This window comes from Hydra viridissima, unplaced genomic scaffold, assembly GCF_058129835.1.
Source record: "Hydra viridissima isolate aposymbiotic clone 2 unplaced genomic scaffold, HvirCarnegie_v1 scaffold_8, whole genome shotgun sequence".
NCBI lineage: Eukaryota > Metazoa > Cnidaria > Hydrozoa > Anthoathecata > Hydridae > Hydra > Hydra viridissima.
Genome location: NW_028324307.1, coordinates 11,480,422 through 11,551,837, shown reverse-complemented (window position 1 = coordinate 11,551,837; position 71,416 = coordinate 11,480,422). Strand labels below are relative to the sequence as shown.

At 30.8% G+C, this 71,416-nt stretch overlaps 8 protein-coding genes, 1 long non-coding RNA gene and 1 pseudogene across 11 annotated transcripts in view; 4 read left to right on the top strand and 6 right to left on the bottom strand.

The window, feature by feature from the left end:
- Positions 1–5,292, top strand: part of LOC149885098 (uncharacterized) — a 14,856-nt gene extending 9,564 nt beyond the window's left edge. Inside the window, exons 3-7 of one of the 2 annotated variants that reach the window (XM_090096089.1) lie at positions 1–30; positions 184–360; positions 476–637; positions 4,391–4,860; positions 4,983–5,292. The exon at positions 1–30 is cut by the window's left edge and continues 40 nt beyond it. In XM_090096089.1, the coding sequence (XP_089952215.1) occupies positions 1–30; positions 184–360; positions 476–637; positions 4,391–4,860; positions 4,983–5,156 (1,013 nt within the window). In that variant the 3' untranslated portion in view covers positions 5,157–5,292. Of the gene's footprint in view, positions 361–475; positions 638–4,390; positions 4,861–4,982 lie in introns of those variants that run through there. The other variant, XM_090096090.1, reaches the window with a different exon arrangement.
- On the bottom strand, positions 1,035–3,567 carry LOC145198681 (uncharacterized; annotated as a pseudogene). The gene is made up of 3 exons (XR_016455031.1): positions 3,469–3,567; positions 2,598–2,829; positions 1,035–2,365 (listed from the first exon to the last, which is right to left on the bottom strand). The product of XR_016455031.1 is annotated as an uncharacterized LOC145198681 (transcript).
- Positions 5,293–11,739: 6,447 nt separating the features above from the next.
- On the top strand, positions 11,740–13,143 carry LOC149885097 (uncharacterized). Its single transcript, XM_090094623.1, has one exon. The coding sequence runs from the start codon at positions 11,896–11,898 to the stop codon at positions 13,141–13,143; it is 1,248 nt and encodes a 415-aa protein (XP_089950749.1). The 5' UTR covers positions 11,740–11,895.
- Positions 13,144–37,509: 24,366 nt separating this feature from the next.
- Positions 37,510–40,597, bottom strand: LOC145191975 (uncharacterized). The gene is made up of 7 exons (XM_090094622.1): positions 39,182–40,597; positions 39,027–39,100; positions 38,683–38,740; positions 38,402–38,501; positions 38,308–38,313; positions 37,967–38,114; positions 37,510–37,646 (listed from the first exon to the last, which is right to left on the bottom strand). Exons 1-7 carry the CDS (start codon positions 40,537–40,539, stop codon positions 37,510–37,512), a joined length of 1,881 nt encoding a protein of 626 aa, XP_089950748.1. The 5' UTR covers positions 40,540–40,597.
- Positions 40,598–42,501: 1,904 nt separating this feature from the next.
- On the bottom strand, positions 42,502–43,143 carry LOC149885096 (uncharacterized). Its single transcript, XR_016454882.1, has 3 exons — positions 43,013–43,143; positions 42,650–42,701; positions 42,502–42,560 (listed from the first exon to the last, which is right to left on the bottom strand). It is a non-coding gene; the product is annotated as an uncharacterized LOC149885096 (long non-coding RNA).
- A 432-nt stretch (positions 43,144–43,575) lies between these two features.
- LOC145188626 (uncharacterized) lies at positions 43,576–51,405 on the bottom strand. Its single transcript, XM_090094621.1, has 11 exons — positions 51,211–51,405; positions 50,815–50,967; positions 48,094–48,257; positions 47,861–48,016; positions 47,687–47,743; positions 45,319–45,396; positions 44,962–45,000; positions 44,781–44,880; positions 44,476–44,693; positions 44,155–44,311; positions 43,576–43,829 (listed from the first exon to the last, which is right to left on the bottom strand). Exons 1-11 carry the CDS (start codon positions 51,275–51,277, stop codon positions 43,597–43,599), a joined length of 1,422 nt encoding a protein of 473 aa, XP_089950747.1. The 5' UTR covers positions 51,278–51,405; the 3' UTR covers positions 43,576–43,596.
- On the bottom strand, positions 48,913–50,740 carry LOC145195561 (uncharacterized). The gene has a single exon (XM_090096038.1). The coding sequence runs from the start codon at positions 50,638–50,640 to the stop codon at positions 48,913–48,915; it is 1,728 nt and encodes a 575-aa protein (XP_089952164.1). The 5' UTR covers positions 50,641–50,740.
- Positions 51,406–54,248: 2,843 nt separating the features above from the next.
- LOC149885095 (uncharacterized) lies at positions 54,249–56,051 on the bottom strand. The gene is made up of 2 exons (XM_090095531.1): positions 55,319–56,051; positions 54,249–55,195 (listed from the first exon to the last, which is right to left on the bottom strand). Exons 1-2 carry the CDS (start codon positions 56,001–56,003, stop codon positions 55,164–55,166), a joined length of 717 nt encoding a protein of 238 aa, XP_089951657.1. The 5' UTR covers positions 56,004–56,051; the 3' UTR covers positions 54,249–55,163.
- Positions 56,052–58,516: 2,465 nt separating this feature from the next.
- Positions 58,517–59,128, top strand: LOC149885094 (uncharacterized). The gene has a single exon (XM_090095534.1). The coding sequence runs from the start codon at positions 58,517–58,519 to the stop codon at positions 59,126–59,128; it is 612 nt and encodes a 203-aa protein (XP_089951660.1).
- A 438-nt stretch (positions 59,129–59,566) lies between these two features.
- LOC149885093 (uncharacterized) lies at positions 59,567–59,951 on the top strand. The gene is made up of 2 exons (XM_090095544.1): positions 59,567–59,693; positions 59,778–59,951. Exons 1-2 carry the CDS (start codon positions 59,627–59,629, stop codon positions 59,903–59,905), a joined length of 195 nt encoding a protein of 64 aa, XP_089951670.1. The 5' UTR covers positions 59,567–59,626; the 3' UTR covers positions 59,906–59,951.
- The last annotated feature ends 11,465 nt before the right edge of the window (positions 59,952–71,416 follow it).

Here is a 71,416-nt window from a genome sequence, read left to right as displayed (position 1 = left end):
AGATTGGAAGAGTATTATTACGAAAACTAGGTAGGTTACAGGATACTAGTTTATGCACATGCCCAATTTGCTGTATTGTAAAAGAGAAAAGGAGTCATAGAAAAATCAATCTTTCTGAATTTATTGAAGATTTTGGTTTTAAGCATAAGTCCTCAGATGTAAATAACACATCTTTTTGCACAGATTGCTGCCAAAAGGTAGGTAAAGGTATCAGACACCCTTGCACAAAATCTGAAATAGTGCAAAATCTACATAAGCTCATTCTTTCTCAAGACTCAAAAACCTCCCAACAAGTTATTTCCTCTGTACTAAAAGATATGCATAAAACATCTGAAAATAACGAATTAACTACAGCAACAGGTAAATGTGTATTTATATTTCTTTACCTATCTATATTTATTAATAATTTTATAAAATACATTTATATTAAAGTTAAACATTAGTGAATAGAACGTTTTTCATATATTTTTTGTAGGTGGTAAAGCCCTTCATGTTGCTCTCTACTCTGGAGATGTGCATAAACCTATTTTAGAAATATCTTCAGATACATTATTTAGTATAAAAAAGAAAATGGATCTTCCCATGTCAGCAATGGATTGTATAATGACTGAGATACGTAAAGATTTGGGTCGCGGAGGTAACAGTAATGCACATGAACTTTGTTTTGCATATATTCATATTACTTATATATTTGAAGAGCACAATGGAAAAAACAGCAGAGTCACATTTTTCACATTTTGAGAAAACCTAAATTAAAGGTTTGAAACCTTTTTATTACAAATTATGTCAGAAACTGTCAATTCTTTTAATTTTTAAGGGAAGGTCATCCATTTGAGCATCAAATTTTAACAAATAAATATTCTGAAAATCGTGTTAGCTCATGGAAAATTTTGTTTTTTCAAAATGTGTTCAGATTGGACTCTGCTGTTTTTTCCGTTGATTAGGACTTTGCCTGTTTTTCTATTGTAACACATAAGAAATAACTATATAAAACCATTAAATTTTAAAAAATTAAAAAATAAAAAATGCATGAACATTCACTGGTCTTGACCCTCATCTTCAACTTTATCGTCATACGGCAGAGCATCATAGAATGCCTCATTGGTGGTAAATTTTTTGAGGACTTGGAGGTCTTTGTACTTTGCAGCTGATATAGCCAGTCTGTCTTCATACAAAGCTACTGGCACTGCTGTGCATACTGAAAAATTGTTTTTTCTCGTTGGAACAATGATGTTTGTTTTCAAGAAAATACCGTTCCTTGAGTCTCTGTGACAAACGGTCCCTGGACCTTCATCCTTGTTAAAAACCATTTCCCGAATAGGGCGCGTGGGGAACGGGCAGCCTTTCTTATACAATGGCCTTAGAAAGCCGGAGAAGTTTTTGACCAGATCCTGTTTAACATCAGTCACGTTAAATGGTGTAGGATGTTTTCGTTCTTCACTAAATATTTTTATCCAGTCTTCTGGAACACTAGCACTAGACTTTGTATTTACTGGACCCATGTCCCTGTCACACTCCATATAAGAATGTCAGCGCTCAGGGAATGTCACTGTCACTGAGGTAAACCTTTTTCTATGGTGCACCATATAATCTAAAAACCGAATCAGGGTAAAGTTCTTATTCTGTCCTGAGCAGGAATCGCAGAATAGTTCAAGGTGAGTAACCTCTTCGCTGACCTTGGTTGTGATGTGGTCATACAGGAAAGAAGCCACCTCATCTGAACCTTTCCTAGCGACAGTCTCATCATAGCAGTAAAGAAAAACATCATCAGTTGATAGTTGGTGAATGTTAAATGATTGGTATGTGAGCTTTCTGTTGTAGTAAAAGTCATTGGTGGACTTGTTGGGTAGGTTGACATTTTTTTGGTAGTCAAACGTAAAGGCCTCAAGATGAGGTGTAATCTTGGCCCTTCGCTTAGCGTCTCTTTTTCTCCGGTAGAATGTGTCAGCCTTTCGCTGGTGGAGATCTTTTTGAAATTTTAACTGCTTCAGGTCCCTTATGAGGACTTCATTTGTTGGGTCTGATTCAAGAGTCTTTGTAGCAATTTCTATTTTTGCCAAGAACTGGTCGCAGGCTGAGCAAGTGTCGGTTCTTGGGTACCCAAAGCCAATGTTAAAATCGTTGTTGAATATAAGCCTGTATGACTCATACACTAAACTGTCTCCTGGCCACTTCTCTTGATATAAATCAAACATCTTGGGGATGCTGAGTTCTTCTGGCAGGTACAGCCGTCTCGTCTTCTCTTGTGAGTAATGAGACTGCCGACCCCTAAACGAAGAGATGTGGTCTCTTATTCTCTGCCGCAGTTCATCAGATATTTTGTGATGACTGCCATGCTTTCCTCGTCCATCAACAGGAGGCAGGCCTGGGGGTGAGTAAAAAAAATTAAAAAAAAGTTATAAAAATAAATGTTCAGAGAATAACAGCACTCTTTATGAATTTCAACATTTCTTTTTAAATATTGAAAAATATTAATATATAGACAAGAAAGGATTATAGAAAAATGTGCATTTTTTTTACATTAACTATGATAAGAAAAAATAGCTTTTTTATTCCAAAAACTGAAACAAAAAACTATTGCTAATAGTATAAATTACCTGTAGTAGCAAGACTTCTCTTGATAGTCTCAAGTCTCCCTTTCTTAATTCCAAAGATGGAGATCAAGGCTTGAAAGCAAACATAGGCAAATGAATCTGGGTCAACATCATCTGTACTCTTCAGGAATACTTTATAGTGATAGCTGTGACTGTTTGCACTTTTAGGCTCTTCCTTTCGAGGTCTTTTTCGGCTAATCTCCGCGACTGTGATCAGTGAAGCAAGATAGGAATCCTGTAAAAAGAAGCAATATAAGATTATTAACGCAACCGGTCACACATCTTTGGAAACACAAGCATTTTTATAAAATTTGAAAATATATAAGCCTACCTACTTTGTTAGAATTAATAAATTTCACTGCTTTGTGCTAGGACCTACTCAGAAAGTTGAACATAATAGAATGATCGATTTTATCAAGAATTGTCTATAGATAGTTGAACATAATGGAATTATCGATTTTATAAAGAAGTTTTTTTTTATTAGATAGACGTCTAGGCTTGTTGGTATGCTGCGTTCAAATAGAACAATGAACTGTGATATTGGGTCCACCCCACTAAAAAACTAAGTTAAAAATGCCTATTAAACATACAATACCAGCCTTGGGTATCATAACACAGTAATACAACCAGATGTCTACCATGGTTATGATTCAGATGTACAGGTCTAGCTATTCTAGACCTAACTAAGTTTGAATGAAAATGAGAATGAGAAACTCTTTGTCTTATTTAATCAACATGTTCATGGTGGAATAACAGGTGCATTAAAATTATGAATCTAGGTCTAGACCTAAATCTAGAGCTAGTATTATAAATAAAAAAATAGTCTAGAACTATATTTAAAGAGTTTAATTTAAAACTTAAAAGAAGAACTCACCTGAGCATCCTTTGTTGGTAATGCATTGAATGACTCGAGGAGCAAGGCTCTATTCTCTTCTTTGACTGTTTGAAAGCATTTAAGTCTTATACATTTACAGTCAGGCCAGTTACATGAGATGACAACCTCTGTTTCTTTGCTATGTCTTTCTTACTGCCATTTTTCTTTCTCTTTTTTGGCTTGTCTGTAACAATAAGTGTAGCATCGTAGTCAGCCATTTTGTTTTAGTATAGATTCTTTGTGTACTGGTTACTCAAATGAGCTTGTGTACTGGAACTCAAATGAGCTTAATAAAAACACCCTATTTTGATCCTTATGAATTTAAAATCAAAAAAGATTTAAATTTACTTTCTATATTACACTTAAACATAAGAAGCATGCGGCAAAATTTTGAAAAGTTTAAAGAATTTCTATCTTTTATAAATTACACGTTCGACGTCATATCTCTGTCAGAGACTTGGCATGATTCAGAATGTCCTCTAGAGTTGAATTCTAATTATAGTTTGGCAAATTACAAACTAATTAGCCAACCACGAGGAAGCAATAAAAAAGGCGGAGGCATAGGTGTTTACGTGCTCAAAAAGTATTAATTTAAAATAAAAAAGCCATTAAGTGTAGCAAATAATAATTATGAAATAATTAAATATATGAAGATCACAATGGAAATCAAAACGGCAGAGTCACATATAACGTTATTATATGGACCCTGCCTTTTCTTTCCTTGTCACTGGTGGACACCATATTTTCTTATTCCATTTTACCATAGACTATGTCGGTTTTTTCATTTGAAACATGGCTTAAAAGAAGTATTTTTCAATGCTTTATTACCCAAGGGCCATAACTGAAAAATTATAAAAATGTGACTCTGCCGTTTTTTCCATTGTGGTCTTCATTTATAAATTATTCTTGTATTTTTTGCTAGGTATTGAACCTAATGCCTCAAAAATTATTAAGGACAAGTCTTTCCAGTTAAATGAATTTTATAAAAACGTTTTATGCAGCTTTCAACAAACACACAACAAAGGAAAATACAAGGTTGTTGATAAAATTCAAAAAGATGTTGTATTTGTTCCTGAACCGTGGGAACTAATAAAAAAGATTTGTGAACACAGAAAACTTAACCCCTACAATTGCTTAATAAGAGTTGGTATTGATGGAGGTCAAGGCTCACTGAAAGTCATAATGAACATCTTCAACCCAGAAGAGCTACAATCAGAGAAAAGAAACATGAAAAATACAGGGGTCAATACATTTCTTATTTTGGGTCTTGTACGTGGAGTACAAGAAAGTAACTATAATTTGGAGAGGCTTATTAAGTTACTTAAGCTAAATGAGCTAAAATACACAGTAGCAGCTGACTTAAAGCTTATTATTTGCTTACTGGGCATTTCTGTAAGTTAAACATTAATTATTTTGTGTAATTGCATAATAATTTATAAAAAGTTATTGCTTTTTATTACTTTATCAACATTTAACTTATTATTTAAAGTCTTTTTTAATACTAATACTTAAAGGCACATGGGGGAAAGTATGCTTGCTGTTACTGTGAAGGTGAAAAAAATGACAAAAATGGAAAGTTGGGGACTTTACAAAGTTTGACTAGTTGGTATCAGAAATTTATTGAGGATGGGGAACTTAATAAGTATATGAAAAGCTATAAAAAATGTTGTTCGACCATGCCTAATTGAAGAATCTGGAGAAACTCTTGTTATTGATATAGTTCCTCCTCCTGAATTACATTTGTTTGAACATATTGTTACACAAATAACAGATGTTTTGATGGCTGAGGAGTCAATTAAAAAATTCCTAATTGGTAAAAATGTAACTAGGCACGGTTATAATGGAGGAGGATTTGATGGACCTAACTGTCAAAAAGTACTTTCTTGCTTGGATGAACTCATAACTATAGCTCCACTTCTGATGATACCTTGTATTGAGACTTTAAGGAAATTCAAAATCGGTATGCAATCAGTTAATTACTTTTTCACTTATAGTTTATAAGTAATTATAAACATAATTCCTTAGAATTTGTTCATTTTAGTGACAGAAGGATGTTTTGGAATGAAGCTATCTCTTGAGTTCAGCAGAGATATTCAGGAATTTGTCTCTGAAATGTGCAACTTGCATAAGTATCTGATAGAATACACGACACACAAGATCTGTCTAGGTTGGAAATTTCACATCATACAGTCACACCTCGTCATGTTTCTTGAAAGGAAAAACAAACCCTTGGGTATTTTCAGTGAGCAAAGCTGTGAAGCTGTGCACAAAAACATTAATAAGACAATGAAAAGATTTGCAGCTTCGGAGCTGAGCAAATACCATGGAGAAAAGCTTCGTAAAATGGCTGTAACTTACTCTAGTATGAGGATGTGAATAATTTTATATACAGTACTAAATATTGGATTATTGTAAAATAAAGAAGTAATCATGAATAAAAAATGTTTGAAAGAATTAATACTTTGTATTTGTCTCAGTGTTGTTTCATTATAGTGATATTCTTAATTTATAGATAGTTGAGACAGAGGGTGGATTCTATGTTTTTGTTTTGTCTGAGAAAGCTAACTTCCAAACATAAGATAAAATCCAAACATTTATATGTTTATGTTTATGTCAAATAAGGATGTTTTGCATATTATTGGGTTAATTGGAGCCTGGGAACAGTAACAACCCTAATTTTTTGCCCCCCTTGCCCCAAACGTGGGAGCAACGAGTAAGAAAAAAAAAATTTTTACTATTTTTAACTAAGGTCATTATTTATAAAAAATTTTAAATTTTGTGCAATAATTTTATAGCGTTCAAAAATGATGGCCATTTAAAGTTTTAACCCCCCTCAATTTGAGGGGGTTACAATTTTAAGATTGACATAATTCTTGAACTATAAAAGATTTTTTCATAAAATTTGAAATTTTTAAATTAATATGAATTTAGTTAAGAATAGTTTATAACAAAAATTATGAACTTGTTGCTCTCCACTTTAGGGCAGGGGGCAAGATTTAAAGGGCTTTTTAGTTCCCAGGCTCCAAATATTTTGATATTTTGACAAAACTTCCTTGTTTTGACACTAGTATAAACATATAAATGTTTGGAGTTTACTCTATGTTTATAATTTGGTATCTAAAACACCAAAAAACGCATGATCCGCTACTGAGTTAAAATTTCTTTTGCAAAGCGATTATTTAAAAAAGTGTATAAATCCAAAAAAGGAACGCTTTTTATTTTGTTTTCAATGGAATATATCTCATGCCCACCCAAAGTATTGATATCTTTTGAAACATCTTGAGTACCATTTAGGTCAACCTAAAACCTCTAAATTGAAGCAGTGAGTCATATGGAAAAAATATTATCAAGTTCATAAAAAAAACAGTGACTCCTTAGTGTCTCAGGGAAAGTCTTAATAGTTTCCTACAATATAAGATATATTAAGCCTAACATATATAATAATACAATATCTTAATAAGATGTTATGTCATTATGATGCAGTTATTTTTTATTAATATCTGTGATTATTGTTAACCCTTGCTATAATATATATAGTTTACATATGTTAAGAGCCCTAATAACTTATCAATCTGACAATAGAACTTCATATGTATCATAAAAATACAACGCTATTCTTATTATTTATTGATTTTAAAGTTACGCCAAAGTTAAGGCAGCTCATAGCAAGCGTAACTTTTCTTGCGTAAATTGAGCTGAGCAAATTTCTAAAAAGTTTAGTGAATACCATATCAGTTTAGTGAATACCGATAATTGAGGGTTGAACTTATGCAAAAACTTACGAAAGTTTTTTTGAAGCGCAACTGCGCAAGTTTGGTGAATACGACTTTTACAGTTTTGAACTTACGCCAAACTTACGCAAAAAAAAAGTTTGGTGAATAAGCTCCCAGAGTCGTTGTTCCTATGGAAGTGTTAATTGGAATTTTCATTCTGATTATCAGCCAGTTTCTACTACTGAATTACCTGATTATATGCGATTAAAAAGAATGCGGTATGAGTCTTTGTTTAATCCTAACAATTTTCTTTTATTGAAAGGGGGTTCTGTTTCTAAGAAGGTTGGTCAGTATGAATTGATGAAACTTGAAGAATTTTCTAAATATATTGACGAATTACTTAAAATGGCTATTAATTGGGATTATGGGAAAGATATTAAACCTTTAAATGAGCGTTTGTTTTCAGATTATTCAATTAACGCTGCTGTTTTAGATGGTATTGACAACAAGAAGTTTCGCACATCCAAGCGGAAAAAATGGTTGGCGTCATCGAGGATATCATTCTGATTATGGCAGAGCAGCCCCCAAACCGAGAACCTTCAGCGTCACCCGATTTCTTTATCGAAGGAAGTTTTGATCCTTCTCAGGGTTATTACGATGAATTTACTGTGGAGAAGAGTTTATATTTTTATTGTAGTTCTACTTCTAGTTCTGTTAATGATATATATCATTTCCCTGTGCCTTATCCGAATTTGTGGACTGATATTGATCAATATTGGCCTGTTGCAGATGTTTTTTTTTTAATATTGATAAAAAGATTGCTTAAGATGTTCTTGATGTTCGTGTTGAAAATCAACTGAAGATTTCTCAAAGTACACCTGTTCCTTTGGAAATGTTTAATATTGGTATTAGGTTTTTTGACGTTGAAGGTGATCAGTTGATCACTGATAATGTTTATCCTTTGTATGATGTTGCTGATTGGAAGAAGATTGTTGATATGAAACTTAAAAGTGGTGATAAAAAGCCTGCTCTTTTGCCTTCTCTTAACATATGAGGAATATGTGTTTCTTAACGATCCTAAGACTGGTAAACTTGTTGTTACTAGGTTTTCTAATGTTGTTAGTACTAAAGATCCTCGATTTATTGAACGTAATAATGTAGCTGAGAAGACTATATATCATTCTGAATGGGATAATTATATTAGTTTGCGTAAATCTGTTAAGCTAATATTTAATGATCCTAATTTTGTTAATAGATTTAATTTTACTAACACTCAAGGTAACTGTTGTGGGCAATATATTCAATCTAGTCAAAATTCTGATCGTCAGAAGGCTGCTGGTTTTTTTGATGACATGTTGAAATACTTCACTATGGTTTAAAAAATTTGTTAGCTAGAAGTATTGTTAGTGTAAACGATGATAAACGTAAAGATATTAATTATCCTGTTGGTTTAAATAGATGTTTATGGAGTAGTGGAGAGACTGATTATCCTACTGGTAATCTTGATTGTGTTTTTGCTGCTGTTACTCCTTATTGTACTGATTCTAAAGAACCTTTTGGTAATGAACAGTGAATTGATACTTTTTTGCAGCCTTTGAGTTTGATCATTCTGCTGTTTTATTTAAGAAACGACAGAATTTTGATTGTGTTACTGGTGGTCAACTTGTTGAAAGTACTTCTAATACTTATTGGAATAATTTGCTTAATGTTATGCCTTTTTCTGGTAATAAAAGTGGTAAAATGTTAATGTTTTCCGTTGATCCTGTTTATGTTGACGGTGAAATATTATCTACTACTGTTCGTGGTAGATTGCGTTTAACTCATACTATTCAAGTGTTTAGACGTGAATGGGTTTTTGATAGAATGAAGTTATATCCTGATGATCCTACTTATAATCGTCCTAAGCAAGTTCAAGAGAAGTTTGGTTATGATTCTACGTTTACTACTGTTACTATGCCTGCACCTTTTGTTAAAGGAAATCTCAGCTTAATATTTTTGAATTGTTATCAAAAGATATTTTATCCCGCTTTTGTCACTATGTTTATTGCTGTTACTAAAACAGATTATGAGTCAGAGGGATTAGAGCCATTTATAAAACGTATTAAAATTTTAATGTGTATTTCTTTTACATGCTTGTCAAATATATTTTTTTTTACATTTGTGTCTTTTTCGTGCTTGTGACAATATACAGTACTGTGCAAAAGAAAGTAGCACCTAAGAAAATTTTTATATACTCAAGATAAAATGTCAAACAAAATGAAATTAAAACAAAGATATATGTATAAACATATTTTTTATTAAATTGTGTAATATAATACAAGTTTTATTATAAACATTTAAATTTATAACTATACATAGAGACTTAGTTAATATTTAGTGTGGCCATCATTATTTACAATTACATCTTGGAGCCTTTTAGTTATACTTTTATACAGATTTTCAATAAATTTGATGGGGATATTATACCATTCTTCTTTTAGAACATTCCAAAGTTCATTTACATTCTTTGGCAACCTTTCCATCTTCTTTCTGTCTAAGTAGTCCCACACATGTTCGATTATGTTCAAATCAGGGCTCTGAGGAGGCCAAGGCATGGTTTTAAGCACTCCCTCCTCTTCCAGATTTGACAAAAAATTTTTAACTAATTTAAGTATGTTTGGGATCGTTATCCTGTTGTAGGATAAAATAATCCCCGATCAGTTGTCGTCCAGAAGGCACAGTATGATTATGTAAAATATTTTTATATTTTTCACATGTAAGCTTTTCTGTTATTCTAACAAAGTCCCCTACCCCTTTTATTGAAATACACCCCCAAACTTGAATATTCCCCCCACCATGTTTGATAGTTGACGCTGGACATGGCTCTTTCAATGCCTCTCCCTTTCTTCGCCTAACATACTGATGTCTATTCGTCCCAAATATTTGAAATTTAGTTTCGTCTGTAAACAATAACTTGTCCCATTGATTTTTCTGCCACTCTTTGTGCTCTCTGGCGAATTTTAATCTTTTTTCTTTATTACGTTTGCGTAGTAAAGGTTTTTTAACAGCTACACAGCCTTTTAATCCAGATTTTATTAGAGATCGTCGCACAGTAGATGCATGTACTAAAGTTCCACTAGCTCTTTTAAGATCTCGAACGAGTTCTGCGCTTACTTTCTTGCGACTTCGTAGCGCTGTTATTTTTAAAAACTATTCATCACATAAGCTTAACTTCTTGGGACGACCAGACATCTTTTTATCCACTGCATCACCAGTTTCATTATATTTTTTAACTATTTTTTGAACTGAGGCTCGTGAACAATTCACACGTTTGGCTATTTTAACTTGATTATAGCGTTCTTCATGTAAAACAATGATGCGATTTCTGTCATTTATTGATATCTTTGGCATTTTATTAGTACTGAAAAGTAATTTTATTATAAAACAAAACTTTTGAAAAAAAAAAAAATTTTTTTTAGACGAAAAAATCTGTCATTAACGCGAGAACTCAACAGCAGGCCGGATCATAAATATTAATTTTTTTTAGAATTTGTGAAAAGTGGCGTGATATTGTGTTGTTTAATATTTACAAAAAAAATATTTCTAAAGAATTGATTATACTTTGCATTTTTATGTTTTAAGGTTTTATATGCTAAGTATATTTACTTTAGAACATGGATTAACTGAAACATGCATTTAACCCTAATACTAGATATAATCCCAAGGTTATGAAATTGAACCAAACCTATACCTACCTAACTAAATTAACCCTAATGATATGATTAACTCCAACGCTATTATAACTTTATATTATTATATTATTATTATTATATTATTCTATTTTTATATGATTGTTTAATAATTTCTGCTTTTATCAACTGATTGCAGAATTTATCCGTCTCATCTTGTATTTTTAGAAATTAACTGAAATTCTGATATGTTATAAAATTGTAAAACAATAATGATTTCAAGATCTAAAGCTTCAAAGAATCGTCATATACTTTTTGGAGAAGGTCGTGAATTACCCAATTTTTGCTTGCCAACCCACAAGCAAGTAGGCAAAGCATACTTGTCTGAGAAGAATTATGAAACTGAACCACTACGGTCTGTTTGTAAGAGACTAGCAGAGAAACTTTCTCAGATATGGATTAAAGCATCAGTTCCTACTATAAGTCTTCGAGGCATAGAATTACAGCTGGAGAAGTACATAGGCAATGTTCAGAAAGTGATTCGATCAAAGTCTGCAACAGTCAAACAAGATGAAATAGAAAAAGATCTTGTCAGATTGTTTGACATTTGTTCGTGTAAATGCAAAGAACTTTCGTCTTGTTGCTGTCCAACGGTTCTGAAGGTGCCAGCAATTGAGCATGACTTCCTAACTGATCAACGCACTATACGTGTTGGCAGAATAGCTGGAATCGACAAGAAGGAATCCGCACGTGCTGAGAGGCGTTTAAAACGAAAATCTGTTTAATTATCAAAGGAAGAGACTGCAGTTAAGTGTGCCAGAGTCGTTGAAGCATCTGATAATGAATCAGATAATGAAACAGACAACAATTCTGACACTGAAACTTATTCCCCTTCCGTATCAGATGTCGATACCGAAGTCATATCTACTCGTCTGAAAAACCGTTGTTTAAAAAATATTGCTCTACAAGCAGATGGTTTTGGCATATCAGATAGAGCAGTTGCCGCGATTGTATCAGCAACTCTGGTTGATTTTGGTATAGAACATATGGGGCCAGTGGATCGGAATAAAATTCGCAGAGAACGAAAACTACTGAGAACATCCTGTAAAAATGCTGATTGTAGAATTACTGGATTGTATTTTGATGGAAGGAAAGATCAGACTTTAAAACTTGAGGGGGATAGGCAGACTGTGATTTCTGAGGAACATATTTCCATTTTATCAGAGCCAAATTCAAAGTATGTTGATCATTGTACGCCAACAAGTGGATCAGCCAAATCCATTGCAGATTCAATAATTGATACTGTTGACTGCACGAACCTTGTTTGTATTGGTTCTGATTCAACTAACGTTAATACTGGTTTAAACAATGGAGTTATACGCAGAATGGAAATTGAACTTGGTCGACCACTGCACTGGTCCATTTGTCTTTTACATCTGAACGAGCTTCCTTTGCGACATCTTTTTCACTCCTTAGATGGTGCAACAACTGGACCCCATTCATTTAATGGACCAATTGGCAAGTCTATTTCAATGTCTGTTAAGAAACCCATAGTCAGCTTTGCCATACTTGTTGGTGAACCTATTATATGCAATAAGCAGTTGTTAAGCAGTGATCAACTGTACTCTTTCGAAATTGTTAATGCGGTGAAGACAGGTGTTCTACCAGATAGATTTAATTCTAGAACACCTGGGCGACTAAACCATGCAAGGTGGTTGACACTAGCAAACCGTGTTCTACGCCTCTATATATCTACTGAAGATCCATCAAATGAACTAATACTTTTGGCTAAATTTATTGTGAATTCATATGCGGTTGTTTGGTTTGACATTAAGAAACATTCAAACTGCTGGAATGCTGCTCCACACTATTATAAAATGATAGAAACATCACGATTTCTTCCTGTGCGTTATCGAATAATTGTTCAGCAAGTTTTGAAGCGCAATAGCTACCCGGCTCATATCGAGAGCATTATTCTGGCTATGCTCAAAGACAACCGTCAAGTGATCCGTAAGCTTGCGTTGAAGAGAATTCTTCGTGCTCGTGAAGATGACATACCAAATCGAAAATTTCAACTCCCTGAGATACGATTTCAAGCGACTAGTTATGAAGAACTAATTGACTGGCAAACACAGCTCCGCTTGGAACCTGTTCTGACAAAACATATTCCAACTGTACAAATATTGGCATGGCTTTCGTCAGTTGAAGACATAGTTATTGACATTGAGCCATTTCCATGTCACAATCAAAGTGTTGAACGTGTGATTAAAATTGTGACTGAATCAGCATCTTAAGTTTATAGTCATGAAAATCGTGATGGCTATATTCGCGTTCAACTGGAGCGCCGCAAGTTGATGCCTCACTTTGACACAAAATCTGAATTTAAGAACATTTAAGTATAGTTTCTAATCAACGTTTGCTAATAATATATTGTTTTGACAGTTCAAATAATTTGAATTTTATTATAAATTCAATCAATAAATTATGTAACAAATGAGCGTTTTTAAGTTAATTTATTTGAAAACTTCAAAGGTAAAAATACAAAGTATAGCAAAGTAGTAGCGAAAAACGGTTCGCAGCATTGCATTCAGCGTATTTGAGAGCCAATTACTGGAAATTCCCGAAGAAATTTTCCAAATTTTTTTAAGTTATGATCCGGCCTATTCAACAGTAACTAAAAATTCTTCGCCACATTCTTATTTATCAAAAAATATTTAACAATAATAAATTTAAACAAAATAAATGAATAGTACAGTGATTGATGTAATCAATTTCTAGTGTTGATCCTTGTCCGCAATAAATGAGCAAACATTATAAGTGGGTGAAAAATGATACGAGTTGAAACCATCTAATAAATATTAATAAAAAAAACTATATTATTAACGAAATCATTAACTGAAATAACATAGTTTTATTTAAAAGAATATCTTAGTTTAATTTAATAAAAATTCAATATTATTTACTTATATTTATTTAAATGTGCATTTTTTTAAAAATTTCTTAGGTGCTACTTTCTTTTGCACAGTACTGTATATAACAATTTTGGGTTTAATTTTGCGTACTCAGACGGTTCGTCTTCTTTAATCCAATCGAACAATGGCTTGCCTAGGTAAAAAACCACGCATCTGTTTTCAAATGCTTTATGCTCATTGGCATGCCATTTAAAAATGTCCGTTTTGTTCTCACTATTCTTTGTGATAAGCACAGGGTGAGGGTCAACCGGTAGCGGATCTTTCTATTTTATGTCTTTTGTTAGAGTCGGCGCTCTTTCTAACAATTGCTTCATTAATTTTATTACTCCGAAATGTTCGAAAACAATTTCGTCACATCTGTAAACAATACAATTAATTAAAGATTGTAGAAGGAAAGACAATGGGTTTGGGCCATGGCCTACTATAGTGACAGGCCGAGTAAACGTACGGCTTTTAAAAAAACTGTAGGCGAGTTTTTTTTTTTTACGGAAGCATTCGTTTTTTAGGTTATTTAATAAATAGATTCATTAGTTCATTAGATAGTAATTAATTTATCATAAATAAAGGTTTTTGTAACAAATAAAACCTCTTAAATGAAAAAAATCGTTTATTAAATGCAAACCGCATTTCATTATAACATAGTAAAGACTCACTTTTTATAGTACTAAAACCTCAAACATCTTTATGAAAAAAAACAACAACATAACTTTTCAAAATAAAACTACAATTAGTTAAAAAAAACAATATTATATATATCACGTTTAAGATAGTTTCAATATTTTCATTTTGGGTTCCTTTGAAGATCGCGGGGAGTAAAGATGGCAACAATTGTTAAAAAATATATTGGCAAGGATTCTACAATGTTTTTTTGAAACATTGGTAAATCCATAAAAGTCAGATACCATCAAGAAACTGTTAGATAAGCTAACACGACAGACACATTTGTAAAGATGGTGAAATAAAATGTACGAATAAAATATCCAATGGCAGATGTTATCACCAGGCAGAGTTAACCCACCATGATTAATCTCTCTGATATATTCTCCAAATTGGTCAAAACAAAATAATGTATCTTCAACTGGAGGATCTTCTCTACTGACATAGCCAGCAATATAAACCAAAGACATTTTAATTTCTTTAGACAAATCGCTTTCAATAACAGGAAGATTATGAAAAACATTCAACAAAGTATCATCTTGCATTACATAATTACATTTGTCACACAAATGACTTGATGAAACTTCTAAATCATTAGCTATGATACCAATATTTAAGCAAAGTTTTGTTTTTTTTATGTCAACTTTTTGCAATATTTGCTGAACATTTATAAAATAGGTACCACCTGATCCTTGGCGAAGTTTTCCAAATGCTTTCTCAATAGGGTCACTAGTAAAATGTCCAAGACAAACATACTTATGACTTGTAATTAGTAAATGTTTCACTAGTTCAACCATTCCACGACACGTATGGGAAAAAGCACGAGAAGTATCTTTGGTTGAATTTTTTATTCTTTGACCATGTATTTCAGGTGCCATTTTTTCGACCATATCAGCCTAATTTAAAAGAAAGTTCAATCGTTTATCATTGTTTGATGAAAAAACAGCACGATTTTCATCTCTAGTACAAATGTTTTCATAAAGTCCTTTAACGTTAACAATTTTAAAAAATTTAATAAAAATAGATAAAAAAAACTGTAGTGTCATCAACATTTGTTATGGATGAATGAGTTTTTAAAGCAGCTACAGTCTCATCACAAAATACTCTTAAACAAGTTGACACATTTTGACGTTCGATTGGTTTAAAAAAAATTGCAGTTTCATTTAGTTTAGACAGTTTTACAATAGCATCTTTTTCATGTTGAAAAAGTTTTTTAAGATCTGACCATTTTGCAGTTCTTGAAACACCTTCACAAGTAAAACATAGTTCTTGGCATTTTTCTGTAAGCCAATTATTACGAATAGATTTTATTAAATGAACAAAATCATAAAGAAGAAAAATATTATCATTAGTACACCAAGTATTACGGAGATTAAACATTCCAAAAAACTTTTTATTTACTTTATTATTGTTGCAAAGAATAGCAACAACAGAGCCACCACAATTTTTTATTGTTTCAATTGTTTGCATTGTTTGATCATACTGAAATTTAGCATCTAAACCTGTTACTGGTAATGCTTTTAAAAAAAACTGTTTTCCACCAAACAAAGAACAAATCATTAAACCCAAAACTGTTTTTGCCAATTCATTTGGGGACTTAACAGATTTACCAAAAATGTTACCTCCTTGATATGTTAACTGTGGTTTAACATAAATTTCATCAATTAGTAGAATGACCAGTCTTTGAGAAATAGAACATTTGTCAAAATACAACTTTAAAAATCATCATCTCCAACATTTCTAACTTTTGATGTCAATTTTGTCATCAGTGATATACTTGGTAGTTCATAGTCATCACGTAATCGAGAATAAAGTGTTCTTGACAATGAAAAATACTCAAATGCCCTGGCAACCATATCAGGAGAATATTTTTTTTCACCAATAAACACTAAGGAGTTCATACTTAACATCTGTTCAATGATAATACTTTTTTTGTGATCAATTGGTAAAGAATTCAGATGGTGTATTGCAGCATGGAGACAACTAATACAGTTAATAGTATTTATATGATTGTAAGAAAGAGGTTTTATGGTGCACTTAATACCACAGTGGTAGCTATCAAAGGATAAATCATTTTTTATCTTTAAAATAAACTTTGGAACACCCAAGTTGTCTAATGTATCAGCAGATTGAAGATGTAAACAGTTTTCATAGATATTTGATATTATTGAAAAAGAAAAAGATATAGATTTAGACATTATTTTTTCACACAAATCATCAAAGGATGAAATATTGTCAGCTTTTACAAAATCTTCAATTTCATCAGGCACAATACTTCTAAAAGATGGTAATGCTTTACTTGTTGGTCTTGGTGGTGCCTGTGGAGTTGGAATTTGACTTGAGTTTACAGAAGAAAATACAGATGGTGGATATTTTGGTCTTAACTTTCCGTAAACTAAAACTTTTTCATAGTTTTTAGGCCAATGATTTTCACAAATAAAAGTATTTGGACCATCTGGAATGTTATCTCGAGGTATAGCACTTATCCCTCTTTTTCTTTCATCCAGATTTTTTTTATTTGGAAGGCGAAAAACTTTCACAGACTTTGTAACATCGTAGTTACCTCTGCATCCTGAGACACAACACTTAAAAACCATATTTTATGAATCTAATTATTTAGATCTAAAAAGAATGCAAATTTAATACACATGCAATATAATTGAAATTAATTGAATATCAAATTGAAAGAACACGTCTTTTTCCTTGATCGCGCCATATTACAAATTATTAAAAGAAAAACTCGCCTACAGTTTTTTTGAAAGCCGTACGTTTACTCGGCCTGTCACTATAGTAGGCCATGGTTTGGACCCATTGGGCAGTTTCAATAACCAATTTCATGTGGTAGGAAACCCCCGTACAACAAATTAGCTACGAATGATTTACCGCTGTCCGATTGACCACACAAAATTAAACATTTTTTTTTTTATGTTTTCATTAAGTAAATAACGTGCTAACAATATAATTAATCTGTTTACTGTTATCATATTTTGTTCTGCTATTTGGCGCAAAAAATATATGACGGCGTCTAAACGTCCCCTCTCTGTGCATTCTATTATACGTGTTAAAATTATATTTGAATCACCATATTGTAAACAGTTTTGTCGAAAGATTGTTTTTTTGCAACTTTCTAGTTCTCCGTTTGCTATATTTAACTCTAGCACTCGGAGAACGTTGCTTGTTTTTAACCCTTTGTGGTCCAAGATGTGACAATGATTTTTTTTTTTAATTGTTTTATTTTTTCTTTAATATGTGATAAATCTACATACATAAAAAATAAAGATTTAATTTTTTTATTTTTATTACTATGGGACAAAAAGGTCCCGGCAGGCATTATTATCTAAACCAACAAAAAGTGTATATTATTTTCAATGTACAGATAAAATTTTTCATTCATGAAACTCTTTAAAGCAGTTTCTTTTATCGTATATACATAAGAAATTTTTACAAGTGTTACACTTGAAAAATGGCCTGGCTTCAATCTTCTTTTTTGAAAAGACTTCGCACCGTCCTCGTTTTCCATCGTGCTGCGGCCAATGAGTTCCAAGATTTTCTTTACGAATTGATGGCGTTACTAAATAATTTTACTTTCTTCTTTTTTTAATAGTAAGTCTATTGGAAGGAGATGATGTCATTGGTCTGCCAAGATTTGGTGGCTTCCCTTTTATTACCATGGATTGTGCAACTAAACTTCGAAAGTTAAGAAGATTTACATTTTTATTGGACATTTTTTTATAAACAACATAAGAATTGCAGATTGTTCGGTCAACAAGACCAATAAAAATGCTATGCCACCACTTTTTGGATATATCAACACCTCCCAAAAAGACGTTATAATCTTTTACTGCTTTTAGACCGCAAATTGATATGGTTCCATCCTTGTTCTTATTCTTTATTTCTGATGTATCCGTTCCATGATAGTTTAGAATGACATGAAAATGTTTGTTATCCTTCCATTTAAAAACTACAATTCTATCTTTGGATATCTGATAATCAAAGTCGCCTCGCTTTAGGCACCTATCTTTTATGAAGTCTTGTGGCAGGTACTTTCTTTTTTTACGCAAAGTTCCACAACTTAGAACCTGATGAGAGAGTAAATATTCCATGAGCGGAACAAATGTGAAATAACTGTCAATAAAAACTTCATGAAACTTTCCTTGCAATGATTTTGTCTTTTGATAAATGACTGTTCTACTAAACCAAAATATATAAGCATAGCAGGATCAATTTTACAATTATCTTTCCCTTGATAAACCTCAAATTTGTAAAGGTAGCCATTCATATCTGCTAAGGACCAAAGTTTATAACCTCTTTTTATTGGTTTCACAGAATTGTATTGCTTTAATGAGCTGCGCCCTTTTAAAAGAATCATGCTTTCATCAATACTTACGGAACGTAATACATTGTATAATTCAGTAAACTTTTTATTCAAGCTGTCAATTACTGGTCGCATTTTATAAAGTTTATCAGTATTGGTATCTGGAACTGCGTTATTGTAATTGACATGGATATTAAATAGTATCTGTAAAAATCTATTTCTAGATAATGCATTTGAAATAAACGGTATAGACATATCTTGCTCGCCATTCCAATTATGTTTCCATGATGGTAACTCGTGATACCCCATCACCATGTTAATCCCAAAAAAGCGAATAATTCAGCTTTTGACAATGCAGAAACTCCTTTTTGTGTCTGATTGATATACAAATTACTTTGGAACAAGATGGAATCCATTATTTCATTATCAAAATATTTTTAATCAAATGGTTTTTGGCAGTCAGCAAAATTCACTTTGACAGGTCCTAAAATAGTGAAATCATGTGATTAACTATTACAAAGAATAATAAGAAACAAGTTATAAATGTTATTTAACTAGTGAATGTATGTGTACATTCACATTCAGAAAAAACTCATAGAGAATATATGTATGTATTCTCAATGAGCTTTTTCTGGATGAAAAATAAGCAAAACAAAAAAGCATTTTAAATTAATAAATAGAAAGGTAACCTTCAGGTTGATTGAAGCTTGAAAGAAATTCATTCTTTTCAATCTTGCTCCACTTTCTATCTTGCTCTATATTATAGTCATTTTTACCTGAAAAACTATTATAAGTATCACAGATATTGCCATAATATGAATACTCAGAAGACTCTTCAGAAACATCTACTTCAACTTGATTGGATAAGTCATCATTACACTGTTGTTCAGCTTGCAGTTTATCTAGTTCAAAATTCTCATCATCATCTGAATAGTTAGATAAATCACTGCTCTCTCCTAGGGGAATATCTTCTAAGATTATTTTTGCAGCTTCGGCAGCAGTATAATACTTTTTATGTTTGATTATTATTATCTCTTGAAGTAGATTAAATCAAATTGATAATACCAAATTAAATAAAATAAATCCAAAACAGAGTTCCATAAAACCTGAAGGGACATATGTCCCACAACAAAGTAGTGAAAATAAACAACCTAGAACAAACTTTTACATATAAAATTTAATATATATTGATCATATTACTATAAAAGAACACAACAAAAAAGTTTGGAAATTCTGTAATTATTTGATAATGAATAATAAAGTTTTTTTCTCGTATCAAAATCAAAATATGCGCATCATCAGTTTACCTTTTTAAAAACTTGAATTTATGCTATAAAAGTACTTATATGCCGCAAAAAGTTGGTTTGAGATATAGCTAAACAATTATAGAAATGACATAATCAAAATTTTTGAGTTTTTTAACTTCAAGTGAATCGCCGTAGAGCCTTAAGTAAACTGGGACATTTATGTCCCATCGGACCACAAAGGGTAAATGCAAGGTCATACTGTCTGCTGTTCATAATTTTATTTTCCATTAGGAAATTTATGAAAGCTTCTTCTCTAGCTTGACCTTTTTTTGATTTTCTTTCCGCTCTTATTATGTTAGTGCTATTATGATTATCGTGAATGTATATTATATATAAGGAAAAGCGGGTTCTGGCGCATTGACCCATTCCCATACTTAAGGATGCATAAAAAAATGGCGAACACTTCATATCATGACAAAACCAATACAGTCGTCTTTAAAAATCAAGAAGAAGTATAAAAATAATCATGTTATTTATATACCAGTTCTTCAAGATGTTTATTGCCTTGTTTTGTAGTGTCCGATGGCAAGGGTGTGAATTCCGTCATCTAAGATAATTCTTTTGTCGTCGTTAGCGCTGAGTGCGACTTTGTTAATTTCTTCAGTGTAAACGTCGTGAAGATGAGATCTGAAAACGTTCATTTCCGTTCATTAAGCAGTCACCACAAGGTATTGATAACTTCTTGAAAGTCATCCCCTTCCTGTAATTTTTTCAAGACGTAAAGACACAAATGGCCACAATAAGAAGTGTTACCAAATTGTACTCTTTCACTGTTATAATAAACTGGACTTTTCAAGTAGTCGACCAGCTCAACAAGAGGAGGCTGAGCGTAAGAATCAAAACTATACTTTTTGTCACCGTCTTTATACCAGCACACCCAATGAAACCCACCAGTGCTTGAATCTCCTGTATTCACAATACCACATTCTTTTTTTCTTGGCTTTTTTGGTAACTCATCCCTGACAAACACGCCTCGAAAGTTTTTTAATTTTAACTGTTTAGCAGCCTTTATCAATTGAAAGTTAGTTAAAGCTTCATTAGGTAAAACAATTCCTTCTACGTCAATCCATTGAAAGTCGATCATTTTTTTAATTTCTTAAAAAGTTTATCCGAATTTTTTAACAAGCGATTTTCATAGAATAGCACCTAAAAAGGGTATACTATTAAAGGGTGAGTTAGGTCCGAGTAATAAACCAGCTCCAACAGATTGATAACCTTTTCCAGTTTTAATGAAGAGTCCATCACCGTGAACATTTTTAGTCCATGGGGTGATAAACAATCCTTCTCCACCTAAAGTTTTTATCTTCATTCCTTTTCCATTTTTGCTCATGTAAAAAAGACCTCTTCCTGCAATTTTATCAACCATAGCAGAGCCGGCAGAAGAACCTACACCTGCTAACAATCCAGTGGCGAGAGCAGGAACAACCTTTGTGGCAAGAGTGCTGCCTATCATACCTAGTAACGGTAAAAGAGCTCCGATGAAACCTCCTTCTATTTTCGAGTTGTATGCAATTTGTCTTTTGCTCAATTTTAAGAGTGACTCCTTTACCAGCTTCATACGCTTTTCTAATTTTGTTCAATTGCGAATTAGTGATAGCGAGAACATGTTTACCGTTCAAGTCTTGATGAGAAAGCTTAATGCTAGTATCGGTTTTATCATGCATGGCTTTTTTAATTTTATCAGATTGACTCTGCGAGATGTTAATTTTGATGTTTTGATAATTGCTCATTTTTATGTATTAAAAAATTATTTATTTCACTTCTCGAATATGATATCGTATTGTAATATCCTCTCCACGAAAATCAACCAAATCTCCATTCTGATCAATGATACGAGTAACCATTGTTGAAATTTCAAACAGTTTAACAGGAAGATAAATCAAATGCATTGGTCTCTCGATGATTTTATAGCCTGGACTAACATTTGGATAAAACGAGTAAATGCAATTTAATTGGGTTCCATTAATATAGGATGATCCGATCACGTTGTTAACGATTCTGATGGTGTTAATGCTTGAAATTCTAACGAAATGATCCGACTCGTATTCGGAATTGGAATTTAATTTTCTTTTAGTAAACCCTAAAACTGAAGAGATGCTGTTCTCCACGTTAAAGTCAATCAAATAATTCAAACCAAGTTTAATGGTTGATTTTAAAGTATTAAGATTGATTCCAATTTGAAGGTTGTTTGGAGAGTAATTAATTTTATTTGCAATAATATAACTTCCACGTTGAGCTGTTTTTATTGTGTTTAAAATAGACTTTTGCAAATACTCATTGATGTCTTTAATGTCATAGCTTCCTGATGGAATGATAATGTTCTCCCAATGAGCTCCATTGTTCATGCTGTATTTGAAATAATTGTTTTTACTGCTTACATTTGGAATGCTGTTGTAAGTCTCAAGACCGAGAAAAGCCATTTCATAATTTTTTCCTTCGTCAAAAACGATTTTATCCAAAAATTCAGTGGTGATAACACTTGATTTTCCATCTACATCGATGATTATACCTGTCATTTTTTAAATAATAATTATTTTTTAAATTGTTTTAGAAAGATAAAAAATTGTCAAACCCGCTTCGATACTTTCCCTCGTTCTTTTTAGAAGAGAGATCAATGACGGCAAATCCGTGAGGTTCATTCCAGCAATGATTGCAAAAGGCTTTAAACTCTTCTATTTTCATATCACAGGAAACGTGATCTTGATAAATGTGATTAACGCTTTTTTGATCTTGTTTAAAGAGACAAATAAAGTTAGCATTTTCTCTGATGGTATGTCTTGGAATCTCGAAATAGTTTTGAGCGAGGTAAAAGCAGTCGACGTTAGAGTGTCTTCCTCGGATGTAATATTTTTCGCACTTGTTTTGATTAGTTAATTGCAAATCGTCAAAGATCATCAAATTGTTTTTGGTCGAGTCTAAGGATTCAGGTTCAGGCACATCGTCTGCAGTTTCGAAAAATTGACATTCCATATCATCATTGTTGGAATATTTTTTTGAAAGATCGTTAATAACATCTTCATGGATTAAATTCAATTTTTCCATTTCGTCTTGCACATCATCCGTTAACAAATCAACTATATCCTTTTTAGGAAGTTTATTTTCGAAGGATCTTTTGAGTATTTTGTATTCAGGTTGAAAAAGGGATTTTCCAAAGACATACAATCGGTTGTAATCTAGCCATCCCGGTCTGAGAAGTAGATTGAGCAGCAACGTTGTTTTTCCGTATCCAGACTTTCCAACGATGATTCCTCGAATGCTTCTCGGTAAAAGCTTGCTGTTGTTTCTTTTGGTTTTCCCAATTTTACACGACAATTTCATCACTTCCATATTTTTTATATTAAAAAAGTTTTTATATATGTTAAAATGTACTGCGTTAAGTGTAGAAGAGAGACTGAAACCATTCACTTGAAAAACGAGATCACAAAAAACAACAGACCTATGCTTAAAGGAACTTGCGTCATCTGCGGAACGACTAAATGCAAGTTTGTTTCTTCTCATACGCCCAAAGGATCATCTTCGCATGCGGTTAATGGAGGAGACTTGGTGGAATCGATCAACAATTTTTCAAAAAAAATAAAGCTTCCATGGGCAAAGTTTCCAGGAGAAATGCACGTTCCAGGTATGAACTTTGCGGGACCTGGTACCAATTTAGATAAAAGGCTCACTTCCACGGATATGTATCAAGAGTGGAGCAAACCGGTGGATAGAGTGGATAATGCTGCATATCACCATGATTTAGCTTACAAGTATTTTAACGACAAGCAAAACAGAAATTTAGCAGATCGAATGATGCTTGAAGAAATGGATTCTATACAAAATCCTACTCAAAAAGAAATAAGCGAGCGAAAAATCATCGAACCCATCATCAAAGCCAAAGCCAAATTCGGATTAGGTGTGAGTGATTTGAAATGGACGGATCAGCTTGCAGAGGAGCTTCATTAACCGGTGATTCATCATTTTAAAAGAAGAAGGGTGATTGTAAACGACATTGATGAAATATGGGCCGCAGATTTGGTGGATATGCAATCGTTTTCAAAATTCAACAAGGGCGTAAAATATTTACTCATGGCGATCGACGTGTTTTCAAAGTATGGATGGATCGTTCCGTTAAAAAGCAAAACGGGTCTTGAAGTGGCAGAATCGTTGAAAAAGATTTTTGGTGAAAGAAAATGCGTCAAATTGTGGGTAGATAAAGGAAAAGAGTTTTACAACAAGCACGTGAGAGCGTTGGGTGTGCAATTATACTCCACTGAAAACGAGGAAAAAAGTTGTGTTGTCGAGCGATGGAACAGAACGATGAAAGAGAGAATGTTTAAATATTTTTCAGCCAACAATACCAATAAATACATTGACGTATTAGATGAGATGGTGAAAAATTACAACAACACAAAGCACTCTTCTATCAAAATGACACCAGTGGAAGCTAGCGATGAAAAGAATAAAGGTAGGGTATGGTGGAATATGTATGGAAAGGATCAAACATTACCAGCAAAACCGAAATTTTCCATGGGTGATCAAGTGCGAATCGTAAAAAAGAAGTCTCATTTTGAAAAGGGGTATACGCCGAGATGGACTGAAGAGGTTTTTACCGTGTCAAATGTTCAGCATACGAATCCGCCCACGTATAAAATCGCTGACGCTAACGGTGAAGAAATTCAAGGCACCTTTTACGAGCAGGAGATGCAAAAGACGCATCAAGACATATTCAGAATTGAAAAAATCATTCGCAAAACCAAGAGCAAGTCGTTAGTCAAATGGTTGGGATATCCAGACTCGTTTAATTCATGGGTAGATAATAATGAATTGTTAAGTTTGCAAAAATGATCTAAAAATTTATTTTTAATATGTAAAATGCATGCTCCTCACAAGTTTTTTAGAAACGCTGCATCAGCAGAATTTCATAGTTTGGATTTGCAATTAAAAATTTTGGAAGAGAGGGTTAGAGAGTTGGAGGAAAGAAGACCAAACAACATTATTGTGTCTACGAAAACGTTAGATCATCCACCTTATTTCAACGTTAACGAACAATATGAGATTTTTGCCCAGAAAGACATTAAATTTGCTGCTCTCTCACATACAATGATAGCTTTATCCATTGGGTTGAATTTAGAGAAAGGTATTGCAGTGATAACATTAATGAATAAAATTACTGATCAATTGAATTATAGAAAAAACGAAGTTATTATTTCAGAGTCTGTAGATGATGTTATTATGGATGTGAATAGTAACAGCAAACAGGACGTGGTTGTTAAAAAAGGAGAAAAACTTTGTAAAATTAATTACATTGATTTAAAATAATTTTTATTAATAAAAAATGGAAATATTGAATGAAAAACTTTATCCAGTTCTTCCATCAGCTCCTATAGATGAAGGAGGACATGTTTATAGGCTTCAGAAAATAAGCGAGATTCAGAAAGAGATAGAGAGTGAAAAAGCAAAGCGAGTTCATCTAAGCAAAAAGTACCATCGCGTGTTTAGAATCATTTCGAATGTGGACAATGTGATGCAAGGATTATGTATAGCACTAGGTGTGAGTGGAATAGGGCTTTTGTCTACGATTATTGCCAGTCCAGTAGCAATTGCGTGTGAAGGTGCGGCTATTGGAATGGGCTTTTTGTCCATTGTAGGAGGACAAGTGAATAAAAAGATGGTATTAAAAGCGGAGAAGCATGAAAAGATCAAAGTGTTGGCAGAGTCAAAATTGAACACCATCAGCGAGCACATTTCCAAAGCGTTGATAGACGGAAAAATAAGCGATTCAGAGTTTCAATTGATTCTTGGGGAGCTTCAAAAATTTAAATCCTTGATGGATGAAATACGAACCAAAACCAAAAAGGGAATAGATGAAGTTACTAAAGAAAACTTAATCCAAAAAGGACGAGAAGACGCGATTCAAACGTTTAACAATTTGTTTAAGAAAGGATCAACGTAGTCGTAAAAACCAATTTATGTATTTTTCCACGTATTTTAAAAAGGATCAACGTAGTCGTAAAAACCAATTTATGTTTTTTTTCCACATATTTTAAAAAGATGTTTTTCTTTAAAATACAAGACCTAAATAAAAGGGATGAAATTGTGAAACAAATTAATGACAGAAGAAAGAGAATTTATCAGAACAGCATCAACGACAAAATTTCAGATACGAATTTTCAAGCTGATGTGAGCAAGCTGTTCAAGCCGATCATCGAGAGCAATGAAAAGATGATCAAAAGCCTGTCAGTCGATCAAAAAAAGAAAAGACCTTTCGAAGTGAACAAAGTTGGAGATAAAATGTACATTGGAAAAATGGAGGTTGAAATAGATGGAGATGATATCATTGTTGGTGATGAAAGGTATGAAGGAACAAAAGGTCTTTGGGAACTGATGACTGAATTAACAATACCAAAGAGCTATACCGATGAAGATTTGCAAAATTATGAAAAAATTTTAATGGACAGTGATGCTATAAGATCTGATTCGCAACCGCATAAACCGAAATCATCAAGAAGACCAAAGTATCAGCAAATTATTGCTCCTATTTGGGAAAAAATGATGCGTATTGAAAAAGGTAAAAAAGGTCGTGGTGTCATTATTCTTCCAGGTAATCCTAATGCGTTGGTAGAGAAGCTTGAATTGAGTATTGCTGCTTGGCATGCTGGGAATACAGGATCAAGAAATGTGGCTGTTGCTATTTGCGATGAGCTGTTGAGACAAGGAGAGATTAATAAAGAGGAATATAAATCGTTAATGAAGGCTATTGATAAAATTATTTAAAAAAATTGTTTTATTTAAAAAAAATGCTCATTGTGAACAAAAGAAGATATGTGAAAAAGAACGTTGTTGGTGGAGGTGGTATTGTAGACATGATTAAAAATTTCATAAAAAGAGCAGCTGCGTCAAGTGTATCAAAAGCAACAGTGAATTTGCTTAAAAATGCTGCTACAAGTAAAATTGGACAAGAAGCGATTACAGCTGCAAAATCTGCTGGGACAGAGTTAGCCCTTTCAGCCATCTCCGCTGCTAAAGACGTGGCTATTGATAAAGGTAAAAAGACCATTGAAAAATTAAAGACTGGTTCATCTATTCAAATTAAGAAAATGTCTAAAAAGAACGCGATTCGAATCCAAGACCTGGTGAAAATGGGGCAGGGCATGAAAATAGTATGAAGATAGCATTTTGTTGCGATGACTTGCAATGAGAGACATTTAAATGAATTAAATAATTTTTTTTTATTATATAAAAAATGATAAGTACTGAGCGATTAAGAGTTACTGAGAACCCAGAGTATGATATTGGTATTGAAAAAGTTGATTTTTTTGAGTACCTTCCAACCAATCTCGATTTAAATTCTTCAGGCACGATTACTTTTGAGATTGACTGTCAATCGATTCAAACAGTACCATCAGAGGCTTACATTCTTATTGAAGGAGTGTTGAAAAAGAGCGATGGAACCTTTTATGATGCTAAAGACAACATTGCACTGGTGAACAACGCTTTGATGTATTTGTTTAATGATGTGACTTATGACTTGTCGGGAGAGCAAGTGGAAAGAGTGATGTATCCAGGTCCAGCCACCACCATACTTGGATTGATGAAATATCCTTATGGATTTCAGTTTGCTGATGGATTAAAACAGATGTGGTATATGGATACGTCAAATCTTGTTGGAAATTCAGGATTCAATGTTAGACGAGACCACTTGTTTGCAGACACTACATCCGTTGGAGCTTTTTCGTTTAAAATTCCGTTGAAACACATTTTTGGATTTTGCGAAACCTATGACAAAGTTGTTTATGGGTTTAGGCATACCATCACCTTTACAAAGAAAGAATGTGATGATGCGATTTATAGAGCGGAGAGCGTTAGTGGAGGAATGATCAACCTTAAAAAATTCAGACTTTATATGCCTCGCGTTGAATTGGATATTTCGAAAAAGACTGATTTCATGAATTTAATAGCTCAAAAAATCCCCATTCAAGTGGCTTATAAATCAAACAAATGTGAAAGACAGCTTATTCCAGCCGGTCAAACAATTTACCTGGTCGCTTGGAAGAGTTACTGACAAAAGCATTCCAAGATTTATCTTGTTCGGACTTCAGACAAACAGAAATTCCAGTCAAACAGTTAATCCATCACTATTCGACCATTGTGATGTTAGCAATTTTTACGTGACTGTTAACGGAATAAAGTATCCAAATTACAATTACGACTTGAATTTTGGAGAAAAGAGAGTGGTCATGACTTATTCAGATGCGTTCTCTTTTGATGAAAAATATTACGGCACAAATGAACTTGTTTGTCAATCTGGGTTAAGCTTGCTTGAATATATAAAATTATATCCGTTGTTCTTTGTGGATATCAGCAAGCAAAAAGAAAGAGTGGCGTCGGAAACAGCTGAATTAGTGGTAAACCTTAAATTTCGAACTTCAACTATTGCAAATACAGTTATTTTTGCAGTGGTGATCTCTGATAAATTGCTTAAATTTGTTTCAGATGGAATCAACATGACTGCTGTTTATTAAGTTTATTGAGATGTCTTTTCAGGAAAAATTGAATTGACTTAAAAAAAAAATCTTGGTATAATAAAATGAGATATACAACATCGTATTTGAAAAATTTGTTGAATGAAAACGGCGTTAGTAAAACAGCAGATGATTTAATAACGTTGATGATGCTTGCGGTTGAAAATAATTTGATCAGTAAAGATGAGATTTTAGAAAGAGCAAAAGAAAAAAAAGTAAAGCCTCCTCCAAAAGAAAAAAAACCTGTTGATCCGAAATGGGAATGGCTTAGTTTTGTTAAGAAAAAACCCATCACTGTGAAAATAACCAACATTGAAACGGGTGAGGTGACTGAATACAAGTCTCTTTACAAAGCGATGGCAGGAACTGGACGTGGATGGAGATATTTAGAGCGTCGAGATGGAAAGGTGGATGATGGAATCAAGATTGAATTTTTAAATTCTGAAAAGCTTGAAAAACGTAAAAAGCAGCAAAATTGATTTTTTAACTTTTAACATGTTAAAAAGTTGACTTAAATAAAATTCTTGGCGTAAATAAAAAGATGGAGAGGAAGTATGTGATTGAATTTGATACCATGGGTCGTGCGCATCTGTTTGATGAAGAAAAAGAAATTCATGCGGCTGGATGCGAATTTACTGCACATGACGAGTGGGGAAGAAAGTATACGATTAGATTTGATGAAATGGGTCAAGCACATGTATACGACTCAATAAGCGAAATTTTTGCCAATTATCTTGTTTCATAAGTTTTTAATTCTCCCGCGAAAAGAATTAAAAAACGGTAAAAACTTTTCGAAGAAGAAAATATGCTGAAAGTGTGCCAAGATTTAAAAAAATTGAATTGACTTAAAGAAAATCTTAGTATAATAAAAATGAGTATCTATTCTTCAAAACCAGAATTAATTGCTAAAGAGCGAAAAATTGAATGCACCGAAAAAAAATTTCTTTCCCTTAATAAAATGGGTGATAAAACTGATGCTAAAAAGCAAAAAGCAAAAACTACCGCCAAAGAGCGAAAAATTGAAAGTGGCTTAAACAAAAATCTTTCCGTAATAAAAATGGAAAGTAAAACTGTGAAAGAATTAAAAGAAATTGCTAAAGAGGAGAAAATAAGAGGATACTCTAAAATGAGAAAGGAGGAACTTATAATGGCTTTGCAGCCTCCTAGAGTTGTCTCTGCTCCTGCTGCTCTTCGTAGACGAACGACTGAGGCAAGACCTTTGCCTGAAAGACCTACCGTGGTGAGGTTTGTTAAACCACCTGTAAAAGTTTCTGTAAAACCGACAAAAGTTTCAATAAAGCCGACAAAAGTAAGGTTTGCTGTTGGTTCTGAAAGACCTGTGCCTGCCCCAAGACCTGTGCCTGCCCCAAGACCAAGGTCTGACGACTTGATTTCATTCTAACCTTCTGCTCTCTTGCAAAATAGGATGATAAGAGATGAACCCTCTATTCTTAACACACCGGTTATCGATTCAACAAACGTTATTACACCTAGACCGGTTCCTGCTCCAAGACCTTTATTTTCAAGTCTGACGGCAGTTTCAAAAAGTGTGGCGTCCTATGTTAAAACTAAGTTTAATGATATTAAAGAATGGATAGATCCCTACGTTCCTGAAATAGTCAAGAAGAATGTAAACGAATCAGTGAAACAAATCGATGAAAAGATAAAGTCTATCAAATCACTTGTATTAAAAACAGTGTATAAACCTCTCGCGCCAAAACCTTTTACAGTAAAGTTTAATATGACTAAGCATTCAGCAGAGCGCTCCACCAGACTGTTTTCATACGAGCCGTCTTCTCGATACCAAGACATTGTTCCTTTTTTAAACTTGGTAAGGGAGTCTGCTATTCAAACCATGGAAGGAGAAAGAAACACAAAGGTAAGAATTGTTTTAGTCTGTGAAATGACTCGCGTAAGCATCTTAACAGGTGAGGAAACTACTCAGACGGCTAACTTTTCATCTAATGCGCAAAGATTATTGGAGGGTGATGATGTGAGAGCGCTCATGACTGAAATGGAAGAAAAAATCTTGGAACGTAGCGCTAATTACAACAAGATGGGATCCAATTGCGTCTTGTCCAAGATTTTGAGGATGGATATAAGCTTTGTTGATTATGAACCTTTCAAGGGCTCTTCCTACATGGAGCTGCCTCTCAAGTTGAAAAACAAAAAAGCCATCATCAACATGAAAAACGATGACGATCAATGTTTCAAGTGGTGCGTCACCAGAGCTCTTAACATGAAAAATAGAGACAACGAAAGAATTGACAATGAGTTGATTGAACAATCGAAAAAGCTCAATTGGGAAGGAATGGAATTTCCTGTAAAGACCACTCAAATCAAAAAGTTTGAAGTGAATAATCCTGACATCAGCGTGAACGTCTTTCACTATGAAATGAATAAGCCTCAACCTATGCAAATATCCAAATTTCATGATCGAAAACACTGTGTTGATTTGTTGTATATTTCAAACAAAGACAACAGCCATTACTGTCTCATTAACAATTTCAGTCGGTTTGCCGGCTCCTCAACAACAAAAGGAAAAAGAAAACTTCATTTTTGCAGAAATTGCATGCATGGTTATGACCAAGAAGAAAAGCTTCAAATTCACAAAGGATACTGTTATGAGAACGCTCCAATGAGAATTGATCTTCCTAAAGAAGGGTCAACCCTTGAGTTTAAAAACTACAACAACACCATGAGAGTTCCGTACTGTGTCTATGCCGACTTTGAAAGTTTCATCAAGCCTATCGATGACAACACTGAATATAATAATAAAGAATCGTACACCAAAAAATATCAAAAGCATGTTCCAAGCTCGTTCAGCTATTATATCATAGGACCTGATGGTTTAAAAATTAAATCTGTCGAGTACACAGCAAAAAGCGATAAGGATGACGTGGCTCAAAAATTTGTTACCAGGCTTGAAGCTGACTTTATAAAGATTTGCTGTGATAGTTATTCACTTAAACAACAATGGAAGAATAGACCAATAAAGACGGATGACGACAAGAAGAAGTTTGAAGCTGCAACCGAATGTCACATTTGCAAAAAGGATCTTAATGGTGACAAAGTGTGGGATCACTGTCATTTGACTGGAAAATACCGCGGTGCTGCTCATGATGCTTGCAATAAAAAATATCGAATTCCAAAATTCATACCAGTCATTTTCCACAACTTGTCTGCCTATGACAGCCATTTGTTCATCAAGAGATTAGGCGGAAAAAACGGAAAACTCAATTGCATACCCAACAGCGAAGAAAAATACATCAGCTTCTCAAAAAGCATCAAAGTGAGAGATTCGATTGATAAGAAAGGTAATCCGAAAAAAGTGTATAGAGATTTAAGGTTCGTTGACAGCTATAGGTTCATGCAAAGCTCGTTAGCAGATTTGACTAGCAACCTTGTTAAAGATTTGTGTGAGGAGTGCTCTAAATTAGACCCTAAGACATGCAAAAAGGACTGCCTTGATAAGAAAGGTAAAAAATGCAAGTGCAAAGACAATTGTAAAGACTGCGCTCATAGAAGATTTAAAAAAGGAGACATCATGTGCAAACATCTCAATTCATTCTACAGCGGAGAACAAAGAAATTTGCTGCTAAGAAAAGGCGTTTACCCTTACGAATGGGTGGACTCGATTGAAAAGTTTTCCGAAACGCAATTGCCATCCAAAGAAGCTTTTTATTCTAGACTAGATGATAAACACATCAGCGATGAAGACTACGCGCATGCACAAAACGTTTGGAAAGTATTTGGATGTGAAACCTTTAAAGATTACCACGAGCTATACAACGAGTCTGACGTGTTGAATCTTGCCGATGTCTTTGAAAATTTTAGAGACACTTGCATGGAATATTACGGTCTCGACCCTCTTTGGTATTACACCTCTCCTGGTTTGGCTTGGGACGCTATGTTAAAGGAAACTAAAATTGAGCTGGACTTGATCACCGATATTGACATGCTCAACATGATCCAAAAAGGAATACGCGGTGGAATCTGCATGATCTCGAATCGACTTGGAAATGCCAACAACAAATACATGCCAGACTATGATCCTTCACAACCATCGAAATTCATCCAGTATTTAGACGCCAACAATCTTTATGGATGGGCCATGAGCAAACCTCTACCTGTTAGAGGATTCAGATGGATGACTGAAGATGAACTCTCCAATTGGAAATCCATACCTTGCATTCTCGAAGTAGACTTGAATTATCCTGAAGAGCTTCACGATTTACACAACGACTACCCTTTGGCTCCTGAAAGATTAACCATTGGAAAAGTACCCAAGCTCGTTCCAAATTTAAACAATAAAGAAAAATACGTAGTCCACCATGAAAGCCTAAAACTCTATGAACGATTGGGTTTAGTCATCACTAAAATTCATCGAGGAATCACCTTTGAAGAAGAACCTTTCATGAAACCATACATCGATGGCAACACCACTAAAAGAACAAAAGCTAAAAACGAGTTTGAAAAAGAATTCTTTAAACTCATGAACAACTCCGTCTTTGGAAAAACCATGGAAAACATTCTAAAGCACGTTGATATTAAACTGGTTACCACAAGAAAAGAAGTCTTAAAATTATCCAAAAATCCTCGTTATGATCGGTACAACATTTTTGATGAAAACCTCACTGCCATTCACATGAAGAAAACACAAGTCACTTACGATAAACCAGTTTACTTAGGAATGAGCATCCTCGACATCAGCAAGACTCTCATGTTTGAACACCATTACGACTACATCAAGCCTAAATATGGTGATCGAGCAAAACTTCTCATGACCGACACTGACTCGCTCATTTACGAAATACAAACGGAAGATTTCTATGAAGACATTGCTAACGATGTACTTGAAAAATTTGATACGAGCGAATTCCCAAAAAACCATCCTGCCATTGAAAACGTTGGATTCAAAGTAGGCTTAAATAAAAAGGTTATCGGCAAGTTCAAAGATGAGACCGGTGGTAAACAAATCACACAGTTTGTCGGGCTTCGACCTAAGCTCTACTCTTATTACATCCCTGAAGAAAAAGAAGATGAAGATAAAGAGCAGAAAAAATGCAAAGGGGTCAAAAAGAACGTTGTCAAAAATAAGATTACTCATCAAGACTACTATGACTGCTTGCAGGGTAAACAAGAAAAGCTTGCAACCATGAACGTTTTCAGATCTCATCTTCACGACGTTTACACTGAAGAAATTAACAAAGTCGCACTCAGCGCTAACGACGACAAAAGAATTATCTTAGATGACGGCATTCACACACTTGCCATTGGACACTACAAACTAAAACCGTGCTTTACATTTATGGATTATGATAAACTCTTTAACATTATGGAATAAATACTTCTTTGCAGGTTCCAGCATGATATTAACAATGAGATGGAAATATAATAACATTTTTTTAAAACATAACATCTTGAATTTATTAAGTATAGAAAAGTAACAATGACACGGAAATATCACACTTTTTACATTTTAAAAAATACAACGTCATCTTGAATTCATTAACTATGGGGAAAACTATCAATGAGCTGGAATCCGCATATTGTAGTAGTTATATTAAATTATTTGAAATATGTTTAAACAATTTTGTAAGATACTTAACGGCGTTGTAATAGTAATTAGTACCATTAATGTGCTTAACTTCAATGTTGATTTGGCATGCCTCACAGTGTGACCCGTATCTTCTATTGCTAAGTTCGTTGCATCCCTTACATCCGTATTTTCTAGATTTGAAAACTCTTCTTCAGATACATAAGGACTGATTGTCGAAATTCCTTTCTTTTGTGGTATGAACAAAAATGGAAAGTAAGTAGTGAGTGTGTTCTTTTCCATCCCACTTACTTGCTTTTCTATCCCCTATTCGCACTTTATATTCGTTTTTTGTTGGAGGCACAGATTGGCTCAGGTGTTTGTTTTGTGGTCGTACACACAGCATCGTTGGGCTTTCCCTTGATGATGAAGTGGACGACATCAAAGCCGCGATCCAGTCCTGTATTGAATATCGATGGCTCCGCGCAAAATCGGACTATCTGCAATCTCCGCGGAAAACAAATTTGGCATATCTGCTTTCTCCGTATAAAATAAAATTGGCTTATCTGCAATCTCCGCGCAAAACATAATTGGACCATCTGCATTTTTGCCAGATACATTTTTGGACTATCTGCATTTTTAGGGTGCATAAATTTTTGGTGGTGTTTCTTTAAATATTTGAAGTTTTTTATAAAATTCTACAATATTTTAAATAATAGCGATTATTTAAACATTTATTAATAGCGATTATTTAAACACAAAACCTTGATCATAACTTGATTAAGTTTGTGAGTAATCAAGTAGTTTTAGTTAAGATAAATATGTTAAAAATAACTTATGTTATTGTTAATAATAACATAGCATATGTAACAAAATATTGTTATGTTACATACTAATTGCTAAATTCATAATACATACTTTGTCAATTTTATTTAGCCTTGTTGTGACTAATAACTTTAGATCAAATTAAATTCTTGTTATGTTATGTTGCAATGTTGCTAAGTGGTCTTTATACGCAAGATCTGCATATAAATATATACAGGATGTCTGCCAAATCAGGGAAATGCCAGGGAATTCGGATATCTTCAAAAAAATCAGGGGATTATCAGAGAAATTAGGTTAAATTTTAGAAAAATCAGAAAAGATGAGTCTTTATCAAACTTATATAACTTAAATAAGTTGTATATAGTACACGTTAGCTAAAAGTTTATTTGGCAGATAGTTTTATGAACTTCTCTTGATATATTTAATGTGGGTTGTATTATTGTTTACATTTTTGTAACACTATTTCAACCTAATGCGGACAGTCATAAAAAAGTCCACCTAAAGCGGACACTATTTAACTTACGTCAAACTCAATATAACTTGCTAAAAATCTTAAATAAATCTATTATTTAGTTGCTCTAGTAAAGTGTTTATTCCCTAAGTAGCTGATTAATAACAAATATGAAAAATAAAATTTGATGTCCGTTTAGCGAAATTGTTTATACTACCAGTCTGTTTTATGCAAATTTTGACGCTAAGTTAACTTAAAGCAGACATTAAATTTTGCGTACTGCGCAAGGTCTTCTTGTAAACAGAATTTTACGAACAGAATGCTTTTCCGAACAATCATCATTTAGTTAAGATTTATTTAGCTAGGTTCATTATTTCCTAATAAATTGAAATATTTCATGAAATAAATTTTCTCTACATTCCTTTTCTAAAGTATGAATACCCTCTTCCATCTTTATAAAATGCTTAGAGCTCCAGAGGTATTGAGTGTTGGAAAAGATTAGTATAATTAAATTGGTTATTCCAAAAACCGGTTAAGGTAATGACTTCCCCTTTCTTTTCCCAATCAAGTTACTTTAATGTTTAATACTATTGAGTGTAACAATAGATGAGCATTTTGTGCAATAATTGCCTCATTGATTAAGAAGCAAAAAGTTTGCTAAATAAACTACATCTTTTCCGATATGCTCGAAAAATATAATTAGTGCCGTCGTAATTTGGAGATTTTTTCTTACAACCATAGTTAAGATTTTTTTTTTTTTTTTTTAACTTTTTCTATCTCGTAAATGCAGGTGGGTAGACATTTTTCACCATTTAAAGCGACAAAATTTAATATTATAATTGATCGAAGGCTTTAAATTTTTTGAAAAATTTCTGTAAAGTTTATTTTTTTTAGGAAAATTAATCAAGGTTCCAACCGTGGGAGACTTTTTTGTGCTCTCTATCTCAACCCGTTTTTAAAAGTCGGGATTCCGACGCTGCCTAATACTTTAAACTGCGAATGTTTATTAAAAAGTCTCCAATTATTGTCGAGCTAAAGGAAATTATTCTTCAGGAAAATTAAATGATGAACAAAGTCAAATTACTAGCTATTAAGGAGAGTGCTATAGAAAGTACTCGCCTTGGTGAACTGGAAAATTAGGGTCATTTAAAAGATATCTTTTGTCTTTAAGCATAAAAAGATAAAAAGAAAGTAATAGAATTTTAAAATTAAATGTAAAAAATTTTTTTATTTTAAATGTTTAAGTGAAATTTGGTTTATTCTGCATCAGTTGTGTAAATTTCTTTTTATGTAAAGCTCAAGACCTATCACCTTGCAAAGAAGAGTTTTATTTCCTTGTATATAAAAATTTCCTACTTTTCCTTTCCGGAGCCGTTAGTTTTAAACAGCTCTGCACATGCGTAAATCTAGTTCTTAAAAGCGCATTCTAAGTAAAACGGTTGGGGATTCTTCCAAATGATATTGGCTTAAAAGTCTTCTTAGTCTTCATCATTATTTTATGTTATTGTAAGTTTAGCTTTCATTTTTGTAGCCTTTCAAATAAGCATACAATTTAATACATCTCTATATAAGTTCAATGCTTATTCAGAAATTTTTTAGATATATTTTTTAGTTCACTCTGCTTTTAAAGTAATAAAAGACGCTGAATTTTTTTAAACTTACCAATATATTTTAATTTAACGTTAAGAATAAAGTAAAAACAAGTTCTTTTAGTTTGTAATCAAAGATAAAAAAAAAGGATCATCCAAAACTTTTGAAATATATTTGCTGTTTTGTTAGAAGTTATTTATGTTTTTATTATTTTAAAATTAATTCTGGATTCATCATATTAATTTATGTCATATTTAGCAACAAGATTGTTAGTTTAAAAGGATTTTAGCTGCAACATTTTAAGTAATCTGAAAGTAATAATGCACAAGTTTTGCCTTCACTATTTTACTGGAATAATCATGTGGTTAATAAAATTGCTCTAAAGAAATTTAAAGAAGCTTTTTATAATAAAGATAACAAGAAAGAATACTTAAGCAGTTAAGAATTTGTTAGTTAAAGATTTAACAGAAGAAAAAAAAGAGAAGTGCTGAAGTAGGATATTCTCACACGCTAATGTTCATATTTTTTTTGCGAAGCATTACTGAGTTACATCTTATCTTTCTTTCGTTGTTTACTTTTGTTATAATTGTTTTGTATGAGAATGGTACGAGTTCTTGAAACTTTTTTATGTAATCACGCTCTAAATAAAAAGATCATTTTTATTGCTTGTTTAGTGATAAAATTTAGCTTACTCTCAGAAATACATAAGTAAGAAATTTTATAAAAATATACTTTACATTTTTTTAATTTGTTAAAGTTTAAAAACTAATTTTTCAATAACAGTTAAGTTCACTTAATATAGAAATATGATTTGTACTGCTCCTCATTGAAGGATTTCATTTTAACTAGTTGTTGCTAGGTAACATAAACACCAAATTGGTATAGCAGTTTTTTAGATAAATTTGCTTAAGCTTCTAATTCATGCATTTTAAGATACCATACTCTATTTAAAATAAATACCTGGCCAACCAGCTTTTTTGTCCAAGTATTTTTGAAACCATTTAAAAAACAGGTCTTCATACTCAACTGTCCAACGACAATAGTTTCTGTTTATTGTTTTACTCTCTAAAATTAAAACCATGAATGGGGGAAATGTTTTTGCATAACTCTTTACAAAGTTCAATTGATATAGTTAAATATATTTTAATGTTATTATAGTAGTTGCTTATTCGTATTGTTGAATGCAAGGTAAGAGTCTTTTAACGTCAAAAGTCTTTTAACGCCAAAAGTCTTTTAACGCCAGCCTGCAAAGTATCGAAAGGAACTGAGTGCTTTTATCATGACATTCTCAAAATAAATACCATTATCTAGTAATAATGAAAGTTAAGTATTAACTAGTTATAAAATTTTTGTACCAAAATATTTACAATAGAGTAACTAAAACAGCAAGTAAACTTTTGCATAAGCAACTTTGTGTAATTCTATATACAAGATTTTGGTGAGATGGCAAATTTCTGAAGCTTTTTCACATTTTGCTGAGCAACTAGGAATCATGCTGTAAAGTATGGTGTTTAAGTTTTTGTTTACTATGAATCTCAATGAAGCTGTAGTATAGAGTTTCTTTAAAAAATCAAGTTTTAAAAGAAAGTATATTATATATATATATATATATATATATATATATATATATATATATATATATATATATATATATATATATATGTTAAAAAGAAAACATTCTTAAAGTCATGTTTCTTAAATGAGATCGAAATTCTTTACAGGAACTGGTAGTACCTATTAAAAAACAAGTTTATATAATATAGCTCAAACAATTATTGGCAAATTTCTAATTACTAATGCTGTGATAAAATATTTGTTATTTCCAATATTTCTTTCTTTCTTTTGTTTGAGACTTTAACATAACAAAGTAGAAGCTCTGAGCCTTATTTTTCAGTTATATATACGATAAAAAGTACTAAAACAGTTAAATTGTTTATCTATAGATTTTGGTTTTGTTTTAAGTTAAACTCCTGTGTTTAATTTTTAAAAAATATTGGGTTAGTAAGAATTATATGTTTACCATTAATTTCTGGAGGATGGTTGATCAAACTTGTCTTTTGTATTTTTTTCTGTGGTTTTTTACTTGTACTTTTTCACCTAATGTGATATTGTTTAAATTAAAGGTATTTTTAGGAAGAAGAAACATTTTAAATTTGTTAAAGTTTAGGTTGATTTTTACCTTCATCAATGGTTTGCAATCGCTTTCCTGTTTTGATGAGCTGCATGATGGCAGGTGGAGCTTGGTAAATATTTCTAATAATTGCTTCACTATGCCCCATGTGCTCATAAAAAAGGTTGCGTTCACTCTCTATCATTGATTGTGAAGCGATAAGAGAACTAAGCCTATGTCTGTTGGTAGTAGCATTTAACCTAGTTTTATTTATCATAGGCAATTTTTCACAAATGCTTGTAAGTGCATGCCAACCAGAGCAATGACTATCAGAACTCTTTCCACTTGTAAACACATAAGGGTTGTTGTTTTTAATTCCAACATCACTACGAATTTTAACATCAGACAAAATTTTCATTGCTGCTATTGTATCAACTGGAAAAAGAATCGGAACAAGATGATTATTTCCTTTTCCAGTCTGATAGGTTATTTTCATCTGATTGTCTTCAAAATCATCACAAAAAGATTTAATTCTTTGCTGATCAACCCATGCCCCTTCATCTGCTTCCTTCCAATCAGTCAAAAGCAACCTGGCTGGCTCACCACCTCTCCTGGCATTAAATAAAGTTAATCTTGTGCAAGTACAGTTCCTTAGCAAAACAAATGAATGTAGATCCCACATCATGAACTTGTCATTTACTAATTTATCTATTGTTTCTATAGTAAAATTTCTTCGAAGGATAATGTCACTTTCAACTGGTAAGTTTGCTGGTTTTTTAAGTTTTTTATTTCTTCTATTATTAAGATTGTAACTCGCATCACCAAAGACATTTTCTTTTTCCAGATTATATAGCTTAATGAAATTTGAAATATCTTCTGCAACACTATCATCATCATTAGCTAAAAAGTTTCCTACAAGCTTTTCCGCTGCATTTAAAATAAGGTAACACAAAGCTTGCTTTAGTCCATATTTTTGTTGATAATTGTTTTCAGATGATGTATAAACACTAATTGCTTTTGTTAGGTTGGTAAAGTTCTTACGGAGAAACATATCAGTTGAATTGTTAAATACCGCTTGAATACCTAACGATTTAAAATGTTTGTAGAGTTGACCCAATCTCCTCATATCAGCCCTAACAGACCTTACTTCTGTACGTTTATCTTTTTTTCTCTTTATTTTATCATAGAGACGAGAACCAATCATTAAAATTGTTGGATCACTTTTTATGAGTAATCCAATGTCATCATCTCTTAATTTGCCAATGATAAAAGATTTAAAATCATCACTATAATTTTCTAGTGATGCAGAATCCATGGTGTTTAATGGTATACACAAAGCTGAAGCACAAGAATCTTTTGTGCATCTCATCTCATGTCTTCTAAAAAATGATCTAGCATAAAACCCAAAACATCCAGTGCACATTACTGGATCTTTTTCTATTGTAGAGTATCTCTCTCTTAGGTAAGTTGGGTTTTTTTCAGATAATTGTTTTCTATTGTATTGCAGAATGCCATTTTTTCTAATTTGTTGAAATATCCTTTTTTTTTTTTGTTTTATTTTTTGTGTTGATTTTTTCTAATACCTTTTCATCTTTATGCTTCTTTAAGATGTGGCGATTCAATTTTGTATGCAGCTCACCACAGAATGGGCAAACTCTGGTAAGTTGTTTTCTGCGTATTTTTTTCTACAAAATTTGATAGAAATAAATTAGAATAGTCTCAAATAATTCTCTGTAATTTTTAATGTTCTTTTTTATTAAATGTTCTTATTTTGTTCTTATTTTGTTTTAAATAAAATGTCAAAGTAATGCCTGGAAAAATATTTCAGTATTGATTGAACTTCCTTGACTTTATTTTATTACTTAAAAAGAATAAAAATTAATTTAACCTCCACTAAATGTGAGTTCTGTAATGTGCTACAAGCACTCAAGTCAATTTCTTCTAAGTCTAAATTTAAAAAATATTTACAAAAAATGATTCAAATGTTTTCTTTTTAAACTCCATTTGTTCATCTTTTTACATGTGCTAGTACTTACCTTCATCAATAATCTTGTCTGATGAGATTTTTTCTGATGAATTAGCTTCATTCTAAATCATCAACAGGAATTTTTTTTATTGAAAAAAAATCATATAGAGTGCAATATTTTAAAATTAAATTATCTTAAGAATGACAGTTTTATTTTTATTATAGTTAGCTTTTTTTTTTTTTTTTCAGTTGTTAAATGTTTCAAAAAAAACGTCAGCACATTTATTTTTCTGGTATTTCAATTGTCATTAATGTGGTCTGTAAAAATCAGGTTTAATGTTTATAGCTTTTTCCAAAGAAAACCCTTTGGAGGTATGATTATACACAGGGTACAGCAACTATTAAAATTTTGTCTGAAATTTAAAATTTATATAATTACAACTTTTGAAGGTTAAACCCTCCGTTTCCCCACACCCTTTTTTTGATTCCATAACTTAAACTTGGATTCTCCAATTCATTTTAAAATATGTTTACAAATCTAGTTTGTGGCTAAAGAAAATATGGCTTTCTTGAAACAAGTTAATTGAAAAAGTTTTTTTATCAAAATCTTAAAAATCAAATACCTTTCTGAAACGAACTGTAAAAATTTTGAAGTTTTGCAGTTACTCAACCATTTGTACATATTCATAGGTCCAAATGGGTTTTCTTGGGAGTTAAAGTAAGAACTAACTAGGGTTAGTTTGCAGTCCATTATTACTTAGCACTATTGTTCTTTATTAATAAAAACAACTCAAACATTTTGTTTGATAATATAAACTTTCTCTTTTTTTTTTTTTTTTTTTTTTTTTTTTTTTTTTTTTGGTAATATAAAGAAAAAATTTTAATATTTAAACTATTATCTAGAAATGTATTAATGTAAGTAATAAAACCTAAAAACTAGGAAAAAGATCATCTTAACCTCTTCTAAGTGTGAATTTGTAATATGGTTTGAATACTGAAGTCAATTTCTTCTAAGTCTAAATTTTAAAAATCTTGTTTGTTAATCTTTTTATAAAAATTTTTTTTACTAAATATCTATAAGTTTTAGAGCTTATATGAACAAGCTTACCTCTACCAATAAACTTTTCCAATAAGAGTTCATCTTTTTGTGAAGAATTAGCTCCAATTTGAATCAATAGGATACTTTATTAATGATAAAAAAAAAAATTTAATACCATTTAAATAGAAAGCAGTGTTTTTCCAATTAAATATTCTAAAAAATTAAATATCTCTCTTTTCTGAAGTATTAACATTAAGGAAGAGCAGTGGTAAGTTATTAGAAAATAAAATGTCAAAGTAATGCCTGCAAAAATATTTCAGTATTGATTGAACTTCCTTGACTTTTTTCTATTACTTAAAAAGGGTAAAAATTAATTTAACCTCTACTAAATGTGAGTTTTGTAATGTGCTACAAGCACTCAAGTCAATTTCTTCCAAGTCTAAATTTAAAAAATATTTACAAAAAATGATTCAAATGTTTTCTTTTTAAACTCCATTTGTTCATCTTTTTACATGTGCTAGTACTTACCTTCATCAATAATCTTGTCTGATGAGATTTTTTCTGATGAATTAGCTTCGTTCTAAATCATCAACAGGAATTTTTTTTATTGAAAAAAAAATCATAGAGAGTGCAATATTTTAAAATGAAATTATCCTAAGAATGACAGTTTTATTTTTATTATAGTTAACTTTTTTTTTTTAGTTGTTAAATATCTCAAAAAAACGTCAGCGCATTTATTTTTCTAGTATTTAAATTATCATTAATGTGGTCTTTAAAAATTTTAATTTGTTTAGAGTTTAATTAGTTTTATAGATCTAATTTTTATCATTTTTTTTTTAATACGAAAATATCTTGTGTAAAACAAGACTATTTTGTATTTAAAATACTCACACTCTCACTATTTTGGTTGACATAATCATTCTTTACTGGTTCATAATGATTCTATAAATATTAAAATGAATAAGTTATAATAATTCACCATTTTATACAACCCGAGTGTCTCAGTGTTTCATCTTTTTTAACTAATATAATAACAATATAATAAATAAAGACAATTAAGACTAAATTTTTCTTACATTTGACTTGTTTCCCGCCTTAAAAAAACTTAAGGGTCCCTTAAGGGCTAGCCCTTAAGGGACCCTGACGAAAATGTCCGCGCCGAATATAAGGGTCCCTTAAGGGCTAGCCCTAAAGCGACCAAAAAAAAAACCACGCTTCACTACTCAAAAAATGAGTAGTAAAGCGTGGTTGTTTTTTCTTTTTTTTTTTTAAATAAAATAATAAAAACACTACAAATTTATATAGTTAAATTATAAAAATTCTATAAAATTTGACACCTTCAAGGTTTATTTATAAGTGTTCAATAAAAACTTTTTTTTATGGATTTTATAGTTTATTATTTATATAATTACTTATCGAAAGCATTACAACTTGTAATAAAAGTATCCATAAAAAAACTTATTTAAAACACGATACTAATATTTATTTAAAAAAGTCTTCCGTTTTTTCTGTTGAGGAGCGTTATCACTGTCTTCTTCGCTACCCTCGTTACTACCGTCATCTTTGTTTTCCTCTATTGAAACATCGGTCTTTTTTAGACCTCGCCGCAGTCGACCGCCAGAGCGATCTCTGGCGTTGTTAAAAAATCGAGCCACTTTTAATTCAATTTCTTTTGTCGTGGTACCGGGGAAAAAATGAATAGTTGACGCTATAAATATAACAAAACAATCACTTAATATTAATTAAAATATATAATCATATATACAAACACTATAGTTAAATATATATGGCTTCACACGTATAACAGATTATTTTATAGAATCATAATATAATTTTAAAAATTTATAAAATTTCAGGTAAAAAGGTATACAAGTAAAATAGTTTTATAATGAGGTTATAGACTGATTTTTGTTACTCATTGTTTTTTTATTTGAATCAATCTTTTTGTTATTGTCTTTAAATCAAACACTATGAGTCAAATTGTTGACTCACAGACAGATTCCTATTTATACAAAAATCTGAATTAAACTCACTTTTGAGCAGATTTTCCAGGTTATCAAAAAACTTATGCTTGCCATGACTTCCAGTCCTGTTGATATTTCGCTGTAGGTCATATGTCAGCAATTTGTTTAATACACGAGAAATATGGTCATTGACATTTATCCCTCCTTCAAGCTTCATCCATGATAACTAAAAATGATCAGGTACGTACCTGTTACGTAACAACATAAATGTATTATCTCATTAAAATCTTTTGTCAAGAGGTGTATTATACAAATATATACACCGTGTATGTATTTAGCAAACGCATCATGGGTATACTCGCATAACTAGAAATGAATCAAAAAACTTACCATATTCTTTGGGTGCTTAGCAATTTCAGAATATTGCAGCAGAGAGGTAAAAACAGGAAATTGGATATTTGAGGTGTTCTGATCAACAGGAATATTCTGATCAACAGGAACACTGCAAACACGTGCCTCCAATCTTCCCTGTCGTTGTTCCAGATTATTTAACTTAGAGTGGATTGATGTCAATTCACGTAAAATGTACGCATTCATAAGAAACTGTCCTGTTATGATAACCACAATGAAAATATGTAATACTTCTGCCACTTATTTTACAAATTACAAATTATAAAAATTACAAATATTCAAACCTTGTGCACTAAATGGTTCAATGTTAAGACGGTTACAAACACCTAGCATACTATCGTGCATCCGCAATAAACTTGAATCAGAGAAATCACGAGGACTTGACTAAAGTTAAAATTTGTTTGCATATATATATATAAAACACAATTGATCACAATTTTTAGATCACAATTTTTAAAAACTTACAGTTTGTTGGGTAGGTAAAGGTAGTTGTACACTCGGAACCTTCCAAAAATAAAATATCAATACAAAAATAAGTGTTTGATAAATTCAATTTAATTCAATAAATAAATAATTGAATTTATCGAAGAGAAAGACATAAATTAAAAACTTGAAAATACTTGCTATTAAAATGCTATTAAAAATCAATCATCGTGAAAAATTATATCAGAACTTAGTTATTACTTTACATACATTTAATGATGTTTGGACATTGTTTTCACTTGAACTCTAAAAATGTAGAAACTTGTTGCAATTGTTCAAAAAGAAATCTAATAATTAAAACATTTCATTGGCAAAATTAAAAACTACCTTAAGTGAAACAGATTTTTTTTTAGTTTTAAGAAGTGGCAGAGGTTTTAAAGCAACTGCTTTAGCAGCAGTATCCTGATTATGTGGTGCCTAAAATATTAAAGTATTTTTATAAATAAAAGAGTATTAAATAAATTTTATCCCCTTCGTACACAATGTGTACAAACGTACACAATTCATCATGTTTATTTTTTACTATAAAGCTTAAGCAAAATAATAATTGAAACACGATGCATACATTAGTGCACACCAGTCCTACCTTCGTGTAGTTTGTCTTCTTTAAGTAAGATTTCTGTATCTAGATATTTCAACATGGCGTTGCAAGGCAAAAAAATACTTCGTGGTAAGTTTTTTCTTTATTATAGTTTGAGAATTATAAATTATCTCAAGTCAAATTTTGTATCAGATGTATTTAATAATATGTTTATAATTGCATACACATAAGTTAAAAATATAACAGGTGACTATTCTTTGCTGAAAAATTTTTTTTATAATACTGTGTACATTTGTACACACTGTGTGTTAATTGCAACGAGAAGAGAGAATAGTAAAACTAGTAAGGTGAAACTCAACATTGAATTTCTTTTTGTGTGATTGTCGTGAGTTAATAATTGCATGTGTGTATATATATTTCTTTAAATCTCAGATACAAAATGTGTTTTGTTTAATAGTTTAGCTGTTCATTTAACACCAAAAGGTTGTATTAGAATCATTAAAAATGAAATATTTTATTTATTTAAGTCTACCTACTGAAGCTAATGCCCCTGCCTTTGTGTTTGTATAATCAAACATTTGTTTTAAGCCTGTCATTTTTATTTTGTTACTAAGTTTTATCAAATTGATTTTATAATCAAAGATAAATAAGTATAATATGTTAAATATATTTTCAGATAATCCACGAAGGCGGTTTACAGTTGAAGATACGTTGCAGCATCTTGATGACTCGGAATTTGAATTATCAGATTCTGATGACTCAGGGGATGAGACCTTTAACCCTTCTGCTGCTGATATGCTGACTGATAAAATTGAGGATCAAATTGAAAAACCAGATGAAGATGATCAGCCTGGCACATCTGTGAACAGTGAGAATAAAAGAGAAAAAAAGACTTAGATCAAGTGGCAGTCTCTTCGAGGTGCATTTGAAAGCAGCTCAGAATGGCTGGACAATTTGAACTTGGGAGATGGCTTACTTTCGCCATCCTCATATTTTTTTAATTACTTTAAACCATAAATATTTGAAACATTTGCTGAACAAACAAATATTTATCATCTACGCCAAACTGGTAAAACTCTAAATACTACAACAGCTGAAATTCAGAAATTTTTTTGGTATCACAATAGTAATGGCAAACTTAGGTTTTCCCAGAATAAGGATGTACTGGTAAAGAGCAACTAGAGTAAATGCAGTGGCAGATGTAATGCCTATAAACCGGTATTTACAGCTGCGAAACAGCATTCATATCAATGCCGATCCTAATCCAGAACAAGGAACAAATAAATTCTGGAAAGTTCAGCCTCTGATAAACACAGCACGTTCTCGCTGTCTCAAGATACCAAGAGAAGAGTACAACTCTGTGGATGAGCAGATGATCCCTTTCACTGGTAGAGTACCTGCTAAACAGTACATCAAAGGAAAGTCGAATCCAGTGGGGGTAAAAAACTTTGTTGTCTGTGGCACCTCTGGTAGGGCAGTTGATTTGGAACTATATCAGGGTGCAGGTACAGGCATATCAGAAGAGTACAAACACCTGGGACTTGATGCTTCTATTGTCCTAAGATTGTCAGAAACTATTCCAAAACATAAAAACTACAAGCTCTGTTTTGATAATTACTTTACTGGCATGATCCTAATTAGACAGCTAAAAATGTTAGGGATTCAGTTCCTAGGTGTTGTTAAATCCAACAGATTAATGGGGTGTCCGTTAAAATCTGAAAAAGAAATGAAGAAGGGTGGACGTGGATTAAGCGACTGCAAAGTCTCATGAAATTATTCGTTGGTAAAAAACTGAAAAACATTTTGTTCTTTTTCTGTATTGATTTGGTAATGTTGTGAGGTAACTACATGACATAAATATTTTTATATCTTTAAAAGAAAGGTTAAAAAATGAATTATTAATTTGTTTCAGCTTTTTGAGTTTTTTTGTAAGGATTTCTTTTGATATAATATTGTCTACAAAAACCTTTACAGCAAGATTGATACACGCTGTGTACAAATGTACACATGCCCTATTTTGAATAATTGATGAAATATTTTAACAAAACTTTATATACCCCATAAGGAGGCCTAGTACATTATTTTTATTTCAAAAAAAAATTTTTTAAACACATTCCATGTGCCCGTGTACGAAGGGGTTATAATCTGCATTAATTAAAATATTACGATTGACTCAGAAGGATCTGTATCAAAATTTGAATCTTCAGAAGCTGTGTGAAGAGGCTGAATAAAAATAAAAATTAAATAAACCCTTTCAGAAGGTAGACAGCTTAAGTCTAAATCAAAGCAAATAATAAAACATATATTAGCCTATTTAAAACCTTTAAACTTTATACTTACATAAACTGGAGGCAGTCTTTGTCGGTTTAGGCCACGGACCGGATTAAAATGAGTTTGTATGAAACTTATTGTTTGTTTTTTTCTTTTCATTTCAAAAACAAACTTTAAAGTTTCTTTGAGTCCCTCATAATCTGTTGCACATTGCAAAACTAAAACCTAATAAACAATAGATTTACATAATAAAGCTTTGAATTGTAATTAATCAAATTAAACAAAAAATGATAAAATTTTACTTTATTCATACTATCATCATTGTTCACCATTAACTCTACTCTTCTACAAATTTTGAGTTTCTCAAACTCCTCTTCAGTCCAGCCAATGATATCATCAATATGAACAATTGATATTGATTTGTCATGTAAACAATAAGTTAAAACATATTTTTGATACACATACTCTATTGTAGATGACATTTGAATAACTATTCTAAATTTTGAAAATAGTTTAATTGAAACGTGATTGTGTAATTTCTCAAATATGATTTAATTATGTATATATATATATATATATATATATATATATATATATATATATATATATATATATATATATATATATATATATAATACTAATTATTGTAGCAATAACAATAAACAATTAAAAGAGAATAAACAATTAAAACATTGTAACATTATTTTGCTTCTTTTTTTTTAAATCAATAACAATTAAATAGAAAATTAAAAATATTTTTTTAAATAAACGTTTCTTGAAGATAAAACATATAAACTAGAGAATTTAAAAACGTATTTTATTGCAAAATTGTAAAAAAAATATTTTTATTATAATTGTATTTATACACTTTTTCTTACTTTTGACAACCAAAAAATTAAAAATTTATTAACAAAAACTTAGCAATAGAACTTTTAAAATAAGAAAGTTATTTAAATGTGCTTGATTTCTTAGAAAAAACAATGTACAAAACAAAAAAAACAAAATTTTAAAAACAAAAAATTTAAATTATTTAAATATATTATATTTAAAAGTTTATAACATAAAATCTACTATGACATAAAAACAAAAGAATTATTCGATCATGACACACTCATTGTTTGTCAACCCTTAAAAACATTGTTTGCAAATGGAATAATAATGTACTCATTGCCATCAATAAAAGAAATACATTTATTAATGATCTTCACACCAGTTACAATTATGTTAGACAGAATATACCTACCTATACCAATTGAACTGGAAGGATAAGGATGAATATATAAATCTGATTTAAATATTAATAAGGATCCAGAAGCAATATGATCGTCACTAATAGAAGTTATAATAAGTGGAACTATATTCGATTGATACACAACAAGAGCAGTATTATTGGGATATTTATTGGAGAAAACAAAACTTCCTTTTGGCATACTGGAATATAAACTTCTAATAGTCAAAACAGAGTTAATGGACTGTTCAAATACATAAGTTCCAGTTTTTACACGTTGTTTTATTAAATACAAATAATTTTCAAAAGGAAAAGCAGAAAACTTATCTAATGGTCCTAGTTGCTGCACAAATTCTGGTAAATGTAATAGCATATGTGCATTGAAGGTGTAAGCACTTTCAGTAAAAAGTTCCTTTAAATCATTGAGAAAATGCTGTATACAAGAAGTAGCATTGTCATAATAATGTTTGTGTGATGTTCCAATAAACACATACATAGCAAAATGTAAATACAAAAAATGATTATAGTAGTTTAAAGGAATGATACTTTTAAATAAAAGAGGGCCTGTATACAGTAAAATGGTTCGAAACTCTGTGGCTTTAAAATAATTTATATTACGAAAAGATCTTATTTTCCTATGAAATTCAGATGGTAAAGCTCCATGCCACAATTTAACTCTTTGTTCTAACAGTTCTTTTAGATTTTCACTTACCTGACAGTTTAACCGGCCATATTTGTTTGAAAAATATGATATTACAAGTCTTCTCATAACACCTAGGCAAACAGTGTGCATATATTCAGGGGGAAAATCACAACTTAAATTTGCAACTTCAGCTAGAGGAGATAAAAATAATTGGTTCGATTCAGATAGTGATTTATAATTACAGTCAGTACGCGAAGGATATGTAAAACCAAAAGGAAAAATTACTTTGTTAGTAGCATACACACCTGGAATCCTGCAGTATGGACAGGCATTATACCCTGAGTGACTTTTTACACACTGACAGAATGATCTTGCTGGCGCATCACATATAAATAAAACATTGGTTATTTTAATAAAAAATCCAGATACATTAACATAGGATTTAAACATAACTAACTCTTTGTGTAATTGTTCAATAAACCCAGAAAAATTTGGCTTGCATAAACCAGCATAAACAGCTATAGGAATAGGTTTATTAAAACCTACCTTTCTCATAATGAATAAAATTGGCCAGATATGTACCGGTGAGCTTTTAAATATTGGAATACCATCAATTCCAATTTTAATTTTAAGATCTACATATTGCGTTTTGAATACCACTAGACTATTTTTAATACAGTAAAATAAATTTTCAAAAATCGATAAGTAACCAAAATTTCCACCGCAGTTAAGAGTATTCTTTAACACCTGGATCTTCTTTGCAACTAGAGGTTTTTTAAAAAGATAAACGGACACAGGAACATCAACTCCTTCCTCAGTTAAAATGTTAAGCAAACAAAGTGTTGCACTATTGCTCAGTTTATAAAGTAAACAGAAATATAATAGTTTTGTATGCAGGGATGAGAAATTACTCTTGTATTCCTTGTTACTTTCATGGTTCTCCTCCAATGGAACATCACCTGAGAAAAAAAAGTTCATTTGCTAATCATCTTAGCAATTTATAAAATGTGTAAATTGACTAACTGCACTTGATAAAATTACTGAAAAAAATCAATATAGTGTGTGTGTTTACTGAGTAATATTGTCAAAAACTATGCACACATTGTGCAAAAATTGCAACAAACAATTGATCTGTTTAAATTAAGAAATTACTTTCATTGTTTTCATCCTCAGTTGAATCACATATTCCAGTCGCCTCATCAAAAATAGAAGATACACTTTCATCATCACAGTAATCTTTGCCAATTGTAATATTTTCTTTTACTGCTACAGTTTCAAACTGCGTTAAATAATTGTCAGTTTCTCCTAAAACAAATATGTAAAACATAAAATATTTCAAACTTGATAATTTAAAATTCGAATTTTAAATAATATACAGTAATAATAAAAAAGCAGAATACTCTGCTATGAAGAATATCTTTTTAATCTCTATTAAAAGTCAATCTTTTAATAGAGATTAACAAAACAACATACTGTAAAGATTTTAAAAGATTTCCTTTATATGATTATGAAGATTAAAAAATTTCTGCCTATTTGTTTACTATTTACCTTCCAATCTCGATATAAAAGTATCCATTTCATTTTGACGTTTTCTTCTTTCATTTCTTGAAGCCATGTTAAAGCCAATAATTTATACACTGGATATGGAAACATATTTTATTGTTAATTTTTGAAAATCAATAGTATTATTTAAAACACGATATTAGATATATTAAAATTGTAATATAATAACTACAAATATATGACTTAATTGTGGTCATTTTTTTTTTTCTCTTTTCTTTCTTTTTTTATTTTTTTGTTCTTTAATCTTTATAAACTCGTAATATATAATACAATCTTTACAGTTTAAGTATAGTTAAAAATCACAAGATTACGTTATAACAAATATTATATGAAATAAAACTGTAAAGTGTTAGATTACTTCAAAGAACGCGGAAAACTTGCAGAAGACCGATGGTCTTGTCATCAAGAAACCGCTTTGCGTTATTAATATTTTTGGATACTTCAATTTAAAATAAATTTATATTTAAAAAATCATGTCATCAGTTTCGACAGAATGAAAGTAAAAATGCAAAAAACAAAGAATGCAGACAAAACAAAAAAAAAAAAAGAAAAAAAAAAAATTTTTTTTTTTTTTTTTTTTTTTTTTTTTTAATTTTTTAATTTTATTACAATACACATAAATATAAGTAGGTACACGATTTGCTAAATAGGTAATATAAAGTCGTTTTTTAATATATAGTGTTGATAAATAAAAATTTATTTATTTATTAGTGTTGATAAATAATATAATTTATTACTGTTGTTGTTGTTGTTTGTTTTTGAGTTATTTACAGTTTTAGAGTTATTAGAGTTGATATTGGTTTCGGAACAAAGTTAGTTTTATATATAGTTTTGAATGTTTTAGGCTTAATAAAAGTTCATAAAGTTGTTAGTGTTTAAAATAAGATCTTTTAATAATGTTTTCAGAGTATTTAAGTTATTCGATTTTTCCAGTTGGGTATTTTTGGATACTAATTTGTTATATAGACAAGGACCACGGTACGAAATAGAAAAGCGCGAGAGAGTAGTTTTTTGGAAAGGTACTTTGAAGTTTCCCGTTCCTCTGGTATGGTATCTATTGTTGCTATTTTGAAAGAAATTCTTTGAAAAGTGAGAAGGAACAAGTCCAAGTTTATATTTGAGCATAAATAACAAATTTTGGAATATATTGATTTGATATACATTTAATGCTTTCAAATTTTTTAATAGTGGCTCAGCATGCGAGAGTCTATCCTTATTAAAAACTATTCTTGCAGCATGTTTTTGTTTTCGATATAGTGTGGTTAGTTTGGATCTATGTGTACTCGCCCATGCAACATTAGCGTATATGTAGTAGCTTTGTATGAACGAGAAGTATAAGAACTTTAAATTATCAGGAGACAGTATAGAACTTGCTTTGTAAAGGATACCAATGTTTTTTGATATTTTAGTATTTAAAATATCTATATGTGATTTCCAAGAGATGTTCTCATCAATAAGTATCCCTAGAAATTTAGTTGCTCGGGTTCTCTCTATTTCTTTATTATCTATATTTAACGAAGGTAAATCGGAAGGTATTTTTATAAAGTTAGGATGAAAAAGAATGTATTTGGTTTTTTCTGTGTTTAGCGATAATTTGTTAGATTTTAACCAACTGTTTATTTTTTCAAGTTCAGTATTTGTAGTTTCATAAAGTTCTGTAATAGATGAGGATGCATAAAATAAATTAGTGTCGTCTGCGAACATTATGACATCCAATTTACTCGAGGCTTTAGGAAGATCGTTTATGTATATTAAAAACAAGAGAGGTGCAAGAATGGAACCTTGGGGGACACCGTATTTTATTTTGAGTAATTTTGAAGCTTTTTTTTTATGAGCAATAACGCATTGTTTTCTGTCTAGTAAAAAGTTTTTGAACCAGTTTAGTGCAACACCTTTTATCCCATATTTTTCCATTTTCCTAATTAAAATAGCGTGATCTACTGTGTCAAACGCCTTAGATAAATCAACAAAGACTCCAAGGACGTATTTTTTGTTTTCAAAGGAGTTATTTATATTATTAATAAGATCTAGAATTGCGTGTTCGGTTGAATGTTGCTTTTGGAAGCCAAACTGTTTTTCATTTAGGATTTTGTTATTTGTTAGATATTTATACAGTTTATTGTATATTACTCTCTCCAAAAGTTTTGAAAATACAGGTAGAACTGAGATTGGTCTGTAGTTATTTAGTGTAAATGAATCTCCGGTTTTTAATATTGGTATTACCTTAGCTATTTTTAATTTATTCGGTACAGATCCTGTAATAATTGAAGATTTAAATATTTCATATATTGGTTGTTTTATCACTGAAAACACATTTACAACTATATAGCTACAAATGTCGTCTATCCCAGGAGCCTTATACGTCTTAAGTGAGTTTTTTGCAATTTCTAGTTCTTCATGGTTTAGTCCAGAGAAAATATTTAAACAGAGATGTTGGTTTGTGATATAGGTTTCGAAGGAGATATCAGGGCATTGAATATTTGAAGCCATGTTAGGGCCTATGTTTGCAAAAAAGCTATTAAAGTTTTCAGCGATAGAATTTTTGTCGATATATTCAGTTTCATTAACGATAATTTTATCAGGTAAATCATTTGATTTTGTATGGTTTTTACCTATTATTTCTTTCAATATGTTCCAGGTTTTTTTAATATCACCTTTGCTTTTTTGTAGTTGTTTTGAATAATATATTTTTTTAGAACTCTTTCTAATTTTTTCAAACAGATTTTTGTATTCCTTGTATGTAGTTAAGTTAGTTTCATTTCTGTTTTTTAAAAACTTGATATATAATTTTTGTTTTGTTTTTGATGATTTTCTAATCCCGTTAGTTATCCATGGGCAGTTTAAATGTTTTAACTTTATTTCTTTCTCTTCAACAGGGAAATGTTTATTGTAGTGGTCTAGAAAAATATTAATAAGCAAATTGTATGCGGAGTTTGTGTGTCCAAGGTTACATTCTTGATATACTCCATTCCAATTTACTATAGATAGCGAGTCTTTAAAATTTTTGATAGAGATTTGATTGATTTTTCTTTTATAAATTTTGGTTTTGGTATTGTTAAAGGTTTTTAGATCTTGAGATAATGAAAAATAAATAGGAAAATGATCTGATATATCGGTTTTGATAATTCCTGCTTTTAAAGAGGTTTCTAGAAATGTATTTGTTAATATATTGTCTATAGCAGAAACGGAGGTTGGGGTTACTCGGGTAGGTTTGTTGATGATTGGGAGGATACACAATTGAAACAGATTATCAAAAAAGAGTTTAGTATCAGCGTTTTCTTTGTAGTTTAAACTGTTAATATTTAAATCCCCTATAAAGAAAATATTTTTTCCCTTATCATTTATTTTGAGAAAGATTTCATTAAAAAAATTTGTAAATTTATTTATATCACCTTCTGGAGGTCTATAGCAAGTGGAAATTATAATACTTTTTGATTTATTACCCGTTATCTCAATAGTAAAGACTTCACTATCAGTATCAGAGATAGAGAGGTCTTGTCTTACTTTAAACACTTGATTATTTCGGATATACGTTGCGATCCCTCCTCCCCTTTTATTTGTTTTTCTTTCAAAAGATATTAGTTTATAATTTGGAATTTGAAAATTTGTGTTCGTTTGAAGTAATTCATCAGAACACCACGTTTCGGTTATGCAAATCATACTAAATGAGTAATTGCAATCTATTAGAAAGTGTTTTAGTTTATCAAAATTTTTATTTATACTTCTTATATTTATGTGTATTGCAGTAAAACTATTTTTTAAAGTTTCGAGTTCAATTTTAAAAGTTTCAGTTTCAAAATATTTCGAATCAAAATTATTTCTGTGAAAAATTTGCGCATCAGAGTCGTAAAAATCGTTTAGTAAAATATTATTAGCAGTTTCGAAGGCATTGAAACGCAGCGTTTCAAAATCTATTGTTTTGTTTATGTTTGCGTCAGTCATAGCGTAAAGTGCGATAAATCAAAACGTGCTAGCATAATAAAAAATGTACAGAACTATTTCACATATCTCGATTAAGTACTTTTTTAAAATTAAAGTTATTTACGAAAATCTCTGACGAATATTTTATCATATTTGATTATAGCAAATTTACCTTCCTTTCGGAATCTTTTAACATCTTCCCATAGCTTTTTTCTTATTTCCATCGTTTCGTTCGCGTAGTCTTCATTAATGAATATTCCGGTTCCTTTGAGTTTTTTTGATAGCGTTAAGATTTTATTTTTATTTTGGAAGTCTAGTAGTTTAATTATTATAGTTCTTGGAGAGTTATCTTCATTTATTTTTCCAATGCGGTGAGCTCTTTCAATTATTACGTCTTCAGAGATTTCCAGTTTATTTCTAAATAGATCTTTAACTTTCTTTGTACAGTCATTCCAAGATTCCATGGGCAGCTCAGATAAGCCATCAATCCTTAGGTTATTACGGCGTGAACGATTTTCAAGGTCAATATTTTTTTTTTTTAAATTGTTAATTTCGCTAGCCATCAGACTGTTTGTTTCCGATAATTTTTTTAAGAAATTTTCTTCCTGAAAGTTGATGCTTTCCTTTATATCGTTGATGTCTTTTTCAATTATTTTAACATTCGATTTGCTTTTATTAAATTCGTTTTCAAGTTTGTCAAGCCGATCTGTTAATATTTTTAGATTTGCACTTATGATATCGCTAAATATCTTTTCCTGTTTTTTTAAAAGGTTGATAGTTTCACTAAGAATACCTTTTTTTTGTTCTTCCAGTTTGTTGGTTATTAGTTTTTCAATATTTTTCATTGTAACTTCCATATTGAAAATTTTTTCAAAAACACGTCTTGCTCTTACGATGCCGCAAAAAAAAAAAATTTAGCATATTTGTTTCCGAAGACGTTTAAAAAAACCATGCTTTCAAAATCTTACAAAATCATTCCGAAAAATATTTTTTTTCCGAGTTTTAAAATTACAGAAAGTTCTAGTCGACTTATATGTAAGGGCTAGCCCTGACTTCGCTCTAACCGATCCTTTATTAGAATCTGCCCTAAACACACCCTAACGTTTAAGAATTACTAAATATACACTATATTAAGGCAAAAAATTATATAAAGTATTATTTATGTGTTTTGTTAAAAAAAAATCTAATAAAAAAAATAACCCTTAACATACCCTTAACCGTTAAGGGACCCTTACGGGTCCCTTAAAACATTTTAAGGCGGGTTATCCAAGTAGAAGTGATAGCTTTTGTAATCTATCAATTAATCATCACTTTATTATAAAAAAAACAACAAAACTACTAAATACGTGAAGTCAAAGTTAGGCTTAAATTTTAATTAAAAAGTTTAACCAAATACAAAGTAAGAAGTAAAAAAATTCATCATTCTTACAAATTCATCTGTAAGCATACTCAGAATATTACTAGCTGAATTCTAAAAAAAAATAAAATAATATTCTAAAGTTTCTATCAATATGAGGGGATTCTTAATTTGAAGTAGTGTTAGATGCTAAATGCAAAGGTTGATACTTTATTTTCCAGGGTTCCCTCTCCTCCTTATAAACCTTAAATATCCTTAATAAAAAAAAAACTCCTTAAAAAAGTCCTTAAATAACCTTAAAAAAAGTTCAAATTTAACTGCTGTCCTTAATTTCTCCTTATTTTCTTACATTATCTTCAAGGAAATTTTATTAAAGTGTATGGATTATACTTATCAAAAGAGAAGCAAATAGTTACTTCTTTGATGATTTGAAATCCTACACCTATATATAATATATATATATATATATATATATATATATATATATATATATATATATATATATATATATATATATATATACACACACACACACATACCCAGTTGGCACAAGACGTGCTTTAAACGTCCAAAATATTTATTAAAACGTTTTAATACGTGTTTTAGATGCTTTCAACGCGTCTTGTGCCCACTGGGTATATATATATATATATATATATATATATATATATATATATATATATATATATATATATATATATATAAATAAATATTAGGGTGCATCACAAAACAACAATTTAAAAAAATTGATTTTGTCTGTAACCTAATTGTGTTCTATATATTAAAAAAACACTGACTTTCAATATTTTTTAGAGGTCCCCCAACACCCTTGAATATTTGACCGGTCCCTAATGATTTCAAAAAAATTGCTCTTCAAAAGTAGTTCATGTTGGGTCCCAAATTAAGTGATATTTTATAAAAATTTAAAAAATAATCATTTTATTTAAAAAAATTCACATTAAACTTTACTGCAATAAATATGACATTTTTAAAGGAAAAATGGAAAAGGTGCATTTTTTGTAGATATATATATATATATATATATATATAGCAGTGAAATAAAAATGTGTTGTTTTTTTTAAATGATTATTTTTGAAATTTTTTTAAAATTTTGCTTAATTTGAGACCCAACACGACCTACTTTTGAAAAACTATATATTATTTAGTTATTAGGGACTGGTCAAATATTCAAGGGTGTTGGGGGACCTCTAAAAATATTTCTTATTCTTAAGTTTTTGAAAGTCATTGTTTTTTTAATATATAGAACACAATTAGGTGTCAGACAAAATCAATATTTTTAAATTGTTATTTTGTGATGCACCCTAATATATATAAATATATATTTATATATAGAGAAAGCCCACTTTCTCCTTTTTTTTTAAAGCACCTGTTTGATTGAAATTATTTTGAAAACTGTTTAATTTTTTCAATATTTTATTAGTGCTAATTAATAAGTAAAGTCTTTACTATTTAATTGACATGTTGTTTCCTTAAAATTTACTTTGTATTACTAAATATATATAATTTTAAAACATCTACTTTATAATTTTCATTTTTTTAATGTTGGCCAAAAGTTGAGGCTTGCTGCTTTATTTGATAATTTTCTTTTATAATTTTGCTTTTATTTTCATCAGCATTTACTAACTCTAAACTTTTGTTATTGTTGTTTGAAATATTACTAACAAAAACTTAAATTAAAACAAGTAATAAAAAAGTTACAAAATGAGCAATAAAAAAATACAGCATGAAACTCCAAAATTACGGTTGACAATCTATGAAAAAACATGTTACGAATCTATTTCATTGTCACAAAACAATTTGAAAAAAAGTTAAATATAGCATATTCAATTTTACATTAAAGCGAACCAAGTAAAGTAGTAGCACATGTATGCATTTGGGCCTGCATGAACTATACAGAAGTTGTATGCTATCAATTATTTGAAGGTCAAATTAATTTTGATAAGTATATTGAAATTTTAGAATATTGATAATACCTTCGTAAAGAAAGGTCAAATGGACTTGCATGTGCGGTATTGGAATGAGGAGAGTAATAGCGTTTGTACTAGATATTATACTTCAGAATTTATGGGAAAAGCTGCAGCCCCAGATATTCTAAATATGTTTAAATCCTGTATGATTGGTTTGAATGATGAAAAAATGCTCCAGGTATCTATGGATGGCCCTAATGTTAATAAACAATTTTTGACAATGCTCAATGAAGAACGTCAGACCAAAGAATTAAGTACGCTCATTGATATTTTTGCATACTTTAAATGGTGCCTTACAAACTGGTGCCAAAGCTACAGGCTGGAACATAAAGAAGTTATTGTCTTAAATGTACCAAAAACATTTGTTTACTTGTATAAAAAAAAGTGGAAATCTGCAAACTATACTGTCAAAAATTTTGAAAAGAAGTTTGTGAGCTGGCTTAATGAATATTTAATTGTCAGAAAAAAAGACAATGAACCAACTGCAAGTAAACGTGGTCGAAAACCAGTTGCATTTGATAATAGTTCTAATAAAACTAAAAAACGGCGTGTATCTTGTTTAATTGAATCTCATTCATCCAATGAATTATTTTTTGCTTCTAATAAAAAATTTAGAGGGATATTTGTTCTTAGTTAAATCACCAATGATGGTGATTTAGCTAAGAACAAATATTCCAGGTTTTGTAAAACTGTCGTTGTTGATAACAAAGAATTATTTTTGACTTTTGATAAAGATAAAAATCGTTTGGACTACTTTTTGTGGAAATACTCTGATTTAAAGCTGTATAAAAATCTTCAATAAATTTTTAAAATTGTCCTCATTTTATCGCACGGGCAAGCTCAAGTTGAACGAGGGTTCAGCAGCAATAAAAATCTGATTGATGACAATATGTCCACAGACACCATCATCTCTTTACGTTCTATCCAAGATTACCTCACATTTTATGGGCTCATGACACATGAAGTTGAAATAACTAAAGATTTGTTGGATAGCTGCAAACAGGCAAGAAAGAGGTATTTTGATGATCAACGATCAAAAGCCCTGTCTGCAGAAAAAGCAGAGAAAATCGAAGCAAAACAAAACGTAATTGAGGATATTGAAATAGTCAATACAGAAATTCGATAGTCATTATGTATGATTGAGAATTTAAAGAAGTCGTCTGATGAAATTGGATTCCGTGCTGAAAAAAGGATAGCTTTAGGTTTGTGCCCTGAATATGAATAAATTTTTAGTTCATATAATACTAAATGAAATGTCATTATTTAATGATTCTCTTTGTATTTAGATGACATTAAAGCTGACATTTCGAAATCTAATGCATTAAAAAGAGCTGCTTTTGAAAAACAAGAGTTTCTTGAAATGCTTTATGTTAAAGAAAAAAACCTTGTTAAAAAGAAAAATGAACTTTTATAATGTTATATATATATTTGTGTATAGTATATTATATTTATAATAGTTAATCTATTTGTATTTAATGTTTATTGAAAAAAGAAAGATTCTGTTTTTAAAGTAATCATTTTCTCTTTAATTCTCCTTATTTTTTCCTTGAAAAAATTGGCGTTCGCGACCAAATATCCTTATAAATTGGGAAAATATATCCTTAATTCTCCTTAAAATCCTTATTTTTAGCCTCAGTTTTAATAGTGGTAACCCTGTTTACTTTTTTGTTTTTACTAAAGAGCCAACTCATTTCATTTTTAACATCATTAGAAGTTTACGGTGTAAGTTTTAGAAAATCTTTTTTATGTTATTAATTATACATACGTTGATTTATATTGTGTTATTTTAAATTACATTTATAGAAATGCTGTTAAAATTTTTCAAAAACGGTTTTTTTTTTTTTTTTTTATTTAGTACTTAGATGGTCGAAGTTTTTCCCCTCTCAATTAGGCGCAATGTCTAAAGAGAATAGCATGCAAGAAGAAAGGAACCTTGACGTGGTTTGCATGCTTAGCTAAAGTTGATTTAATATAAATTGACCATATTAAATCTCTGTAAACGCGAACTGCACTGCATTGCACATGTGATAACAAGTTTAATACTGAACGAATCTTTACTTAATAATACCTTTCTATTAGGAGAGGGGAAAAAAAAATCCGTTTGTTTTTATTGAATCGTAACAGAAAGATTTGAAACTGTAAAAACAGATTTTTCAAGTCTTCGTTCATGAAAGTGGTTCAGTAAATTCGCGGTCATTCGAAGCGTAATTTTAAAAGAATTTACTTTTGAATAACTGAAAATCGGACATCTGCTTGAGTTTGTCAAGAAAAATTAACAGGAAGGAAAGTTGCTTCGAATAAGCGGGAAATTCAAACAAGTTCCAGTTCGAATAATTAGGAGTTTACTGTATATGTGACCGGCTGGGATAAAGGGTACCAAAAGTGCGGGTTGGAGTTAGGAGTGCCAAAATGTTCACTGTAGTCATTGGCATTAATGTATAAAAATTTAAACGATGTTCCTAAAAATTCCGGAATATTAAATTTACAAGAAATGCTATTCGAGCATACATTTTTTGCAAAAACAGCAAATAATATTTAGAATGATCAGTTATAAAGATAAAAATATTAACAATCTATTGTTTTATTATTTCGTAAAGATTTCTATACGCTACTCGTCTGAGACTTTTTTTCTCTCACTCTCTTTTCTAATATTATTCTAATCAAGTTAGCGTAAAAATTCGTTTTACTTACAAGAGCGGTATTTAAAAAAAACAATAGACAAACACTAAATATATTCTGTACATATATATTTGATTCATATGTAATCTATTTTAAAAAATTTGCTGCCGACTACGAGTTAACTTATATGCCGAAATTTGTTATAAGGTGCTGGCTAATATAAATAAGCCTAAGAGTTTCCTGGCAATAAAGGGTTAAATTACTATTTTAATTTTGAAACCATAAATTGAGTACCATTTGTTTTGACTATAAAGACTAACGGATGAGACCTTCAAATTAATTTTGTTATCCTATTTTCATCGGTGGAGATATATGAAACATCTTTTTATGTGCACAGTGCAGATTTACTTTTATAAATTCCACTTTAGGATGATAAAGACTTGTGATAATATTTAAATTGTTATTTTGCTGTGTAATACAAATAAGGGGATTTTTTCATTTAATTTTCCTTTATTATTTATTTATTTTTCTGTCCGTTAGTTTTTCATATTTATTTGAAGCGAACCGCGGAATTAGTGAATATTTAAATTTTATGTTACTGCATTTTAAAACATTCGGAAAGGATTCATACAAATGTAAGAGTTTGTTTAAATTAGCAGTAAATAACTCTAAATTTGGATTTGGATTTAGGATTTGTCTTTTTAAGATTAAAAAAAAAAAAAAAAGTTTTTTTGGAATAATATAATTTGAAATTTTTGACTCTTAAAATGAGATACCTGAAATGAAATTTTGTAATTTATTTTTAAAAAGTCTACTTTTTTTCTTTTCGTGCCTAACCTCCTGACCGTATATGCGTTATATTTTAAATTCCACAAGAACAAAAGAATACCTTTTAAAAATGTCTTAAAAGAAAGTCTTTAAAACTTTTCTTCTTTTGAATAATGAACGGAATTTTGCCGCTGTTTTTTTTTTTATGCGCCAAAAAAATTTCGAAAATCAAGTTATTTCATTTAAGTTTATTCGAAAATCTTTCGTCGAATAAAAATATAGAAAACAAAGAATTTTCACTCTGATTTTAAAATTTTTTAGACTTTGTTTAAAATTCATCTGACGTCTCAATATCTTGACCTAAGAAATTGGTTTTTGTGTACGGCTTAGAAAAAAGTCTATATAAAAAAAGCTTCCTTTAAGAAACTATTACATAAGTGTTCCGAATAAGTTTTCAAAACTTATAACGGAGAACAGAAATTTAAGTACGTTTAGTGCACTAGTCTTTAACTAGAAGTTTAACTCTACATTAGTCTGTTTTCTAATATATAATTATATTGCCTTTTTTGGGTTTTTTCCACATTGGAAAACACCACAGCAAAGTTCTTTCCCAGTAAAACGGATTGTATTCACAATTTTATCTATTTATAAATAATAATGGTAACTAAAATTAAAAATTCTATTAAAAAGTTCTTATGACAAACCTCTTGTTAACGGTAGCCATAATAACATTTTAATTCAATTTAAAGTCAGATAGCTTTGAAATTTTTAATCGTCGATCGTTATTGTCAAAAAATTATTTTTGTTCAAATTTAACTTCAGACTTTAAAAAAATCGCAAATCGTCTTATGACAAACCTCTTGTTAACGGTAGCCATAATAACATTTTAATTCAATTTAAAGTCAGATAGCTTTGAAATTTTTAATCGTCGTTCGTTATTGTCAAAAAATTATTTTTGTTCAAATTTAACTTCAGACTTTAAAAAAATCGCAACAATATTGGCCCCTCATTACTAACAAGAATGAACTACTTGACTTTGAATACAAGAACAAAAGCGCTTCAAAGTTTAAGAACTATTGACATATGTTTCTTTGAGAAATAAATATAAAACGTTAGATACCTAGAACAAAAAGTTCTGTTTAAACAGAAAAGAGTAAAGAAACTCCTTAATTATTTTGCTTCTCTAGTTAATGATAATTTTACCTTATAGTGTTTCTACATTTTTATAATTGTTACTAATTTGTTAAAAAACTGTATTGAGAAAATGTCCTTAAGTATGTTTAAATTTAAAATATTCCGTTTTCAGTTGTGAATGACGAAAAATTTTCGTTAACGGAGTTAGTATTAAAATTTGAAAGTTTGAGAGGTTTTAACATTGTTAAAACTAAATTCCTTTGAATTTCATTTGTGAAGTCGTTGCAATTTGATATTGCGTTGTATAGGAATGTGGGACAAGATAACTAACGTTTTGAAAAGCACTTATATCTTGGTCAATAACTGTTTCAATTAGTAAAACTTTATCAAGAGGTGATATTATGTATTTAAAAAAAACCTCATAAAAATTGAAATTATGCTGGAAAAAACTAATTCAACAATGTTACCTCAAATCGTGATCTTGCCCCTTAAGAATAACAAGATAGCAACTTTTAAAAAAAGTAAATCCCATGATACCATACCTTCTGAAGAAACACGATATCATAAATTCTTGTTTATAAGACAAGTAATAAATGGTTTTGTAGTTTTTAAAACTAACTATATATTTATATAGGGCTATGCAAAAAAAGCCAACTAATCAGTTCATAGAAAATTCCAACACACCAAAACAAAACAAATGTAAAAGAAAATATTTTAATGCATAATAAAGCAATGTAATAATGACTAAGCTACACAACAGCGATATACAGTACAAGTTTATAGTTAAACATGTACTTTAGCAATACGACGAACGAGTCATGTTGCCTCTTGGCTACACAATCTTCAAAATGATTCAGAACTCTACATAAATATGTTATCATAGCTTAATACTAGTTGCATGGCTTCTAAACTAAACAAACTGAATAAGAAATTCTCACTTACCTTTAGCTGGTGATGTAGTAATGAAATAAATGAAATACAAGTGTATAAATTTTTTTCTTTTCTTGTTATAGGAAAAATCTTATTAATACTTATCTTTAATCCCAAAAATAAAATTTATAAAGAAAGCATGAAAAAATCTAGTATATTAATCTACTTTCCTCTCAGCTACAGTCAGTTTTCATATTTAGGTAAGCTTTGAAGAGAACGGTAGGTCTTCATCTTGGCCCTTTCGTCTTCTTACCCCATGTTCTCCTATATACAGCGTTGCCAACAATTTTTACATGTAAAATTCTAAAAAATTGAATGTAAAGTACTATAATAGTTCCATTTTTCTAACCAAAATGCTAAAGAAAATGCCTCATCTTAAATCCCTTTTTCGACAGTTTTATTTTTGATTTTAAAGATTTTATTTAAATTAAGACAATATATAAATATAAAGTTGCTCTGGTTTATTCCAATTGAAATATTATATTCCAGTAAACTACAAAATTTTAAGAAAATGTAAATATCAGGGGAAAAATTGTATTTTAATCAAGTTAGGTGATCCCTGCAGGGCTGCCCTAACCACAAGGTTAAATGGGCTATAGTCCCAGGGTCCAAGCCTTTTAGGGGCGGCAATTTTTATTTGTGATATCTGTATTTTTTTGTTCTTATTAGTTAGTTAGTTCTTAGTCATTTATTTATTAGTTTTATAAAAATTAATTTTTATTAATCTATTGGTTTTCACTTATTTTTAAATGAAAACCCTTTCTTAAAATATTTAACTGATTTTAATTTCTTCTAAATGTGCTGACAAATAATGTTAAAATAATTTAGGATGTCTTAAACTTCGATAGACGGCTTAAATGAAAACAGAACACCTACGTATACTCGCCGCCCGGGCGTATTTATTTACCAAAACGTAAATTGTATTATTTAATAAAGATAGGAACGCACAATGGGTCACTGATGTTTACCTTAATGAAGATTACACGACAAAAATAAAATTGATATAGTTTTAGTATTATAGTATTTGTCGACTGAATAAGGTGAATGAAAAGTTGACAATTAAGTGGAAATTACTAAATTATATTATTACATTCAAAAGGTAAGTGCTTTTCCTTTTACATATATGTTCGCTAAAAATTAATTAATAATGATAAATATATATTTTTAACAATAATATAACTTAGTTTAACAAAATATTTAACTAATAGAACTATTATACACACTGCATATGTTATAGATGCCATCAAGCCAACCTTGTATTTAAAAATTACTTGTTGTCTAACATCAATAACTTTTGGTTAGACAATAATCGAGTTAAAAATTGAATCTACATTTCCAAACGTAACACAGCACTGCGCATATTTTTAAGTATTGCCACTACAAACTGCAGAGGCAAAAGATCATTTTCAGCAATCAAAATAATAAAAATACTTACGATCTTCTTTGGGGCAGAGCAAACTCAATGATTTAAGTATTTTATCCATTGAGAGAGATTTATTTGATAATTTAAATACTAGTGAGATTATTGATTAGTTTGCCAGAGAAAAAGCCAGGAAAATAAATATGTAAGTTACATTTGTTCAGATTAAGGTTTGTTTTTGTTCTTAAATGTTTTTTGATTTAATTAAATTTCATATTTGTTTAGTATAAAAGTAATAAATAGATTTTTTCTAGTTCTGACACTTTTGTAAAACTTTTCCGGAGACGCCGCTCTTATTTGCCATTCTGTGTATTTTCTTAGGAAGAGGGGCGCATTATTTTTAGTAGGCCACGGGTGCCGAATTACTTAAGACGACCCTGGATCCCTGAGTAAATGAGACTTCAATTATCAATTACTTTTGTTATTTTTCATTTAATCAACTCAATCTAGCAAAAAAATATTTTTTTAAAATGACAGCAACACAAAAAAGCGTTTCAAATCAACATGTCTGGGGTCTGGCATTTTTGAAAATATTTAACATAAAAAAAACTTCGTATCATAAAAATAATAGTCGCGAATAGCTGAAATGTTAGATCAACTTATGTACTTTAACTTTGAGAGGACCTGTTTTAAGTAACTGCAGATCCGTGAAAACCAATTTTAAAGGAAGGAGCACAAAACCAGTGTATTGCGGTAAAATTAACTTTTAATCTTCACAGAAGAGAAGTTGTCTTATTACTAAACCTGTAAAAAGACAACAATGTTACTTTAATAATATGAAACGTGTTATTAAAGTTTCATAACAAAATTCTTTTTAACTAATTTTGAAGTTTTTTTCGATTATCTCAAATTAGCCCAAAATTTCTCACAGACTATTTAAGCTAGAAGGATGAAACTTTCACAGAGGCTAAGTTATCATAGTATAACTATAAATATACCATAATCGTTTTAACAACTTTTTAATTTTGGTTAACGTTATGTACTCAAGTACCACATTGTGCAATGCTACTAGCACCATCTTTAAAATTCGGTTTAAACTATACGATATGCAGCATTAGGATACATGCAGAATAATTACCATAAAAAGAGAATATAAGACAAGTATCTGAATTACATTGTGTAAAATTCATTTACATATTCCTTACTTGATAACTTTGCAGTGAGAAAGGGGAGCTTAAAAAGTTATGTTATTGAAAATAAGATTACAAATATTATTGAAAATTTTAAACTTTACCAGCAAAGAAAATTATTGCAACACTGATTTAGGCATTATATAAAATGGGCAAAAGAATATAGTTTCCGTAAAGTTAAAAGCTATTTGAAAATCAAATGAATCATACTAAACTTATTCATTCAATCAAGGTGAAAAGAGACGGGGAAACAATATTTACATTAATAGTTACATGGAGAGCCATTTACGAATAACTTTTTTGCATTACAATAGCATCATTTCAAAAAATTCTTAAGAGAGTTTTTAGAAAAACAAACGAATGCGTCAATATCAATCAATATCAATTTCTTTTGTGTTAATAAGATTGTTATAAAATACAAGTCACTAGAAATAGTGATTCACTACTAAATTGCGCTGATATATGATTACAGTAATACAAAAATAATATTGAAAATATTATAATGACAAAAAAAAAAAAAATTAAAAATACACAAAATTTACAGAGTATAAATCAGAATTTTTACAGAAATATAGGTGATATAAATAATTTGACGGATCCTCATATTTAGAAACAAACGGAGCGTTAATCTCTCTGTTCCAAAAATGTCACTAAATTAGTAACTATAGTATACTAGTTTAATAAGATAACCGTTTACAAAGACTTGAGTTGCACCAAGTGTATCGAAGAAGAGAGAGAGAGAAAGAGGACGAGAGAGAGAGAGAGAGAGAGAGAGAGAGAGAGAGAGAAGAAAGAGAGAGAGATCCTGCGCATGCCGCTAAGCTTTATAGTACTATTTTGCGGTCACGCTCAAAGAAGCTAATCTGGCTGGTGTGTTAGCGAACTAAAGCATCACTGCGGTCGGCACTTTAATATTATCATTTAGAATCTTAATTTTTTTCTCAAATGTTACTTTAATTAATTGATTTGATATTTTGTGTCCTTCTAGCTGGTAAAACTTGTTAACTGTTCTTTTAACAATAAGTGGTTTATTGTTAGAGATTACCCGTACTTCTGCAGCCAGTACCTGCCATTACTGGATGGGGTAAAACTTTAAATTATGCCCATTTTCCAAACTGAACTTGGAACTTTTGATTCATCAATTAACACGACGTTGCTAATTTTTGTTTGAAATCCCGAATTCTGGTTTGTAATGGTTTTGTGAAGTTCTTGTAAATTAATTAAATATTCTTTCTTCCTAATATCCCAGTGGTGGTCCAAAATCACCTTATGATGTAAATATCTTTGTTAATCTTCGCTTTGAACTGTAAAATTATTAGGATTCAGAGATTCCACAGGCATTTTTATTTTAAATATAACATGATTTTGAGTGAGAAGCTCGTCTCTAAGTATTTCATAAACAAATGTGATTGGACGATTATTTGTAATTCAACTTCAGCCAATATCGTCAGCATTTCTTCATTTGCAAATCTTGATGTGCCAAGGCTTTTTTTGAGTGTTCTCTTTTTTTAAGTGTTCTCTTGGTAGTTCGGATCATCCTTTCGAATACTCCTCCCCACCAAGGCGCTTCAGGAATGTTTAAACACCAATGTATTCGTCGTGAATTCGAGAAGTTTTGTGTTTCTTCATCAAAAAAGTTGAAACCATTGTCACAAACAAATTGAACGGGTGCTCCAAAGCGACCAATAAAATGACGAATGCCACGAATGCAAACTTCTGCTGTACAATCGGGAACCAGATCTAAATAGAGAAAAAGTGTACTACAACATGTAGCAAAATATTCGTTTCACGAAGAAATATTCGTGTAGGCAATATTATAAACGATGAAAAAATTCGAAGCATGAATATTATTCCGTAATGCGAATATTTGTCTAATACAAATTATAAACGAAACAAATATTACTTTAAAACATTTAAGCATTTCTTAATATGAAACTATTATGTAATGACATTAGAAATTCGAATGCAAGATGTATTAAGGTCTATTTTTAGGAGAAATACTTAAGAGGTAATACAGACTTTTAATGTTCTGGCTGGAACTCTTCATAAATTTAATAAACAGGTACGGAGTGGTGGGGTGTAATATGAATATCCTAGGTGAAAAACTTTCCATAGTTTCTATACAGGGGGAGAGTGGACAGCCATTTAATATCTGAGTGTAAGTGGATTAAGACGCCTAGATATTTTAGCCAGAGGGCATTCAAACTTGTAAAAACGGGGCTGGGTTCATAAAAAATTATTTAATATTATTCACGAGTTTCAGCCATTTAAAGCTCTAGCCGTGAGTTTTAGCAAAAGTGACTAATATTCTATTAGTCAGATTTATCCTTCAAATATGGTAATCAAAAAATTTTCGTAGTCAACTAAATGCTTGCGTGGCTTAAAGCCAACTTTTCCAAAATTTAAAAAATGTTTCAGCCAGTCGCTAAACTGACAGCTATAATGTGATTGTACTCAAGATAGCAAAAGGTTTAAGAGATTAAGCAATATACAATTGATTTCGGTTACAGCCACAGTTAAGTTGCCCGTAAAGTTTAACTAAGCGCGCATTTCAAGCTTTATTTCAAAATGGCACCTATAAACAATTACATATACAAGAACATTGCTTCGTTGACCAGCTGTTTTATTTCAGCTTTAGGTAATATAGCTATGGTTACAACATTGGTGTTACTTCATTTATTAAGGTTAAATGGTAATCAACTGCAACTCATTTCTTTTATGAACATGGGTCTTCAAAAAATTTCTAAGCATCACCAAAAAAAATTAAAAGTTTTGTAATAATTCTTTTTTTATTCATAACAGTTTATATTAAAAACACATGTGGTTTCAGTTCATAAGAGTTTATATTAAAAATACATGTGGTTTCAATATAAACTGTTATGAATAAAAAAAAAAGTATTTTGGTCGTACACAATCATATAATTGTTACTGTTTTTATTGAATTTAAATTTTTTTGACAATATCACAAATGTGACAATATTACATCACAATGAATAAAATTTTTCGATTGTTTGAAATTAACCAATACCGCGTTAAAGAAAAACGAATATGTCAATCATGTAAATTTTAAGCATGCGCGTTTCGATAAAAAACTGTTAACATGATAAAACGATAACCGAAATAAAATTTCATTTCGGTCAAAATGACAGAGATGAAATTCTCATCAAAATGAATTTCATTTCGCCTAGTGAATGTAAACAGATATGTGTGGTCTGTTAAAGACCGAAATGAAAATATTTCAGTTCTCCCCGACATGAAATTCTGTGTAAACGTGCTCTAAATAAACATGAAGACCATAAACGTTTTCGTCAGATTAAGTTATATTTAGGTTTTATTAACAGTTTTACCATTAATTACAGGGTGACCACAAAGTATCCGCACAGATAAAGAGCTTAATAAAAAGCATGTAGAAAGTATTTGGAACACAAATTTTATTTTAAAACATTTATTGAACTATAACAATTATGATTCAAAGATTGAATTCGAATTTTCCTCCATCAGCAAAATAACAGGCCTGTAGGCGTCTCGGGAATGCTTCGACGGTGGCGAGCAAGTAGGCAGGGTCCAGAGAATCCCAAGCTTTCAGTAGTGATTTTTTTAAACTTTCAATATTTTTATGCGGCTTTTGGCATGCCTTTCCTTCTAGGACGCTCCAGACTGAGAAATCCATCGGGTTAAGATCGGGGCTCGATGGTGGCCATTGAGAAAAGTTGATAAAATCAGGAAAAGTTGCCGCACAAAAATCCTGAACTGTCTTCTTTTTATGGGCTGGAGCTCCATCTTGCATGAACGTCCAAATACGATTTCCAAGTTCTTTTTGAGCCCAAGGAACAATTTCTTTCTTGAGCATATCCAAATAATTGTCACCGTTGACCTTTATACCTTGTGGAACAAATATGAGCGGTGTCTTAACATGAGCCGTTATCCCGGCGAATACCATAACTGAAGCAGGATGAGAACTGCGTGAATCCGAGACATTTGGTTGAGATTTTGCCCAAACTCGATCGTTCTGCTTATTAAGAATGCTTTCCACTGTAAAAATCTTTTCGTCAGTGAACAAGATGTTGCGATAATCAATTCCGTTGAAACGGTGCAGAAGTCCAAGAGAACGGTCTTTACGTTTGACTTTAGCTGCTTGAGAAAGAAGTTGCGACTTGTTCTTCTTGTATGGTTTGAGCTTAAGCTTCTTTTTGATTATCTTTGCCATTGAAGTTCGTTTTATCCCCATTTTCTTTGCGAGACCTCGAGCAGATTGATTGGGGTTCAAACGCAGGCGATCGCGTACCTTTTTCACATTGCTCGCAGTGATCACTGTTCGAGGTCTTCCGGATTTTGGATGATTAGAACTTGTTCCCAACTCGTCAAAGCGTTTAATTGTGTCGTAAATTGTCCGTCTTGGCGCATGTAAACGGTTCTGAATGTAGCTCGCTGAGTAGCCTTTTTTGTGAAACTCGATGATAGATTGACGATAAGGAGAAACGCGCACCATTCTAAAAAAACCAATTGAACATAGTTTACAAAGTATATAAAGTAAAGTAAATAAAGTTTATGACATAATATTAACCAAAAACAACAAATAAATAAGAAAATACATAAGTGCTTTTATGCTTATATTTTCACAAGATGAAACCGTCTCGTGTGCGGATACTTTGTGGTCACCCTGTATATTCTAAAGTCTAACTCCTCCCAGCCTTTTTAATTATATAATATGATTGAAAATATAATGTAACTTATATTTTTTAAAAATGTAATAAGTGCAAATGGAATATAAACGTATTAAAAAGTAAAATTCATATGTAGACGAGGTTAACGTGCTATTTCGGGAAATCTATTAGCGTGTGTTAAATTTTAAAAATTCGATAAACTTTTTTCTATAAGCAATGATAAAAGCCGAAATAAGGTTTTTCATTACCACATATTGGCC

Excerpts from the sequence above, each read along its gene's own strand:
- LOC149885093 (XM_090095544.1), top strand. The coding sequence starts at position 59,627 with ATGATTGAGAATTTAAAGAAGTCGTCTGATGAAATTGGATTCCGTGCT. Across the intron at positions 59,694-59,777 it reads TGAAAAAAGGATAGCTTTAG|ATGACATTAAAGCTGACATT; the intron begins GTTTGTGCCCTG and ends CTTTGTATTTAG.
- LOC145191975 (XM_090094622.1), bottom strand. The coding sequence starts at position 40,539 with ATGTGCACTGGATGTTTTGGGTTTTATGCTAGATCATTTTTTAGAAGA. Across the intron at positions 38,741-39,026 it reads CCATCCTCCAGAAATTAATG|GTACTACCAGTTCCTGTAAA; the intron begins GTAAACATATAA and ends GTTTTTTAATAG. Across the intron at positions 37,647-37,966 it reads CAAAAAAGCTGGTTGGCCAG|AGCGTGATTACATAAAAAAG; the intron begins GTATTTATTTTA and ends CTTTTTATTTAG.
- LOC145188626 (XM_090094621.1), bottom strand. The coding sequence starts at position 51,277 with ATGGCTTCAAGAAATGAAAGAAGAAAACGTCAAAATGAAATGGATACT. Across the intron at positions 47,744-47,860 it reads AAAGACTGCCTCCAGTTTAT|CCTCTTCACACAGCTTCTGA; the intron begins GTAAGTATAAAG and ends ATTTTTATTCAG. Across the intron at positions 45,001-45,318 it reads TTAAAACTAAAAAAAAATCT|GTTCCGAGTGTACAACTACC; the intron begins GTTTCACTTAAG and ends TATTTTTGGAAG.
- LOC149885094 (XM_090095534.1), top strand. The coding sequence starts at position 58,517 with ATGGACTTGCATGTGCGGTATTGGAATGAGGAGAGTAATAGCGTTTGT.
- LOC149885095 (XM_090095531.1), bottom strand. The coding sequence starts at position 56,003 with ATGGAAGTTACAATGAAAAATATTGAAAAACTAATAACCAACAAACTG. Across the intron at positions 55,196-55,318 it reads TAAAAGATTCCGAAAGGAAG|CACGTTTTGATTTATCGCAC; the intron begins GTAAATTTGCTA and ends TTATTATGCTAG.
- LOC149885097 (XM_090094623.1), top strand. The coding sequence starts at position 11,896 with ATGGGGCCAGTGGATCGGAATAAAATTCGCAGAGAACGAAAACTACTG.
- LOC145195561 (XM_090096038.1), bottom strand. The coding sequence starts at position 50,640 with ATGAACTTTTTTTTCTCAGGTGATGTTCCATTGGAGGAGAACCATGAA.